Below are 72,089 nucleotides of genomic sequence, written 5' to 3'. Positions count from 1 at the left end.
CCCGAGGTCTGGACATAGCCACAACACTGCTGCATGCAAAAGGAAAGCAATGAAATGAGCTGTGTTCCTCTTAGTACCAACCCTGCTTCCCAGGCATAAATCTGCCCCCAAAACCTTTCACCAGTTGGAAACCATCTAAATGCTCCTGCCAGCTCTGACGGCCCATTTGGAGGGGAGTTCTTTGAAAAAGAGCTTCTTGGCTGGGGCTACCTGCAGGGAAGGAAGCAGAGCTGCATCCGTTTTCACTGGTCAGTGGATGCCAGCTTGTTGGTGCTGGGTGTGCTGATCCCCTTCTTTTCCTTGGCATTGCTTGCAGCTTGGCCCGTGGAGAGGCTAGTATCTTGTCGGGAAACAGCAGTGAGGGTGACAGGCTGTTTTGAGGGAGATGGATGAAAAAACCCTGGACTGATTTCCCCCCCACCCATCAGACACATCAGGGTCCCCATTCTGCAGTTGGGTGGACGTGGCATCTCTGGTAAGCAAGTGGCACATGGACATTGTGGCCTTTCAGGAGCGCCGCGCGGCTGCGTTGGCTCCATGAGGCTGGTTAGGCAGCCACACTGGGGGTGAGCACACAGGGCAGCTGCCCATGGGCCTCGGAGCAAGGAAAGGGGGCACCAAGCACCTAGCCGTGCTAGTCGTTCGACACATGGCAGGGAGGAGAAAGGACCTCACAACACGTCCTTTGCATGGGCCAGATACAAGCCTGGCTCAATTTCAGTAACTCTTCCCAGCACAGTCCTGCAGCTCGCAGCTCTACGGAGCACAAACCCAGGGAGCAACAGCCACGTGCTTCCACACAGCCAAGCCTATGGGGCAGGAAGCACCAGGATCTTGGTATTTCCTGCAGGCTCCACTAGCAAGAGGTCACCTTTATTCTCTGGACACCAACACCATCTGCTATTCCCTGTATTCTTTCAAAGCAGGAAATTGCTGCTTATAATCTATTCTTAAACCTTTCTGCCCTGAAACAGAATCACCTTGAGAAGCAGTTCATCTATCGACACTCAGGGCCTGCCTTCAGACTGCTGGACATAGACAATGATCACACAATTGGTCCTAGGGAGTTTCAAGCCGCAGGGTTTCTCTTTAATATCAAGAAAGAAGAACTTGAGAAGATATTCAAGGACTTCGATATATCTGGAGACGAGGTAAAATTAGAGAAATTACAGCCAAAACAGAGGTCGTGAAAATGCCCCCATATCAAAAATTAACCCTTAGAAGCCCCAAGGGAGATGAAAGGTCTGCTGCATCTGGCAAGAATTAACAGCCTAGATGGGAGAAAGTGTGGGAGGGAAAATGTGCAAAGACACAAAGCAATTTACTCAAGCAACTGCAGAGTCTAGTTCCCTGTGCTGAGCTTACTGGGCTGCCCCAGAACTCACCAGCAGCCCAGCCGCATGCTGTAACCCACGGTGTATCCTCACTGAAGTCAGAGTTTTATTGTCTTCAGAAGGAGCAGGCCTTTGATGACTTACCACACAGAAACGATAGAGTCCTTGTTCAAATATTCAGCAACATCGCTATACTGGAGTTTGTGTGATTACTGAGACAGAAGGCTCTTCAGAGGTGTTGCTCTGCCTAAACTATCTGCTGCATACAGGGCTATTCCTGCCTATTTGTGGGTACAAAAAACAAGTCTGGTCATCTGGACCTGAAAGTACTTGAGCTGCTCTGGTGAACCTCTCCCTCCAATTTGCTTCTGAAGCCCCTCATGTCTTAGCATCCAAGCATAAGGCAAGCAACAAGGAAGTTGCAGAGGTCAAACAGGCATTTTCTTCTCCTTTGATCCTAGATTTCCCAGGACCTAAATATACATTTACAAGCCTATCTTCTTTATCGATATTATTCCGAGAAGTCTTGATTTAAAATGTCTTAATAGTAAGATAGCAACAGGATGAAGGAATTGGGGGGGGGGGGGCAAAAGGGATATATTACTCTGCCTGAAGAGACTCCAGTGAGATGAGATGGGCAGGACTGGCAGAAGGACTTTTACTTAATCCATTTTCTTCTGAGTTTACTTGTGGCTCCTCTTTGTTTTCCAAGTTCTCTGAAGCCAGGTCTCACACCTGCTGACCACACTTGTGCTTCAGCGGGGTACACTGACTTGCTCCCAGCTCCTTTTAGGTACATTATGAGTAATAGACCTTGGCTTCTGCTCATGCCAAAAGCAGTTATGTAGATGCTCCTGCCCTGGTAAAGCTCCAGCCAGGGAAGTTCTCCTTCACTTCTGTGATGGATCCTTCATTCTGACTTTAAACCAGCTTCAGGTCCCAACAAGAGGCCTCCGGGATCTCACTGCAGCACTCATCCCTCCCCCTGTGGCAGGGCACAGGCTTCCTGTAATCAGAAAGGGAACATCAAATCCAGTGATACCACCTTCCCAGCAAGGACTCAGTTCAAAGCCTGAGAAGGAGGGAGCAAAGTACAGTCCTCGCTACTGAGAACACATGCATCCCTACTCAACCTGCTCTCAGCCACCATCCTGCCTCCACCTCACCTTCACACCTGCCCCCTCACCTGCGCTTTTTCAAACCACTCCCTGTTCTGAAGCACTCCCTGATTAATGACCACCTGCAGCTACACTGGCAGGGAGTCAATCATTAATACACCATGGGCATTTCTTATCACTGTCGCAGCTCCGTACTGTTCTTAGGACTTTAGCATCTCAGCACGCTCCAAGGGCACATTTAGCAAGACAACCACTAGTAACCAAGGGAGATTCCTTCTCTTTCTCCTCCTTCCTAGTGCTCGGTTACTGGGCATGGACTTTATTGTTTTTATTGATAATTCTCCTTGTCTGTGTTCTACCGCTAGCATCCTCTTCAATTATTTGTTGTGTCTTTCCTGTAAGCCTTCAGGGCTTGCAATATGTTTCCTGTGCGGCTGAACAGCGCATCTAGATATCAAAGCATCAGTCTTGATCAAGGCCTCAGGATACTTCTCTAATGCAAAGAACAGACTCGAGAGTGGTTTCCTGGAATGAGCTGTTTTAGCCCTGAGTTGCACTGATTCTGTCCTTTCATCTCAAGGCTGCCTGATTAAAAGGACGCTTTAAGTAGGAGCAGGATGGTTGTTTGATACAGCTCTGAAGGCACTCAGATCTCCCACTTACACCCAGCCACACTGTAACACCAGATGTTATGAATCCTTTAACATCTGCAAGTCATTACAGAATGGTAGAGAAACATTAATTTGCCAGGGAGGTGCCCTATTAGCCTGTAACATGTTCATTTGGGATGAGCCGGAGGCAGTAAGTTGAAACCAATTTCTCCTGAGTCAGTTGGGAAAATACAAGTTGGAGAATGGGACAAGAGCCTGGACTCTAGATTTTTCTCTGAAATAACTGTTTATATTAGCCAAGACTGCCTTGCTAAGACAGATATCTATCTCTCCTCCAAAACAGCAACTGAACTACAAGGAATTCAAGATGTTTACAATATTCTGCATTGACAAGCAACAAGAGAAGGAAAAGGAGAAAACGAGAAGGATAACCAAGGGGAGTGTGAACGTCACCCTCCCACAAGGATCAGCCAGCTCCCAATAGACTAAACAAGACCACTTTTACTCACAGCTGGGAATAACACAACCTAACTTCTCCACCCCCCTGGGCTCAGCTTAAAACCAGCAAATAAAACATATCAAACTTGTAGAAAATGAATATATCAGACAAAGTGATGTATTCAAGCAATTGCTTGTTCTGTTATCTCCATTTCTAATTGCTGCTGCTCTATAAAGATGAATGCCAGAGTCTGATATCCTCTGACGAGGAAGGGCTGATGCAACTTGGATTTCAGCCTTATGCTTCACAGCTCTCCCCAGGACTAGCACTGGTATCAGTGTTATCCCTCCCCCATGTACTATAACACGTGCGTCTTTTTGGTGTTTTAGAGATGATCACTTCCTGTCCCCCAACTATACTACATCTTGCTTTAGAGAGAAGCCCCCTCCCACTGCTGTTTTACCATGTTCAAAGATGCACACAAAGAAAGGCTAGTTTGAAATTCGGCAGACTCGTTCTTGCCGATGCTGAATCCGCTCAAGCCTGTCAGCTTTCCACTCCCTCGTTTTCTGCTTTACATTAGACCGCTGCCATAAAAACCAGCGTGCATGCTTTAGGGTCAGGCGGTTTCCTTGCATCCTTGTTACTGCTGTTGTGAGGAACAGCCCAACCGAAGGAAACGCTGTTTTCTTTGTTAATGAAACCACCTAATTAAACCCACATGGAGAGAAAGCAAGGGAAGCAGGCAGTTTGTCTTGCTAAATATTGACTGTTTACCCTTTGGACGCAGTAACCTAGCAAGTTTGTTCCCCCCCTCACCTTACGCGTAGGGCATCACACCATTCAGCCTCCAAGCTCACCGCAATTAGAGCCCTTCTCTAATGAAATACCAAGGCTACGGCATAAGGGATTAATTACGATAGAGAATTCCAGTCTCTCAAGCTCAGCGACTGACATCACACGGAAGAACACTCGAGCACGCCTGTAACGTGGCACATCACCTCTTAGACCTTTGTAGCTGTTCCAATTCCAGAGCAAATAAACTAAACGTCTGAAATCCTAACTTTCAGGGATTGTCCGGAGAGAGGGAAAGCAAGAACACAACGAACTGCTCTTCACAAAGCCCAAGCTGTGGAGAGCTCGGCTCCTTTTCAGTACGTTACCTTTATGCCTTATGTTTTCAGCCAAGATTGGGAGGAACCGGCCCCACCGAGCTTGCGGCCACCTTCTCCCTAGAGCATGGAGATTGAATCTTGCATTTCTGCACCAACTTTGGCAGCCACCCGTGTATGAGCAGCAGCAAAGTTGAGTCCACCATTAAAGACTTTTTCACTTAGCACAGCAATTGTGCTGCCTTCGGGCTGATGACCCGGTGTTAGCACAGCACTGGTACGTGCGAGTACCGATTAAAAGGGACGGAGGCACTAGCCAAACCTGGATGGCGTTTGAGCCAGCGGAAAGCAACTGCTCTGGCAAGTGGCCAGGGTAGCTGGTGTTAACTTCCACCATAGGGAAGCAATACTGTGCTAGCTCTGGACATCATGCAACTTCATATAGTGAGATACAGTTCAATTAAATATGAATATAGGCACAATACAGACAATAATTCTATTCCATGTTAAGTAGGAATGGAAACAAAGCAGTCTATGCAATGTAGCTCTATAAATCATACATCTTTTTCTACCCTAAACTCAAATGTCAACAGGTGTGGACGAGCACCTGATTTCACTGCTCGCAGTAGCAATTGAGAAATTTGTACTTTTGTGTGCTTTTGGTATAGAACCCACCTCCTCCTGGGTTTTTGGTTAGATTAAGTCAGTTGGGGTCCCCCGGCCCATTTCCTACACCTGGCTTCCAGACAGTACAGACAGCTTGGTGGCCGAGTGCGAGCGTGTGCAGGAGAGATGAACATCCCTCTCAATATTACTACTACTTTATAACTAGCAACATTTTGCTCAAATAAAAAATGGCTAAAGGAGGAAGATAATATTGTTTTAAAATCCTGGTGTTTTGAGGACAGCAACCCTGAGGAAATCTGTCCTTGCCAGGGGAGGGATATATATAAATTTCCAGGAAAATCCCATGCACATTTGTTTATGGTTCACATCATAAATTCTACTCTGAAAGTATCCTGGGATAAAAAAAACCCAAAAAACAAAAAACACAGTTGACAGTTTAGCTGCGGTAACATTAGACCAAAGTGACCTAAAAAAATTATTCATACTCCTCTGATGCATTAGATAGTTAATCAAGACTATAAAAAAGGTGACCTGAATTAAGACATGTCAGTTAATGTAATTATAGGCCAATTACACAGATCCGTTATTTTGCACTTTCCCCATTCACAAAGGAGCTGGAGAAGGCAAGTGTATTTGCAGACAGCAGTAGTTAAGCGAGGAAGCTACCACTGCGGTTTGGATGCCTGAGTGTATCACCAGGCCTTGTTACCCTTCCTTAAGGCCCTTCATTGATTCTCCTAGGCATTGCATACCAAATTTGTAAGACATGATGTCACATACATCAAAACTATTACCAAAATGTGTCTCTAGGGTATCAGCTAGATAATGAAAAAAAAGTTAGGAGATCCAGAGTTTAAAGCCCTATTTGAGAAATTTATAAAGAAAAACAACACTGAGTTTATTTCTTAAGGCATGGTATTTCCAGTATTACTTTTATTTTTAAATGCAGGGAAAAAAAAGTTTCTCTTTTTTTTGTTTTAAATACAGGAAGTTTTGTACAGCATTTCCAACTCATAGAAATTCATGATGTTTTGCTCTCAATGGTAAAAGATCTTCCCTAGGTTAAAAAAAAAAAAAAAAATCACATAATTTAACAGTCTAAAGACACCCTACTTGTGCTTTGCAATTGATTAAAAATATGTTCACACACTACTGCGATATGTCAACCAAGAAACAGAGGTACAACATAAAAATACATAATGCATTTTAAAAGTTACCTGATGTTCACAGCATCTTTATATAGGCCTAGAATCCTTCATTGACTGAATGAGACAGGAAGGGGGGGGGGTAGTTAAAAAGCATGTTTTACACAACTGGTATATTCGATTCTAAAAGATTTTATAAAAGTTACAGGAAAATAGGTCACACCACTGGAATTCCCTCATCCTTGTTTCACTAGGTATTGGAACTGTGTATTTTGTGTCAGTACCAAATCTAGCACCGTATCCTACATATGAATGTTTGTTACATGGCACACACAAACAAACCGCATACAAAAAGTTTTACCATAAAAATGAAGATATTTATTCAAGAAGTACAAATTTGATGGTACCAGCCATCTTTGAAAGCCATTACCATGAGGCAGAGAGGACACAAACCTAAGTCTCTTGCTCAGAACATACGAAAGCAAGTGTCTTACAAATTTCAAGCTAATGTAATAATTTCAAACATTGCTCAAAAGCCATCTCCGCTTTTTAAACATTCCCTGGACTTGAGAGAGGCACAAATAGGGTTTTTAATACAAGACCAGTTAGTTATTTTTAATAAAGCCATCAGCTAAAATTTAATTTGTTTTAAAGTTTCTTAAATTGTCTCCAGTCTTTGACCAGATTCAAATTTCCTAAAGAGAAAGGGGGCTTTAAAACTAGCAGATGCAGAATTTTTGGAGCTCAAGATGAACTTGAAGTTTTAAGGCAGGAGTCAGGATTTTAAGTTCTCTATTTGCCCCATGGTTCAGATTGAATGGTCTTCATCTTTAAAATATACAAATACAGAGTTCGATTGGATAAATACCCAACAAGCGGTCCTGCTTGAAGGACAGGAACATAATTCTTCATGGAGAGTCCAGCAGACACGTTTATTAAAAGTCTCAAAGTCCATAGTAAGAAGCTCGCTGGTTAAAACATCTCATCTTCCAACTATCTGACTTTTGGAGGCTCAGTGGCATGTACATGTCTCTCTTGGAAGGAGAGCTACAGCTCCATCTCCTACGAACCAGAGCAACACACACGCAGCTATGGAGTATCTAAACTGCTGAAGTACGGAAGAGGAGAGCCATTTGCAGAACAGAGCAATTAAAAACACTGTATGAAAATGGAAGCCTTAAAGCAGGCAGACTTGTATATACAGTCATTAACTAACAGAAGTGTTTGTAGCTGCAAACACAATAGTAGGTCGTTCATCATCTTTCGGAGAAAACAGACACAAGGTTGCTGAGAAGTTTAATTCGGTTACTTCCTGGAACGGTTAACTTGCAAGGGATATCACCAATATCTAGTTGGTCTGAAGTGTGTTTTCTTTTTTTTCTTTTTCCAAGAAAGTCTGCAGAGCATACGAAGCTCATCCCCTCACCCAAAGCAAGTTCTCAAAACCTGCTTTCTCACATCCCCCTGCATCCTACTCCAGAAGGCTGCAAGCTATCCGAGAGCTGCAAGCCACCGTCCAGGAGGGAGGTGGAAATACTGGGGAAGTGGTGAAGGGCGAAGAAAAAAAACCCCCAAAACCAAAAAAAACAAAACTCTCTTTCTAACAGGGACTACTTTCATTTCAACATGACAGAATCTGAGTAGCATAGTGAAAAAAGCCAACACAAATCTTTAACTTTTTTTTTTAAATGTAAACATTCTCTGCATAAAGTGCAGGGTCTTGAACGTATTTACAGGGATATAGAAAAGCGTTTGTATAGACTAAGTCAAAAAACATAGTTACTATTTGTGTTTCTGAAGAGGATAGAAATGGACAAACATAGCATTCAATTTGCCGACACTTACGCAGCTAAAACGCTTTCAAAATTCCATGGCTAAAAGCATCCCACCATTGCATCAAACTAAGATTTTTTTTTTAAGTTTTTTTTTTTTAAGTTCCATATTATTTACTAACAACGGATATATATGCAGAAGCATGTCATACTACAGCAATATTTTATCGATCGGCCATCTGCTTTATCAAATGTTACGGAAATTGCATGTGTTGCTTTGTTGCATCTGTGAGTCCCTCTTTCCCCTCCTCCCCAAATCAACTTACGACTTCCCGTGAAAGGCGAAGAGGAGCTGGGTTTTTGTTTGGTTGTTACTGGAGTTTTTGTTTGTTTGTTTTGCTGTTACTACTACTTTTAGCATTTGTGTGGTTATTAAAAAAAAAAGACACTGCTGACTCTCATCACTTAGTTTTCCAAAATATTTCCCAGATCCAGAGATATAAAGGTTGCTGGCTTTAAGAAAAACAAACAAAAAATACTTTCATAGTTCAACTATTCCCTTTTTTTTCCCCCCACCTCTGTAGAAGACATTGATAAACTGCGGTGCTCAAAGAGGCAACGCAGTGAATCAAGCTTTCAGAGCTGGATGCTATGGAAGAGCGCTATCGCTTGATCCTGGAAGAAGGAACCGAGCGCCCTGCCGGAGCGCCCTGCGCACCGCACGTACGGCCCCGGTGGCTTTGCCAGCGCTCCCTCTGCCCAGCAGACCACGCGGCGCTCACGCCTCTCCGCCCTTCGGGCTGCTCACGAGCGGAGACCTTCACTAGTCCTTTACTTCTGGGCCAGAGAGAAGCAACAATAAAGAGCATAAAAATCTGAATCGCATCAGAGAAGGCAAAACTGTCATCTACTGGCATCGGCTCATAGCCGGAGCTAATCCGGAGTGACACAAAGGGCTGGATGGGTCTAACAAAAAAAAATATATATATCCTATTATTTCTCCCTTGTCTGCCCTTGGTGTTGCAGCTCACGGCCGTGCGCGTTACCAAAACCTCCGCGCCGCTCGGATTCTGCCCAAAGACGCCGCACGGCGTGGGGCGCGCTGGGAAACGTCGGCATTTCCCTGCTCCGGCATTTCCATCTCGCAGAACGAGGACGCGGCCTTTCACAGAAGCGAGAAATGACTGCTCTTTCAGCCTGTGCTGCAACCCTATTTATACAGAGGGGATACGTTAACCAGCATGCTGCGTGTGGGCATGCGTGCTCTCACCCCTTTTTTTTTTTTTTTTAAGAGAGAGATATATATAGATAGATAGATAGATAGATAGATATTTTTGAAACCTGGAATTCTTTTCTAATACAAATCTTGTACTATTCCTTTGGTTCCAGCTAGGTACATGCTTAGCGCATCTGTCATTAAGAAGGGGGGTCGAAAAGAGTCTGCAAATTCACCTATAAAGTATTTTGCCACTAAATTTGTTTCATTTTCACACATGTGCTTAAGGAACAGGAGAAGGCGAGGGGATGGTCGAGGAAAGAGTATTTTCACAAAGCAATTCTGTGTTCTCTCCTAAGCCCACTCACGACATGGCTTCAGATCATGACCTTGCTCCCCGCCACGGAAGCGGTTAATACAAAATACAGTTTTTTATTACAACATAATGTCAGAAGCTTCTCAAAGTAAGGGGAGGTAGAGGGAAAGTATCAACCCTCCCCTGCCACCCTGCCCCTTGCTTAGTTTACTACACACTGTAATACCATCAACAGCACAAGGTAATGCCTGGGGAAAAAAAATCTCCAAAATGTATCCTACAAAAAAGTGGTGTCGTAGTGTTCACAGTTACAGTATTGTTATCCTAGTTTCAGCTTTGCTCCTTAATCAGCCATCACAATCCCCCCTGCTTCCAGAAGCGGCTGTAGGGAAACGACATTGCAAAGGCAGTTTATACGAAGATGTAAATTGTGCCCTACAAGACGAGTAGTGTCTTCCTGGCATGAAGGGACTATTTAATTTATAAAAAAATCTAGTTTTACCAACCATCGTTTGACCAAGTGAAAATCCAAGAGATTGAGTTGCTTATATATCAAACAAATACTATTCTTCCCTTTGGAATGCAAAAGATCTGGCTGCAAAAACCCAGTATGCTAAACCATATGTGTCTTTAAAAAAATCCACAATAGAAATTTTTTGTTACAGACTCGTAGCTATCAGCTTTGATTTAATCTTTAAAAAGAAAAGAAAAAACAAGTCACTTCGGTGTCTACAAGAAAAGGGAACTAATTTTCCTTACGCAGCCCTGCCACGCTCTTCAGTCATCCTGTACCCAATCCAGGCTTAAGGAACTGTCGGAAAACCTTAGCTTTAATACAACACTGAGTCCAAGATAAAACCCATATTTATTTTGGGGGAGGTGGTGGGGGATGCAATATAAAATATGAATCTGTTTTTCAACAGGTTTCAACTTTTGAAAGCTGATTGCATCACCTAACCAATGTAAATTTTGCATCTACTTCCATCTGTCAGGAAAGTCTTGTGGATTTGCACAAGCGGACTTTGCTAGTTCCAGCTTTATGCTGATACTCATGGAGCAAGGAACTCCCTTGAAGTTTGAAAAACTGAGTTGTATGGAATTAATGGAGTAGGAAAAGTAGCAAGTTTAAAAACGTCAATCCTAACCAGCCAGTTTCCCTAGCAGATGAGTAAGAGCTGGGGCAGCTGTAGGTTTTGATCACAGATTCAGACAGGGAAGACAGAAGAAAAACTAACAAAAAGGATCATACCTGAATAGCACATTAGGATTTCGGAAGAACTGAAGTAATTTTAGTGATGGCTGAAAAAAACAATCAAACTAAAAATCATGTTTAATGTGAACAGGGGATTTGATCTCAGCCAAAGGAAACACCAGACAAGGGTGCAGAGCAGCCAAAGGAACAGAGCGCATCTCTAACCAAGGTAGCAGTCAATTAGATTTTTTTTTTTTTTTTGGCAATATGTTCACCTGATCAGATTTTTGAGACTACATTGAAAAGGGATTTGTCTTTTGCCTACTGAAATCCTCTTACATTCTGAAGGGAAAAGCACTGGTTATGAAATATAATGATCATGTTCTAGGCTGCTGATGCATTTTAGTGAGGATATTTCCAATTGCCATGGCTAGAGGGTCACCGTGTCTAGCACAGATCTAGAAGAACGACGGCTGCTTCAAATGACAGCCACAGAAAGTTGAAATCAGTGTGCTATCGTGCCCTTCTTACCTTATTCCAAGCTTTGTGCCCTCTAGGAACCCAGCAGGGAAAGTTGCAATCCGTTTGGGCGTAACGGCAATTTAATCTGGAACTATTACAGCTGGCATACCAGTGTCATTTGCCAAAGGTCACACGTCTAATTCTTAACCGCAGACCAGTGCATCCCTCATATTAGCCAGCTTGTTAAACGTTCCTTTTAAAGATCTGAGAGAGATGCAGTAATTCGGTAGGCATGCTGTATTCAGGTGCCGGTCAGCCAGTAAACTTCAGGCTAAGTCAGTCTGATAGCAAGTAAGCTTACAGTACAGTACACGAGAGTATACATTTTCTAAATTATTGCCTAATGCTTCCGAAGGCCGTTTGCGCCAGGCGCTGCAGCCAGCAGCGGCACGAGGCCGCGCGGCCGTGCTGGAATGTACGATTTTGCTTGGTTGGGCGCTGCCGGGAGCCGTCCACGCGAGCCCAGCGTGGGCGAAGACCTCTCCCTCCGCCGGTTTGCCTGTGCCTCCGGAGAAACTGGAGGAAGCTCGCGAGTTAAGTCAAACCCTAACCCATCACCATAAACACCCCGCGCACGGGACCTACCCGGAGCAGCGGCAGTTCTTGCATGAACTGTATGTGGTGCTGATATGACATATAATTTTTTTTTTTTTTTTTTTAAATAAAAGTGCCCTCTGTTGCTCTCTTTCCATGGATCAGGGCACCACCGACACTTTTAATAATCATTACATATTTGCATCATTTAAATGAAAAGCAATCTCTTCCCCCACTCTCTGCACCGCCTCCCTTCTCCCTTCCCCTTCCCACTCCCTTCTTCGCCCTTGCCCTGTGTTGCTCGCTGTTGCGTTAAATATGAGATCAGGCAAACCCCAAAGGACAGTTTACATTTTTTATGTTTTGTTTTTGCAGATCTCCATCACAGATGGAATTTTTGCTGGTCATTTCTTGGAACCAATCCATTAGCAGGACAAACCAGGAAAAAAAAAAAAAGAAAAAGAAGGGGCAGCGAAAATAAATCCCACGACAGAGACGGAGGAAAGAAGAATCAAAAAACAAGCAGAAATCAGTTTTCCACTGGGGTTGGATTTGCTAAGGGTTGGCTCACAATGACTTGCACCACGTAGTCCTTTGGGATTTTCAGCTCCTCCAGTTTCATTTTGTCTGCGAGCGGCCTGCCCGAGAAGAACCAGCGCTGGCTGCCTGGCTCCACTCCCTCCACCGCGTGCAGCCGCCTCTTCATGTGATACACCGTGTCCATGCTGCGGACCATAAGTTTGAGGTCTTTGCCTGTGGACAGGCGCAAACGGAGCTGGCATTCGTGCCCCGAATTGGGCGGTGGATCGGGAATATCAAGAGTCTCCAGGTCACCCTTCTCCTCTATCATGTTGATAGGTGGGGCGAGGCAGTAGACTGGAAGCTGGTACCTGTTGCCCAGTTCATCGTAACACTCTGTAAGAGCACCTTTAGGAGATAAGGAGGGAAAAAAAATAGAAAAGAGAAAAAAAAGAGTATAAATGCATCTCATATTTAAAATCGAAGTGTTCACACTCTGAAGCACCCACTCCAGTATTAATGCACCAGAGTGATGAGACCTGATTTCAGGCATACAAAAATCTCGAGTTCTCATCAAAAATTTTTTCACCCTTGTTTTCATGTAGAAACTTGGGGTTGAGTTAAAGGCACTCCCCCAAAAGCCAAAAATACCCCTCCCTCCAAATAAACCAGGATAAACTTCAAAAGTAGGAGGAAGGAAGAAACGAGGGAAGAATCTAATCACCGCACAGATGTTGCTCTTCCCACACGTCATTTAAAGGCAGACTATTTCACTGATAGTGTGGCTGGAGATTCAGAGCCCAAGTCCACCCACAACACGCTACCTTCAGGAATGTCGTGAATCTAAGCTGTGAAAAAGTGAAAACGGCAAAAAGACTGACGGCAAAAGATGACTATGAAAGAACAATTTTGTAACCTCTCACCAAACATTCAAAAATTGCTAAAGCTGTTTCACAGAGGACTTATGTTTTAGCGGTCACTGCCAGAAAAAACAAACACGACCACCCAACTGGATAACTCTACCACTCCACCGACCATGCCGTGACGTCCCCAGAGCAGTGACACACAGCGCATGTACACGCAGCTGAAGTTTGAAGCAACTCCGATACTCAAAATCCTGCAATTTCAGGAGTGATTTTTATTGCCCAGACTCCCAAGAGGTTCCTCAAAATGATCCGACTGCTCATGGTACAGCAGACATCGAGCTGGCTTGTCTTCTTGGATGTGGCTTTCTTTGCTTACAGAAACTATACGACGCACATTAAGAATTGTAGTGCTTACGGAATTATCGAATACAACTTGTCCCCAGTATGAAATGCTCTTTATTGAGACATTTCAAGGACTGTCCCGGAAAAATGGCAGCACATTTTTCATATTATTTTTTAAGAGTTAAAGTAACAGAAATCTAAAAATTAGAGCCCAGCCACCTACGTCACATATCAGCTCTTGCAGTGAGTCAGGCAAACGCGATGCAGAGGCAGTGAGTCTCTGATACCCTAAATTGCTGCAGAAATCCCTTCCCAGGGGAGTTAAAAAGCAGACATTCACACTCCAAGGAAATGCTGCTACCCTGTCTTGGATTTACCTGCTACAATGAATTTTCACATTTTTGCCCCTAGAGGGGGCACATTCACTTGCAAGATTATCCATCCTTTTGTAGTTAGAAATGTTTGAAGAGGAGCCAAGTCCTTGAGCTACAGAGTATTTTAAAAACTCTTTGACTCGGCAGTTCTGCACACAACACCCCAACTGCGCCTTGTTAGAGACGAAGGCTTTTTCTTTTTTTTTTTTTTTTTGTCGGAGGCTTTTTCATGCTGACAATGAATTGTTTTTAACTTTGCTGTCTGATCAGCAAAATTACTGCAATATGAAATTATAACTTGTGGATAGATTGCGCAGCTTGGCTTATTCTGACAGCAGCATCTTGTGCTGAAAATCTACTTTCTTTTAAAAGCCGCCTACCAATTTATTTTTTTTAAAGATAATTTATGTTGATGAAAATACACAGAAGCACTCTTTGGCTCTATAATAACAATTTTCTAGGAGCAGCCACTTTTTTTTCCCCCCGCTCTGTACATGTAGCACCGAGATTGTTATCCTGCGAGATTTATTAAGAAAAATACAGAAAAATATAGTTATACTACTCATTCCAGTCTTGTATCATTTATGAACTCCAGAGCAAACCACCTTTACCAAAATTGTATTGAGCCCGTGACTTGCAAGATACTATGAGTGTGACTGACAAACTAAGGCCTGAAGTTCTTACAGTTCAGTTTTGATTTACAATGTTCATTTTATTCCTTACACCTAATCAATTTAATAATCGATACTACAGTACTACATACTACTTGTTCCTATGAACAGTGATGAAGTAGCTTGCTGCAGAAAAAAAAACCAAACCCCAACAGTCTTAAAATTTAGCTAGAGCAGCTAAACATATTTATATTTAAAAGTCATGTATCTTAAAAAGATGCTACTATTTTAGAATGGTATATCAAAGAGTTAATCTTAAATGCAACGGGGCAAGCCTGCTAAGGAATTTCTTCATCATTTATATCCTTGCCCAGTTGAACTAACATCAAGGTCAACGTGTATGCTATAAACACTAGATTGCTTAATCATAATCAGATAAGCAGCATTAAAGAAAACCCTCTGAAACAGGAGCTAACTTGGAGGTCTTTTTAAAAATATATATAAATAAAAATACTGGTAGAGGTAACCTTAATTGTTCGCATGCCAATAAAAGCTACACAGTCTAATCAAGGGCTGAGAAAGGCTTTATGACTAATTGTTATTGCAAATACATGTTTCCATAAAGGTAACCAATAACACCCATTCTTCTACTCTCACTGGCAACGATATACCTAAGACTCGAGCCATATTAAATACCACTTTTAATGACTTCCAAGACGAGATATATTGATTAAAGTACAAAACAAGCGACTCGAAAGCAAAAGTGATAAAGCGACACAGTCCATCGCTGGCGGAAGGGCATTTACACCCACGCTCCCTACTTACCCCTGCCCCATCCTCACCGAACGCCAGGGCAGCGCTCCGAGGATAGCTCAGGAGGTGCCCGTCCTCACCTCAAAAAGACATACCACCATGCACAAAAAACACTGTGCAGAGGGACATCCCGCTCCTCTTCGAACAGGGAATTTGCGCAGAGGTTGAGGAGGCTTTCGGGCAAGCGACCCAGCTCGCCATCGGAGCAGCTCCGTCCCCATTAACAGCCTTTCGGAGAGCTTTGATGGCAAAATACTCAAAGGCAGAGACTGAAGAAGTGCCGTATTGGTTAGAGTTCAAAAGTTAAATGGCAGTTGAATACGGTTTACCAGAAGACACGGTAAGAGTCTTGAGCGATTTTAAGCAATGCAGGAAGATGAGAGTCACCTGCAAAGAAAGGAGCAAGCCAGCGAGCTGCCCACCAGCCGTGGTCCCCAGGTCCATCTCGACAACCAGAGGCAGCGCTTGGGCCAGCCACGTGCCACCGCGCACACAACAAAATCATCAGGAAATTAAACATCTGAACTACAAAGCCCTTTCTAATTTTGCTGTTGTAATTGAAAACCATGTTTCTCATCCCTCCTGCGAGACGCATAATCTCGGGCCACAGAAGTTAGGCAGCACAAAGGGGCATTAACAGCACTGTCGAGCAAGAAAGCACAGAGGATAAAGGAAAAAATCATGTTTTAAGGTTTCCTCGTTACCTAGGCAACAAGGCTCCTCACGAGCCAGTTAAGGCAGAGGAAGGATACAGCCTCCCTTAAACTCGAGAAGAAAAAAGCCACCCCAACAGAGGGGACACCTCGGTTCCCACGCCTTCCCTCACCTGCGCACGGCCCCGGTGGAGACGCTCCCAGCCTCACGGTCTGGTGTATACCATTTCCTCAGTCCCCTGCTGCCCCTTCCTTCCCCAAATCCTACAACTAGGCATTGCATGGGGAAAAACAAAGAACGGGCAACCAGAGAGAACTCAAACTCTGAAGCCCAGAGGGTGTGTTAATACTTGGACTTCTCTCCCTGGATTGTGCAAAGAAACCACATAAAAGGGGCAGATTTCAAGAACAAAACAGAAGGCAGGATGGCTGGCAGGCATGCAAACACAGGAGGAGGACTCTCACCTATACAAGAAAGACCAAGGTGTTACTATAAGATTTTACAAAAATATTAAGGAAGCAGGACAAATCTATGCGTATCGGTACTTCATATACTTGAGTATCCTTTGCCTGTTTGAATACTCCTCTAGATGTTAACATTACTTTAATAATCTTGGGCACAAAACATCCTAGCAGGAATACAAAGAACTGCCTTTGGGGAAAAACAGCGATAAAACAAAACCACCAAAACCCCACAGCTTTCTGTCATTGATTCCCTAGAAAAAAAATTAAGGTGTGATGGAATCTGATCTAAAGGAGTGCTTTGAGGATCTCATTGACCAATTCATTTTCTGAGAATTTCCCAGTTAAAGGCAAGCCACTGCTGAGCTCTGGAGTCGCTCAGTATTGATCCTGCAACACAGTTACCGAGCTACCTTTATAGGCTTGACTCAGGTCAGCCAAAACAGAGGCTAAAATGCCAGAAGCACAGCAGACAGGAATTTTTTTGAAATATTTCAGAAGAAGTAATATAGTCTTGGAGAGTTGGGAATTCTGGAAGGAACTGCAAAACAGAGCCTCTTGTTGGTTGTTATCCAGGTATGAGACAGCTTGAGAGTTTTGGGCAGAAAAATAAGCAGATGTGATCATCAAGCATATGGAATCGGAACATTTTGAAATGAATTGCTTTGAAGGCCATAAAACTTTGCTTTAATGAGTTTATTAGGATGGAGATATTTCTCTAGCCTGGTAAGGGAAAATGCTAAAAAAGTGCCTGGTTCAGATACTGTTTCCATCCCTAAACAGCTTAGATTTCGGATGCATTTGTCCTTCTGCATGTGAAAGCATTAGCAATTTAAAAGACCTAAATTGCATGAAGGCAAACTTCTGGATGAGTTACTGAATCAGGTGTGTAAGCCCACACTCACCCAAAGACAGAAAAAGCCTTGAATATATTTTAATAGCATTTCTTTAAAGGCACATATCATTCTCTTATCATGAAAAAACATCAATTTTCTTATTTTCTATTCTCAGTGCTGCCTGTATTTCTTTAAGATTTTGAGCAGTTTTGAGGTGGACTGCTCAGATGTGCCCAAAACACAGAAATCAAGCAGATTTCTATCTCTTCTTCCCCTCCCCCAGAGAGACTTGCTGGAGGAAGAGAAATTAAAAAAAATAAAAAAAAATCTAGCATTGCAATGAGACTAGCTAATTTAAGGAACTTAAGTGTCTGTGTATAACACATTTGCCCAAGGAACAGCTGGTTCATTTGTTTTTCTTACTGAAAACTCCATTCCAAAAACCAAGCGGAGCCTGGATTGCTGAAGAAATCGGCAATAGTAACACTTTTACCTGTAGACTATTGGTTTAAATCCAGTATAGGTCAGTAATGCCTGAAACTTGTCATTACAAGTCTCAGAAACCAAATGGGTCTTGTTCTGGATCCTACAATACAATAATTCCTAGAAAGTAATGACTATGGCAGGCAGAAAAGCTGAAGTATCTCTTTATCTTTATTAGTAGCTGATTCCAGGTCATGGCTGGGAAACACAGAATCTTGTAAAAAAATAAATAAATAAATAAATGTGTACTGACACTAGCTGCATGCTAGATTGGGGAAAGGAGACTTCACTCAGCACACGAGCAAGATCAAGACAAGTAAAAACACGTAGCGCTTTGTTCTAGCCTACCTGCAACTGCTGTAAACCGGGAGGAGCTAAAAGAAAAAAGCTATTTCAACATAAAACCCATATAACTTAATAATCGTTGAAGCAGTTTAATGCTGCAGTTAACAACTGTGGCTCTCCCATTTTCTGGGAAGCAAGGCACTGGAGCACTTGTGGAAGCCGGCACCTTACACCAAGAATGGAGACCAATAAACCAGCTATAATCATTAATGGTGCAGATGCAGCATTTGATAGCTAACCATGAATATGAACCCCCTCCCCACCTTCCCTTTCTCGTTTTAGCTGCCACACTAAACCTACGTGGGCTGTGCAAATTTGAACTACCGTGCTGCTGCTGGGAAGGGCCTTGTCTCAGTGTCCTTCTGGAGGTAAGTGCTTGCATCCAGAGCTGACACCACCACAACTGCGTGCACAGCAGAGCTGTGCTCTCATCCTGATGGATTCTCGACTATAATGAACTTATTCCAGCACCTTAAAGAAAGGGCTTTGTAGATAACAAGTGTTAAGTATTTAATAATTCTCATTTCAAGTTCACTGAAAAAGAGCTCCTCCATTAGGAGGACATTATCGGTCTGGCTCAATTCCACCAGAGAAAGCTCCTTCCTGAGCCAGCAGGTCTCCGAGTGCTTCAGAAGCTGCTTGGCGAGTGGGGACCAGCTCATTCCTGCTTGTGGCAACTGACACAAGACAGACTGGAATTGCACTTAGTGCATTACAACAAGGGAAGGAGAAGAAAATTAAGACACTGCTACTGCCTTTGTAATCCTCCCACCCCACTCTTTTGGCAGGAGAAGTAGCTAGCTGGTTAACTGAATCAGCTATTGCATATTCATGCTGATCTCCACACTTGGATGATCTTCAGAAAGCCCCGTTCACCCAGGCTCCAAGACCACTGACAAAATAACGTACATTCAGCCATCTGAAGGGGCTCTACTAGACAGCAAAATGAGACATGCTTGCTTTCAGCAGAGGGTTGGGCTAGATGACCTCCTGAGGTCCCTTCCAACCTGAAAGATCCTATGCCTAATCGGCTGCTTTTGCTGTAATACTTTAAACAGCAAATCTCGATCTAGCTATCTAGCCAAAGACCTGCATGTGTATTTAAGTCATTCTACTTCAAATTCAGTGTGCCTTACCTCAGTGACAGGCAGGGTTTGTGAACTGAGCCAGCAATCTCGGGAGCAAAAAAGCAAAAAACCAGTTCTGCAACTTAATGCCTGCATGCTGGTGCACAGGAGGAAAACCCAGACTGCTATCACTAAATCAGCAGTGCCTGGTACCTACAGAAACAAGAGGGCAACAGTACTGGAAAGAGCTACACTTGTGCTCGCAGATGGCATTTGCTGAGCACTCACATGCTAAAGAAAATGAGACGCATCCAGACAGCAAACTAGACAGGGAGTTTGTGCAGCTCCTCCTGCAATAATCTGTTGGCCAAGAGGTTGGTGCAGACACACAAGGTGCATTGCTGGGCATGCTGATGCTCTCCTTCTATCATAGCAGAGCACCAGCTCAGTCAATTAACAACCAATTAACAAGGCTGAAGGTGAAAGATAATTAAGATAACACCATTTCCTGAAAGACAGAAATTTCAGCACTAGATAATCATGCCACTTTTATCCAAATGTTAGCCAGGGTTTGTAGACAAGCAGAGTTGGGAGAGTGAGGGATACTTGAGGGAGGTGTGAGAGCCGTGCAGGGAGTGGGATTAGCTGCCGCGGGAGGCGCAATGGATGGGCTCAAGCCCACAAACCCCAAACCTCCAACTCCTCAAAACTCCTCTTTCCTTTATAAAGCCCTCACTAACGCCAGCATTTAAGGTTGTCCAGTAGTATTTGGCTCTTACATAAGGGCAAGTTAAGCCAAATTAAAATTTCTGAAAAACAAGCAAGAACTTAGGGATACACTAAGAGTTAGTGTACACTAACACCAGTAACACTGCCAGCACCAACATCCCCTACTGCCAGCCTATACAGCTCTGCACATCTCCTGCCAGGCGCCCTGTCTGAAGGGATGAGAAGGGTTCAAATCCAGCCTGGGGCAAAGCTGCCTCGTGCTGCACTTCCAGCTGCATCAAGCCACTCCACTGTATTTCGCTGGGAACGGGTCGAGGCAGGGCACACAGACACACACGGTGGTTACTGCACGCAAGAGGGGCTGAGCTCACCTCAGAGCGGCACCTACCTTCTTTGCCAATTCTGACACTCAGAGCGCCTCACTTCACCCCAAAACTTAAGGAGCAAAGGTGGCAGTGACGGGTTTGTTAGCAAGTGATCAGTCACTGCAGTCGACGCTGCACTATTTGTAGTAACTCTTCCAGTAACTCTTATTCTCATGCTAACCCGTGTCTGAATCCTTCTGGGAAGTAGGACAAGAATGATGTCTGCTATGCATGTTTTAGCACAGAACAAACTGTTTCCTTTTTTCCCCTCAGATAAAGGGAATGATCTCGTGTTTCAGCTACGAAACGGGGAGCAAGTTGCAGGGGACCACAGCAGCAGCAATCCTGTAAGTACACTTGGGTTCTGCAGTACCATGGAGCTTGCTTTTCTTGTGGATGGTATGATGTTGGTCTATAGGAGAAAGAGAGGAACCCAGAGAACAAGACCTACATCAGAAAGCACAAAACTTGACAGCAATGTAACTTACAGAACAGAATTAAGTTTTCCTTGATACAGGTTTTAGTAGAGCGCAAGTACAGCATGTAAGCATTTCATCTGGTTTTCAGGTCCCCTGGCTGATATAGCCAACTATGACACCGATCAGGCCAGCATTCACCTGTAATCCACAACATGGCTAAGGACTCCCAGTGACTATACTCAGACTACCAACAATACCTACCACATAAACAACGTACAAAGACAGGGACTTTTAACTACAACTGTGGGTTCAGGGACTAACCAGTCACCCAGTCAAGGAATGCTTTAAGACAAGCTTCCTGTTCACTCTTCTTTAAAGCCTTTCGCTGCAATAGAAACTCTAGAACAGACAGATTCATTGGTGAGAATTTCTTTATCCAAATAAGACTTGATTGAGAAAGCCACTTATGCATTAATGCTCTGTAGTTGTCGTGTTAGCAATACCATATGTACTGCCACTTTTATATCACTCTGTAAAACTTGAATCTAATATTGCAAGGTAACAGCTTCCAAGAGACACTACATCAGGGTTCAAAGATGACAAGTCTTTTTACTAATAAAGTATTCATGTACTATTCTGCTTTGCATTTCATTAAAATAGATGCCTGTCTAGACAGGCTTCTTCGATAACCAAATTTTTTATTTTTTATTTTTTCGGTCAAAAAGCTCTGCTCTATATACCCTCCTCATTTACATTTGCTGTCTCCATTACCCATCTTCCTTAAAAAAGTGGAAGAGGGCCGCGAGGAGCAAACATGGTATCGTGATCTTCTGAGCCCACATCATGTACCTCAGTGGACAGCTAGCTTAGCAAAATATTATATGATCAGGCTATCTGTTCAGTATGAGGATGCACGGAGGTGGAACTCAGATTTACAGAAGTTGTCACTGCCTTTACTTCCATGGAATTTTTATTTTTAGTAGTCTGGTGTCCCTGTAAACAAAGAGGGCATACTTAGCATACAAAACCGTACGACTAACATGGTCAAAATGAAAAACTTGACACCAAGTTATTATCAACACTTCATATAAGTAATACAGATTTTCTGTCTTCTTGCCAACCAGGAAGACTTACACAGTCTGCTCTACCTTGGCTTTCTTTGGAGGTCTTTTACAAACCTTTTCTTCTGCTTTCCTAAAACAGATTTGTAAAAGCCTCTTTCCTGATGCACAAGTCATGGATATTTGACTGCAATGTTACAGAAATGCTACCAGAAAACACAGCATATCACATCTTGAATTATGCAGGCTATATTCTTTCAGAAAAGGGAGAAGAGAAATGCCTTTCAGACTGGAGAAGTTGAGTTAAACCTAAACCGGAGTCCCAAATTTACGAATGGACTCCATCCTCCTATGAAAAGCAACATGTTTTGTGAGATACACCTGTAAAAGTGTCCAACAGAAGAAGAAGAAAAAAAAAAGCACTATTTTAGATGTGCTCACTGAGAAATAAGTCTTAGTCCATCAAGGCAATATGACATTTCGCGTATTGACCAAATAGAAAACATTTAACTCTGTTCAGTCACTTTCCTAACACGAGGAACTATTTTGCTATTTAGTTACTTCTGGAAGACAAACAAGGTAACTTCTGCTATTTGCGTTTTCTTTAAGAGGATTTTCTTTTAGCTAAGATCAGCAGGACCCTATTGACCGACGCAGCAGACTCCTTCATGACCCGACAAACGTGCCAGAGCCCACTGCGCCCTTTTCCAAACAAGACAAAAGGCAAAGACAACTCTACCCTTGCTTGGGACTAATCTCACCAGGTACAACGGACTCGTCCTTTAACCTTGCACTGCCTCGTATCGCCTAGCCGCCCCGAGAAAAAGCTCGCCCTTTCGCTTCTCCGGCAAGAGAGGCCGAGATGCACGGAACGACGCACGGGAAGATGCGATCAGCAACTAGTGACTGCTGTAACTCGAGCTGCTCCCTCTGCACAGCATTACTAGCGTCAGCGCATTTAACCTTCCAGCAACCCCCTCGCAGCCGCAATGCCCTCGCCAAGCAGTTCAACGATACTTGAGGCTTAGTCTAATTTGAGCAAGAAGTGTGTACGGATGGAAATTTGGCTCGAGACAGCACTTATTATAGCTTGAGCTAACACAACAGCAGAGACAAGCTCTTAGACTAAGCACAAAAGCAAATGTGTATTTTCGTGGGGTGCAGAGAGGTCCCACATCAGTTCGCAACGAGAGAAGGGAGTGTGGAAAACTTTACACTTTGAGACTAACCAACAGCCTCCCACCACCCAACCTACCTACATGCAGTGGGAGATGGAAGGAAAGCACAGAACGACTCGGACATAAGTTTGCTCTGCATCGTTTTGCTCTTACTGCTCCCAAACTTGCTCATATCCCTGTGTTGACCTAATGAGCATGTGTGTGCTCAGTATCCAAGGATAACCAGCAAAAATGTTAAAGGCTCCAGGGAGGTTAAGAAAACTGTCACAATCCTGCATTAGTACCTATGTCCTAAAATAAAACTACAACACAGAGCTGCTTAAAAAGGGGGGGAAGAGGATCAAAGAAGGTTACAGGAAAGATTTGAAGTGACAGAAGTCTGCAGTATTGATTTAATGTAATGTGCTCTTCATGTCCAAGATGCTGCTCTTTCAGACAGAATTGCCTTACTTATAACTGTAATAATAAAAAAAATATTGATTAAGCTTAAGCGTAGAACCTTTCATGTTACTCAGAGCTATAGTCTCTCTTAAACATTCATCTACCAAAGGCTTCTGGGGATCCGCACAGACTGCGAAAGCCAAGACAGGTTAATAATTCAAGGCCTTGCTGCAGCTATGAACTTCTACAAAAACTTTCTCAGTTGCTATAAACTAAAAGAAAGGCCTGAAATCTCATTATTCCTATATAATGACTAACAGTCAAAGCGTGTAACACTTTGTTTTGTTGCAAGTTTTATTTGCAATAATGCTATGAAACAAATATCACTTGTGCTTTGTGTGTCCTAGCTTCCATATTAGGCTTAAAAGTGTATCATCAGAAAAGCAAAGCACATTGCTGGAAATATCACGGAGAAACGGAAAAAGCCAGCTATCGACTCTAGGTCTAAACAAACAGTCTCTTTCTAGGTATGATTTAGAAGTCCCTTATGCTTTTAATCCTTTCAAGCTACAGTATCAAAAGGCATGCTGGTGCTAAGGAAAAAAAAAAAATCTTTAGAAATGAGTACTTTTTCCCTTACTGGCAAATCTGGATTTCACCAGGAGAAGTGGGGTGTATCATGTGCTTTTGTCAGGCTCCAATACTCCTTTGCTTATCAGCCTGGTCAGTCTGCTAAGTCCTGAACAGTACCAGATACCTGGGGAGTTTTCTCTTCCATTTCCAGAGGTAAATCTGCTTTGTAACTTACTGACTGGAGCCCTGCAAATGACTTGAAGAACCACCTCAAGGTATTTATCGAAAGAGGCTGTGGACTATGCCTGTTGCTTGCCAAGGGCCCTTGTGTAACTCCGGGCACAGCCGTCCCCTCGGCAGCTCCACATCAGGAGTTCCCGTAGCCTGGCCCACGGAACCACCAAAGCCCGGCGTACTGGCGACAACCAAGACGCTTCCCAGGTATTAAAGCATCTCCTTTAGGCTTGCTCGCAGGTTAGTTAGCACCGCACAGGCTCTTTCTAACACACAACAAATGAGGGCCTTCTTCAGCCATCATCTGGCCCTAAAAGGCTGGATTAGGGAGAAGCTCAGAGGAGCCTTCCCCTGTGACTCAGACACTTCTGACAGAAACTATCTTGCCTTGGTCTAGGAGAAGAGATACCATCTTCGTCTTACTGTGATTCCTGAAGCCAAAACAGCAGATGACAGATGTCTCGGCCGCTGTCAGCTGGAGAACGTGGAGGAACGGGAGCGGTGTGTTCACAGACACCGAGGACGTGACAATCCTAAGGTCTGGCTGAGCCTTTCATTTACGTAACCAAGGCACCTTACCAGAGAAGGCTTCAGGAACGCCAATTTGGGGGCAAAACGCTCCACTTCTGCATCAGTTACGGAAACATGCAATACTGCCTCAGAATATCACCTTTTTGCAGAGGAGAAGGCATCTAGATGACTCTCAGTGGTTTATACTGTTTTTTTTTTTTTTTTTTAATGAGGAATACATTTTAAACACCTCATCCTTCTTTTTCTTATTTTACTAGAAGCAGACAGCAAGGCAGATTAAGCACATACTCAGTTTCCCTGTTGTGAGCAGTCAAGGATGGTGTAAGCGTTCACTCCTGTGGAATATCTAATAAACTGGACATCATGTCCTGGCCATTATCAGATACCAGAGGAATATTATTCACTTGAGAAAGACATGCTTCTGTCTGGAAAATCTGAAGGTATTATGACAAACAATCTGCAAGCTTCTTATAAAAAGAATCCGAGATGCTTTTTCTTTGCGTGTCCAGGTTTATTTTGAGCATCTAACAGCCACGATGTAGAGCGAGTCTTGGTTTTTTTTTTTTTTCCCCTGTAAGGAGTTAGCTGCACTTTTCTGGTCATACACTAATGTAAAAAAAAAAACCCGAGAGAAACAGTGCAGCACAGCCCTCCGCACCGCAGCAGAAAAGGCAAGCTGAAACCCAAGACGGGAAACAGACAGGCATATGCTACCAGAGGAAGAGACTTGAGAAGAGTCCAAGCAATTATGTTGACGAAGCTCCTCAAAATACCTTTCAAAAAAACAAGAGCAGAAGTTAAAAATATTTAAGGAAAACAACTGTAGGATGCAGCCATAAGTGGGTTTTTATTTGAAGAGCTGATAGTTTTTAACCTGCACTTAGATATATAAATATTTCAGTCAGCCACAACTGCTTTACATCCTGGCGATTTGACTCAGTGCTCCGTTTGAAGAAAACATGGAAATCGTGTCCCTCCGAAAGGATGTTGCGTATCTATTTTAAACATTAATCAGAGCAGAAATAACAAAAAGCATTGTCTTAATTGTAACTCAGGACAGAAGAGACTTTCGAGAAAACACGTGGTTTCAAGGTTAGTAGGAGTCCTCTCAACTCCCCAATTCAACCTGCCCAACAGCATATTGCTTCCCTCACTAGCATCAACACGCTTAACAAGCAGCAGCAAAAAAAATTTGTTCAATTCCTACTGAAAACACTTGATACAGGAGAAAGCTACCACAGAAGTCACACACATCAAAAGGCCACAAGCATTAACGAAGGCTACAGTGGGATAAAGAAGTTAAAGCAATTCACTGAGAGATGGGTCTTCTCACCACTTTCCACAGAAGTCCCTTGTTTTAAACCTGTATAAAATTGCTTGGTCTCTGAAGGTTCATTTTATATCATGAGCACACACACTTGCTAGCTGGTATCCGTGTATCGGCCCAAGCATATTAGCTTGAACCAAATGGAAGGCAAGAAGTGATCCTACGCAATGATCTAGAATTTCGAAGATGACAGAAAACAAAACTAAAGCAACAGAAAGGGGTGCACCGTTGTAATAAAAGCGCTGCGGTCGTGATCAGCTTATGACTTGCTAACCCAATTCAAAAGATTATCTTTAATTGCCTCATTGATTACTGTCATTTCTCCCTCATTCTCTACTCACACATCTCTGTGCTTGGCTTTCACACGCTATGCACAGTGGCTGTCATGCAGAAAGAGGAAAAACATTTGCCAAATGTTGGCCTGTTATTTCCTTCTTTGAGAACAAGGAGGAAAAAATAAATAAATAAACAAACAGTTCAGAGACTGTAAGCGGTAAGCGTTGTAGCTGCAGCCTTCTCATATGGAACTCCCCAATTACAATAGAATTTATTGGTGCTTCTCTAATTTTCAGTCTGGAAACCTCCTGAAGCGCTCACTTTTACAACAGGCATTCCTCTAATATGAAATACTATACAAACACATGGCTTTAATTTCGCCACAAGCTGCACAGGGACAGCCTAACAACGGATGATAGCCAAAAAGCATCTCTTCGAGCATCTCCACCTCTCACTTCTCACCGCATTACGAGTGAAACATAGTTCTTCCCGAACACACAGGCTACATCCCAGAGCTCTTCCAAAACCTGAAGTTACTCCCAGCCTAGGGGGAAGCAGAAAGGGAAGGAAAGGAATAACTCACTGGTGCGTAGCTTTTTTTAAATCAATGCTGGTTTACATCCTTGTCTTTCTAAAATGCACACAATTTCACCCATTGTGAAAATAAAGGCCCTTCATGATCTATCGATCCCTTCCCCACCCACTTCTGAGGCTGTGGATGCATGGATGCTTTTCTGAGCAGCAAAACCAGCCCGGGCGGCTGCCCCACTCCCAACTCCTGCCCCATATGTATTCGATCACCCTGCAACCAATGCTTGGAGCTGCGTTATAAACTGGGTTGGGGAAATGAGGTACGTTAAAAGCAACCTGAGGGTATGGCACTGGAGATGTTCACTGCGCCTGCTCACCGTCCTGTGGCCCCATAAACAGATTTTCTTTGGGAAACGAACGCTCCTCTCCAAAACACGCCAACTGCTATGGAGACAACAAGCCCCATCTTGCAGAACAACGTCACCTCCCTGTATCCTTGCATCCCTCCTCTGAATTCAAGTAAAAACAAACTAAGGAATCATATCACATGAAAGAAGCCAACTACAGATACCTGTATGATTTAGAAGGGCAACCTTTCACACCACTTCACAAAAACAAGGGTTTCTCTTCCCAGGTTTATTTTGTGCCTTACAGGCAACTTCACTGTTTCCTTCACAGTCATATTCTTTGTTTTGTACAAATCCTTTTAGAGCAAGGACAGGAGCAAACAGCTATCGAAAAAGAAAACATAGCTGAAGAGTAGAAAAAATTGGCTGTGAGATTACAGGTCAATGAAGGATTGAGTTATTCCCATTAAGTCTCTCCTTCTCCCTGCCCCTCTGCCCCAGAAGTATATTAAAAGGGAAATGGGTAAAGTAATCAAGAGCTCAAGTATTCAGAATTCTACTTAAACATAATAAAAATCAAATAAAAAGTTTCTGGAAAGCTTTCAACTATCAGCTCTGAAGTGGTTACTGTGAAAGAAGGTGTTTCTACTACACTAGAGCTTGTAAATTCTTGCTGTAAACTTGCCCTTTTTCTTTGGGAAGGTAAACAAGTTTATTGCTTAAGTAAGTTTCCAGGAACTGAAATAACGTGCTGTATTTTCAGCCAGAAAGAGCTGTTTTCTCACTCATATTTATAAATTGAGCATGTCCTCCTTCAAGTTCCAGTGAAAAAATGCACCTAAAGCTGCCGATTGTGCAACACAGTAAGTCATGTGAGCAGGCTTTATGGACTGGACAGTGCTGTTAAACCAAATGACAACATAAAGTAGTAAAAGAGAACGTGAAACAAGGCTTTAGAAATCATATAAATGTTTTGCAGTTCTGCATCTACCTTTTGAATCCCTGATTTCCTTTCCGAAGGATGGTAAAAGGTGCAATAGCTAGTGTAATAATAGACTCTGTCTTTTAAAATTTTATATGGGTCCAGGGCACAAATTAAACAATTTCGACTGCAGAATTTCTGTATGCAGAAGAGGCTGAGAGGCGGAGAGGCAGGAGACGGAGGCAAGGATGGGCTGATGCCGCCGGCAGGGCGCTGCCGGCCTGAGGCTGCCGTGGGAGTGTGGGTTGCAGTGGATCCACGGGGAGCCAGTGGCGGCAGCTATCTCAACCTGGAGAGTCCTAATTTGGACAAAGTCTCCTAAAGAAAAAGCAATTACTGTGCCCAAGCAGAATCAAAACCGTCGGAGCATTTTCAGATGTTTCTCGACGTCTGCATGTATTTTCCAAGAGGAAAAAGAGGGGAAAAAGGAGCGTAAAGAGAATTGTTCCCCAAAACAGGTTCTGCACACCCGGCAAGACCTACTTGCACCCTGCTTTGCGTTAGCTGAGAGTTTCTGCTCTTCTGGCTACTGCGACGAGCGAGAATATTAAGCCGTTCGATGGTAGCATCTCTTCTCACGCTTGTCACGTCCTCATTTATAAAGCACCACGCCAGTGCTGCAGAGAAATGTGCTAATGAGAATGCAACAAGCAAAGCGGCCAACACTTGAGAGAGGCACCACCAAAACTTAAATTTCACTGTAGCATGCTATGCTTTTTCAAAGAATCTCTTGATATTGTTCACAGAGGAAGGCAAGAGAAGATACTAAAACAGTCTTGATACAGTTTTAGTGAAAGCTACACTTCTAATTTATTCATTAAACCATTTTAACAAAGGTAAAACTAAGGAGGAAACTTGACGTCAACAACTTTTAAAAATAGATAATGGTGTTTAGAAAAAAACCACACTGAAATTTAGCATGCACTTCCCTAATGCATGCTCATTGTCACCCTAGCTAAAAGCAGCCAGCCTGGTTCCTTACAAGACATTGGTATTTTTCTGTTTTTTAATCCCTTACACCTTTTGTATTCTTTATTGAAGAAATCAAACAAAACAAACAAAAAAAACCAAACTACCCAAACACTAAGAACTGGTTTCCATTAAGCAGAGTTAGGTACGAAAAGGTAATTAAGCAGCCTCAATTCTAAATTTTATTATATTCATTGCAGAAGCAGATTTGAGAATTTCCATAACTCTTACGGTCTGCATGCTTGTGCCAATATTATTTTTTGAACATATTGACAGATATGCTTTGATAGTCAGACCTCCCAAAGCTTTCATAACTCGACTGAAATCTAAAATTAGACAGCCACAGTCACTATAAATACCGTTCAGTATCATTTTAAAGAGACGTTCCAAAGCATTCAACCAAATTCAACCAAACATTCAGTGTCCACATAGAAAAACACATTGCTCTACATTTGAGTATGGACAATATAACGCATTATGGAAAAAATTATTTTGCTAATGACGACCAATTGCAAAGCCTCTTCAGACAAATGAGCTACTAAGAAAACAATCCCTACATCCTTAACCCAAAAGCAACGGCTAAGCAATGGATACAGCAGCCTTGCAGGGGAGGGTGGGATTAAGAACCCCCCACACACACCCCAAGGATCTTGCAGCTTAATGGGCAGCAGTTTACAGAAGCACACTAAATTTAAAAAGCTAAAGGTGCCACTGTGGAATTTACTGTATAAATTCCTTCAAGTGCAGATTCATCAGTATAACAGTTAATAAGCCAAATATAGCTGTCAGGCAAAAAGTACTGTCAAAAAAAAAAAAGAAAGAAAAAAGAAAAAAGCAAAAGAAAAATCAGTGTTCTATTTTTGGAACTACTTATTTTAAGGGAGCCGTATATTGAGTGGTCAGTGTTAAAGATGTACCGTATAATTTTGCTGTGGATATTTCTGAATTATTGTGCAAATTTAGAGGCAAACTCTGGAGAGCCTGCTGACTATCCTCTACTGCTTTCTTTTCCATCTGCTTGTCTGACAGCTCGCTTTAAGCAATTGCGATTCTTCCAGGTTCCCGAAACGGCACACGTGATGGACGCACGGGGGCCCTTACAGAAAGCCCATTCCGAGCAGCACCCCACCGCGAGCGTCCACCGGCAGCACCTCCTCGGTGCTAGTAAAGGTCAAGGTGAGTGACACAGAGGAGCCTTAACACCCACACAGCTGCAAAGAGTTTGGCAGATATTCACATTTAATAGGTAAAAACACTGCAATGGATGTATTTTCTAATAAAACAAAAAAAAAGGCGGGGGGGGGGGGAGAAGCCTGATTTCACCCCTGGATGTTAAAGAAACCCTTTACTGATACAGGATCTGGCTTTAATAAAAACCAGTAAATATGACTGTGATTATATAATATCCTTTATTAAATTAATACAAAGTGGCACAGCCACTAACAGCTGACACGGCCTTAAAAGGACTGCTGGCACTTGGAAGCTAACTTTCCCTCTCCAGAACAGAAAACTGTCTGGTTCTTTTTCAATAAAAGCACGGAATGCTATTTTCATCCTTAGTTACTGTTTCTACAAAAATAAGCTACTGTAATCCACTCCCTCCCTTCCCTTGCTCCAAGTCATCTGCAACCTCTGGTCGCCTCACTGTGCAACGGAGGGTCTTCACGAGCACCCCCTCCCCGTAAAAACGGGGATGCGGTAGGTTGGGATGCCTAAGTTATATTGATGGGATATACTGTTTAGCCTTCCCATCACTACTGTGTTCTTTTGCTCTACAAAGGCGAAGGAAATTATATTTTTGCTTAGGTTTTGCCTCTACTACCGGTACTGATTATGTTGCCCATTAAAACATAAACGCTGGGGACAAGTGCTTTAAGCAAATCATGCATTTCTTGTACCAGTGTGGTCTTGGGAAGCAATTTTTTTTTTTTTTTTAATAAACTAAGACAGAAGAGAAGCTAGAGCAGGGCAAAGTCTGCCCTCCTGAAATTTCCCCAAACATCTGAACAATTTAAGTAAGTACGGAAACAAGGCAATACCATAAGCTGAACAAAATTAAAAAAAAATCCGTAGTTCTAGTAAAGGTGACGTATGAATAGTCTATGAGAGATAAACAGCTATAAAGCACACAAGGGCCCACTATTAATAAGCCGTGTGTCTGAACAGGGACGCACAGCTTTTGCATTTCCATAAAAGCTCCAATCCTTCTCCTGGCGATCAAATTGGAGATCTATGAGAGAAGGGGAGGGAGCAGAACTTCTCCAGCAGGCCCTGGGATTTACCTAAGCAGCAAAAAGACTCCTTGGGAGGTCGTGAACAACGAACGCAATCGACACTAAAAGCAACGCTGACACCTCGCCAAATGCACTCGTGTTTTAGGTTGCTTTCCCATTGACCTGCAATCATGCTGCTTGACAGCCTGAGGTACCACCATCCCTCTCCTTCACCTTGCACTCTCAAGGTCTTGTTTAGCCGTGCAAAATTCTTCATTAATAAAAATGGGCTTTTCAGCACGGTAGATGGTAATTTTCTTTATAAAGCACACGCTGTTAAGTGCTGACGTGGTGCTGGCTCAGTACTAATCCCCCCCCAGCTTGGCCAGCAAGGAGCACAGCAGCGACCGTCGGGATGCACGAGCCAGATGCAGCTCAGCGCCAGGGGACGGCACATCCATGCGTCTCAGCTACGTAACGTGCCCTTTCGGACAACAATACGCTCTCAAATCCAAGCGCATCCGCAGGAAAGACAGCGCGCAGAGGGGCGCAGTACTCGAGGCACAGCCTTTAAAAGCTGATCTTTAGTACCGTGAACCATCAGGCCCAAAGGCAGCAGACCCCAGCGTGGGGCATAACCGTAGCTCAAGAAGGAACAGAGGATTTTGCTGGAATTAGGAATTTGCGTTTGGACTGGGGTGGGGGGTAAGAGGCATAGGCTAAGCACACTTCCTTCATATTGCTGTTTTCACATTGTTTTCTTTTGAATGTTTCACCTGAAGGGGAAGAAAATGCTCCCCTCAAGACTAGAGCACTTCAGTTAATTCCACCTACCTTCCCCAGCATTTAAGTTGAACGCTCACATCCCCACTTTTCATGATCATAAGTGTTACACGCAGTAACTCTGACAGTTATGCTTACATACAAAGAAATAATGCGGCAAGACCACTCAGGGAAAATGTATGCTTGAAGCTCCAGCCACTATTTTAAGGCGCAGAGGAGTCGACTGCTCCTGAATAAAAAGCCACAGGGCTTAACAGAGAGCCCTCTTTATTGTTCAAATAGTAATAAAGGAGTTAAATGCAATATACTGGAAACTAGACTATACCGGAGGAAATATCCATTCAAAAGTTTAAAAACTCCTGTTTAACCCAGACAGACTCCAATTAGCACTAACTGCTTTCAGGACAAGTTGAGCTCAACACTAACATTAGCTGGAGACCCTAATGAACACACTCCAACATTTCCTTTTTGATAGCTGAGAAGCATGTAAAAGTGTTCTTCATTAAATTTAAATGGGCTCATTAATAAAATATTGAGGATGTGCTACTTTAAGACGTAAGGAAAAAAAAATGTATAAATTGGAGATAACGTTATTTCTATTTTTAAATACGTCCCACAGAGGCACCCAAGATAGATGAGAAGTGCTAAGCCCATCCCACAAGCTTATTTATTTATTTAATACTGCTTATGTGCTATTTTTAACTGCGGAAAACAGCAAAAGGCATCCATTAGAAAAATTAAATTGGTTATAGGTTTCCCAACACAGGTTATACGAGTAAGGCATCTGGCTGAAAACAATGTTAGAGATGTGGTTTTCTTCCTCAGTTCCCTATGGGGTTTTGGAATGAACGAGTAATTTTACTTTTGCAGCATCAGCTAGCCTAGTATCTATATCTGCAAACCCCTGTCACTCCCTGCTCCCTCCCCTGCCCTCTCTTCCCAGCCCTCCACTTCCCACAAGGTTTAATTTTGTAAGTAATACACAGTCTGAATATGCACACTACGTGCTTGCCCCATGGGACAGTTAAAATGCAGCTGTATGGGTTTGGACTTTTTTTTTTTTAAGCCTCAGTTGTGCACATGCTAAAGACATAAGAGGAAATGCCCTAGCCTCATGTTAACAATTTATTGCATCATTTTGCAGAAGACCTATTTCTTCAGAAGACAAAACAGATAAAAATACTCAATTTTTTTTCAATAAAGGTAAGGATAATTTACCCTAGTTGATCTTGGTTAGTTTTCCTGAGGAATCAATATTCTTTGATGAACTAAGAAAATCAAAGGAACAGCGTCCCATTCCCATCTGCCAACCCTTCCCCCTCCACCACAAATACAAGTTTTTATGCACAAAAATGCCAGAGCTACATGTCAAACTATTTGCTTAGGAGAAAAACCCTTTGACTTGGGTTGACAATGACCTTTCAAATCTTCCTAAACACTTGCTTTCTTTGAGGAATTGCAGAGCACTTTCATGCCTGCCCTGAGCAACACGCTCTCCTTTTTCCTCCTATGCGAAAGAAAAGAGCCTAAACTCCAAGGAGGCATCCCGGCATTCCCGAGCAGTTTCTACCAGGGTTTCTGGTGAGCCCGAGTGCTGCGCAGGCATTTATATGTGGTATTTAAGGAGGCGCTGCGAGTACTTGGTTCCCATTCCAACTGTGTTACAGAGGACGCAGGCCTGGTCTGCACGTGTGTGCGCAGCTGCAGAAGGCAAGAGGGGCACAAAAGATGGATTTGTGAGGTGACACCTGCATTAGTTATCAATCCGCAATTAAATCGAGATGGCGGAAAGTCAGGTAAGCACAGGACTGGGTAGCTAATGCACGTACAGCGCCAAGACGTGCCGGATTTCTTAATGGCTTGTTTCCCCCCTTCTTAACTTTGCACTGACTGAGCTTTTGTAAATAGAAATACGGAGTTTTTTGGCATTCTTTGGAACAAGGACAGTTTAAAGTGTTTGTTCTACCTGCTCAGAGATCAGTTCAGTTTGTTGATAACAGTCATTACTGAGCCCATAAATGCAAGGCTTTTATTTATAATCTGTTCATGCATGACACTAGCAATGCTTGATGACTAGGAAATACAGGAATTTCTAAAAGAAGTAGCTTTCCCTGTAGTGGAAATGTCACATAACACAGAAAATCATGCAAGCCGTTGATGCACAAGACAAGTATCACCAGCGGGAAGGCAGAAAGATGGATAAAAAGTACCTCAGTCTTTTGAGTAGAAAAAAACCCAAAAACCAAATCACTGCTAAACTCAAGATCATGCTAGGATAAATATTCAAAATATTCTCAAGTTCTAGACTAACTGCATTGGGAATCTGACCTGAAGGCCAGGCCTGGCTTGGGCAATAAAGCCTTTAATTCAATTTTGGTTCTGACCTTGTTTCTGAAAGATTCTGAATATTCTGTACGTGGGCCGTTGAACACAGGCGCCAGTCTTGCCATTGGCTGGCCATCCCCCAAGCGTATTTGTCTGCTGAAGAGCCAAAATTCAGGAGTGCACACATTTCTTTCTTTTCAAGCATTACACACGGCGACATTAAAAGACCCAATTTGCAGGGTACAGCATTCATCCTAAATTCCTCTGGCTGCCCCAAGCAAACAAATCTGAGTTGCCTGCCCGGTTTCAGATTTTTGCTTGCAACCAAGAACTTCTGGGACTTAAAGCCCGAAACTCTGAATGAGCTTAATAAGCAGTTAGCCAAGAAACTAAGAAACACTATTTTGAAAACTTGGTAGGATCTGCACATCCTCCTTTCTCATAGATAAAGTGCACGGATGCACAAGAGAGTCCATCCCAAAATCCAAAGACACCCTCTTTCAAGAACACTTCAAATGTTTAAACTTTCCCACTTGAATAAAATCCTCCTCTGCGATCACAAGTTGTTATGCCATTCTAATGATAGGAAGTAGAGACCTAACATGTCAAACAGCTTTTTTGCATGACTTGATGCCATAAATTTAACATTTCCTCTGCAAGTGTTGTTCATATGTACACTTGTGCAACATTTAAACTGAATACATAATCTAATGCTGTCAAAACAGCTCTTTATCAGGGTCTTGTCAAATTCCATAACCACATTATACAAATGATCTCCCTCTCACTGCAAAAGCATGCTTTGTGACTCAAGTTTTTATTTATTAAAACAATCATGTTTCTATCAGTCTTTTGCACAGTGGAAACATAGAGTCAGAATGAGAACAAGACCTTCATAGTGGAGGGTGGACACTTGCATACTAAGAAGTAATTCTTTACGCTAAGTTAAAAGATAATCTAGAGAACAATTCATACAAACAATAAGAAACCATGGTGGAAGGCAATCCATATTTTGTTAAAGTTACCCCATATATAACATTAAGTCTCTTGACCTCTACTGTTTTTATCTTAGCAACTAAGCTAAAAGGAAATGCCAAACAAGGCACTGGCTATTTTAGGTCTGCAAATACTCATACTCTGAGATATTCATTATTTCCAATTATCTGAATGGTGACTCAGATTTATCAGTCATTTCAGTTATCCATTTTGCCAGACACTTCTCCTGAATACAGCATCCCTCTAGCTCACAAGTTTCTTGATGCTCCAAATGGTTTCTCAGCTGCCAAAATTCCCAACTTCTTCTGGGATATTTTTGACAATGTAAATGACAAGCACAGGTAGAAGGAGGTCTTCTGGTATCACTGCCATGTTAGACAGCCTAATTCCTCTCTCCATATACCCCTTACCCAGCTGAGAGAATATAGCTAGGGACAGATTGAAGAACTGAGCAAATCTGCCTTAGAAAGTTTACTGCCCAGATTTAAAGCAACTTCTGCTAGAACTGGCTTTTTGAAAAATCATACTAGCTCATAACAGGGGAATTATTTTTCTCTCTCCAATTCACTGGGCCTAAAATGCCATACGAACCTCCAACACGTTGTCAGGAGAAGAGCTGAGATCTCCTTGGCACTAGGAGGTTCTGGAAATAACTGACCAATTTTTCTTTAAAATTACAGCTATTAAGAGAAATCATTTCCAGATGCATAATTGCCTTTGACCAAAAACTCAGTTGTATCAGTCAAACCAACAAAATAAAGCTGCCTTGAAAACAAATGATCATAACAAATGATTTGGAGGATTACAATAGCCCACAAGTTATGGAAAAGCTAGGTCATATTCCAACAATAAAGGTTTCCACCTCTCAGCTACATTAAAAAAATCCAACTCTGACTGCTGAACAGAAGCGAGAAAAAACAACATGCTGATCCACAACCACTAGTAATGTTTCACACTTAAGTGTGGGACAGGCTACAGGAAAACACAGACAAACCCCAAAATAATCAATAAAAATCGACCCCCTCTTTCCAAACTGGATACATGATCTACCATGACTTGTTCAGGAAATTGAAGTCCTAAACAAAAAAAGGAAGAAGGCGGCACTATGAGAAGTGAACATTAGTTAACCCAGACAGCAATGTACAGGGTCTTTCAAATCATCCTTTCTTCTTCCCAGGAGACCCTAGGCAGCATATGTACAGTGTCTTTTATACAGCATTTAAGTACACATCTGCAACCAGTCCAACATTTGGTGCAAATCTCTTCATGCCCCTTCTCAAACAGGGGACTTCAAGCGCAGCGTAACCAGAACACACATCTGCTTCAGTTTAGCCTTCCTTTATTTTTATACATTTTTGAAGTTTCACCCTAATACATTCAGGTTACTGAAGCTATAAATCCATTTAAACTTTTTTTTAATAGAGAACTGGCACTGTGTTTCTCCTGGGCATAAATGGAAGTGATTCATTTCAGAGGGGCAGAGGTGGGGAGAACAAACGTGGAACAACCAGAATTCAGAACAACAGAGCGGAAGGGAGAGTACCTGAAACGATAAGCACTTACCGAGCATGTTGTACAAGATCTCAAAACAGTTTGCCAGCCCCAAGTTTTTGGGGAAAGTTTTCATACTCTTCAGAGAAGAAAGTTAAAAAAAAATTCAAGGTGTCAAAAAGAACCTGTAACACCAGGAAAAACTCTATTGCCTTACAAAGTGAGGCTGGAAAAGCTTAGCAAAACTGTACCTTAGAAAATCCAGGTGTTTCAAGAGATTATGGAAAGTCAAGAGTGTTGTCGAGAGAGATCATAAACTTAAGCTGTGCATTAATACCTCATAACAGACCATACGTTCACATCTAAGTAACTATAAAAGCTAGCTCTTGTTGGCCCCTCTATATCCTAACACAGTTTTGCTTTGAAACACCAAGCAGAATTTGTGCATTCTGAAATACAACTATTTAAAAATATTACATGTGTGTGTGTCAATTGATTTTCAGGTTAAAAACGCATTTGGCTTAGCCTACTGCTATGCTTTTCACAGGCCACATCCTCCTTAGATGAACCTACCATGCGGTAGTGTTATGTTTGCACCATCAATGATTGCTTGTGCCAGTTCGTGATCGTTGCTCTCGAACGCGTGCGCGGCAGCCTTGAGGGCATCCCAGATCTCCTTGCGGCCTTCGAAAGCTGGCGCCGTGTCCCAAAACTCGTCTCTCTTGCTGCGCAACTGTCCGTCTGTCATGGGGTAATCACTCTTCCATTTCGGTTTCTCTTTTTTCAAGGGCTGATTACGACCTAGAGCAACTGTGGGGCAGAAAGAGGAAGGGAAATTAAAAAAAAAAAAAAAAAGATAAAAACCCCCCCCCAAAACAGCACAAAGTTACTAAGTTCCTGAAGCACCCTTTTGGTTGTTAAGTTTGAAACAGCAAGAGTTGACTTTCTGGCAATCATGATCCTTTCTGGCAATCACGATCCTTTCTGGCAATCACGATCCTTTCCTTCACCCTCTCCAAGGCATCATCTCCCTCTGTCTTTCTTTCTACCTCTTTGAAAATTTACAGCGCTACCTCCCACTTGCCGATTTTACCCATGTCTCCGTGTGCCCCACGACTCCCCGTGTAGCACCCTGGCCCTGCGACTGATGCCTGACACGGGAATCAGGCGGCAGGGGGTAGCAGCAGCCTGGCAAGAGGCACGTTACGCGAACGTCGGGGCACAGCCGACAACGCTGCCCCAGGGTCTCCTTCCCACCCTGCCGGCACCATGCGACAAATGAGACCATCCCTTAAATAAAGCTTTTATGCTAAGTTTTTTTTTTTTTTTTTTTTTTTTTTTGCAATCTCTCCTTTTTTTAAAGAGTTTTAATTCAAAATAAATACACATAGAATAAAGGCAAATAAGTAGTACATAGCCTCGAATTGTTAACAAGCTCAGAAATCACTAAAGAATAATCCAGGAATCTGTCAAGCTTTAATAAGTGGTTATTTCTTCTACAAAAAACTTAGGAGTACTCGTTTCATTTTAACTGCAGCAACGTTTATGCAATAGCCAGTTAAGATAATCGCATAGGTCTAATGTTGCTGGATTAAAATTACCTGCTCAGTCTGAATCAGAGAATTGCTAAGAATGTGCTAAAACCTTTCTCTATTTGTTTCATTTGTATGAGTAAGGGCTTATTTCTACTTCTGTCTGAGAACAGTGCCCAGAGATGCCTGGGAGCAGGATGTGTGAATGCCTCTTTTCTACATATATATTACACTCTGTCACTAAGATCTGCCTAAAACATATCCCGGGGCCTGAAGAAGTCCATCACTTGGGCTCTTCTGCTGTGGCTCACAGGCAAAAAATGGAAGAAACTGGTTCTGAAGTCATAAATTTTAATGAGCATTTTAATACTGTGATGTTGACCAAATACATAAAACTGACTTTTATTGTTCTACAAAAAGGAACGTTAAAATTGTACCATCCAAAAAATATATATATTTTTTTATTTGGCAGAGACCACAAATCAATCGTCCAGTTGTGGAACACAACACAGGTCCTGGAAAATAAGAGGAAAAAAAGGGAACAAACTTAGCATGCACCAGGAAGAGTTTTTCTTTGCAATAGTTAAAGAAATCCATATATTTAAATCTATTGCTGGCAGTTAAGACTCTTGCTGAAATAGGACTCTGTGACAACAGTATGGGGAAGAGTACAACGACAAACCACAAAAACAGTTCTCACCACGGCTCAAGACCACAAAGCCTTGAATACATAGTTTAACTGCCTCCAGAGAAAACAAAATGCCCTTCAACAGTTAAACCAGATTTAAGGGCGCTTGCAGCTGAAAATGAACAGCCTCTATATGGAAAAGGCCATAAAAACGAGGTGATGAATACTGAATGCTCCTAAAAGGCAGGTAAACTGTGCAGAAGTCGAGTCCATGGAGGATCCCAGTGTGCCCAACACTCCCTATTTCTAGACACACCCCCTTTTTTTTTAAACTCTCTCTAGCAGAAGGTTGGCTACAGCTAACAAAAACCCCCAAAAAAACAACAACAAAAAACACCTTTGTCCCTCCTCAGCCTTACTCCCATGTTCAGATTTAAGTGGAAAAAATAATCACCTAACGTCCAAATATTCTTCATAGTCCTTAACTCTAGACCTATACTGTATCTCCAGAGTTAACTACAAACCATGTTGAAGAGAATTCACTACAGCTCTTTAGTGCAAGAACAGCATGTGTTGGTGGGTGACATGACTAAGAATACTCAGTTTCGACACACTGGAAATACTAATTTCAGGTATGCTGTAATACTTGCATGTGAAAAAAATATTATATTTGCAAAAATAGTATTTTCTTCAAAGATCCTCTCTCCTTCTTTGATTTCCTCTGCCACAGATGCACCCAGCTCCATTTCAGAAGGGCACCTGTGTTGCAGAAGCTCGACACCGAGATGAATTGGGTCCCAGGGCTGACCGTGGGTGTCTGGCACTGCAGAAAGCATTCAACTTCTCACGGTCTTTAAGGAGACTAAAACACAGGCTTGGGATTACAGCCTGCCCCCTTACACAATTTGACTTTATACAACCGAAGAAACACCTCCTTCAATTCATAATTCAGAATAACTTTCCCACTTAAGGATCTGAGACTTAAGTCACTGAAAGCAGGATATGTAAAAGAACTTTTGATGACAAGGTGACATTTCCAAACGTGAGAAGGCATGAGCGTTCTTCCAATTAAAAACAAAACAAAACAAAAAACCCCACACAGTACAGGACCTATTTGCATGGCAACTAAATCAGACAATAATTAAAAGTAGCAAACGACAACTGCATGGTGCACATGCAATTACTCCAGCTGTTGATCTGTAGCCCATGCAGAAACTAACAATAATAAACTTCTGAAACGGAGCCCTTTCAAGTGACCACAAGCGTTTATTGCTTTTTGTTTCCATGGGATTGCTTCCATGAGATTGCTTCCATTTGCTTTTCAAAGAAGTGCTGACCATTTAACAGATTTCAGAATAGCAAACCTAAGTGTTTACAAAGCACCGAGTTTCCTGGCAAAGCGCAGCTGTGACCAGTCCAAGTCTCAGTGGTGCACACGCCAGCGAGGAGCTGAGGACGCCTCAGCCGAGAACAACGGTGACGGTGGCAGCCCAGGCGAGATGGGCTGCGTGCATTAAACGCATCTCATGACTTCGTAAAAACATATGTGCCGGAACACTTAAACAAGGAATTGTTTCCTTATTAAGGCTTAGCAGTTGGAGCATGGAAGTTTTAGACAGACTGAGCAGGACAACACGATAAATTTGGGTCAACGGGCATCTCCTCTTCCATATTACTTAAGGTAACATCTGTTTGCACGTACATTCAGTGAATGCTAATGCATCGCGCAGGGCCCTCTCCTCCTCCCCAAACATTAATTATGAAAGTGGGTTAAAGGCACTTCCTGCAGTCCCTGGACACAGCGGCGTTTCTGTGCACAGCCCCATCTCCAAGGTGCCCAGCAGCACAGCAGAGAACTGTGACAGGCCAGTGGTGCCCCGCCACCCCTTGCTTCCCTCTTCGCCCAAGACAGCCTCCAAACATACTGCTCCTCCCTAGACAAGAGCGGCAGGGAAGAGACTAAAGAGACAGAGATCCTAACAGCCTAAAACAACCATCCCTGGAGACACAAGCCTTCCTAGATGGACAGCAGTGATAACTTGTTTTCATGTTGAAGAGAAGGATGGTGGAAGAAGGTGACTCTGCAAACACCTCCAAACCCACACCCATGTCAAATCATTCATCGATCCCTGTACTAAGCCATTGAACACAACTTCCAGTTTCACAAGCCAACGTTTAAGATGACCATTAGCACATTTACTGCTTTATCAGAAGTGTCTTCAGAATCCCCTAAAAACTTAATAGTGTCCTGAAGAAATATTAATCTCTCTTTAGCTGTGTGGACAGATGAAGCAGAAGGGATACAAGAAATGCAAGACTGGAATGCGAATAAGGACCCAAACCTCTGGCTTTCCACCTCATGTTTTAGTCACTGGAGGGAAACATTACTACATGAACATCTACAGGCAAAGTTCTGGACCACATCAAAGGACCTTCCCTCTCCTGTAATAAGGCTGATAATGACTCGTCAGAATATGCAATGAAACAAACATTAGCAGACTGAAAACGCTATGTCGGGTATTTACAACATTAGTTTATAGTCCTCATTTTGGAAGTTAACTAGAGCTCAAAAGAAAACGTTGACTGCATTTAAGACCACGTACATCAGAGGCACAACTACCTTGTAAGACCTGGAACAGAAAGCAACATCCACATTAATTTTTCATCTTACATCACTTCAACATAAATAAGAAATTATTAATATCCTACTTGAAAAATATGAAATACTGTTTTATAAATGCCCCAAAGGCATGTTGTCTCTGAAGCAATACTGAAAGTTGTCCACCTCAATAAAAGGCAAAGGCTGTTATTTTTGCAAGAGGTTTATTTAGAAGGAAATACGAAGGCCATTAACAGCCTACTTTTGAAAAAAACACAACATACACACACTAGTGACACTTGAAAATAGCTTAGTGCATTCCTGTTTCAACAGCTCACAGATATTGCCGAGGCGCTGCTGTGTTTCCCAAAGAGGGGTAAGAAGCTGTTGACAAGCTGCAAGACCTTGCTCAAGAGAAGCCTTCCTCCAGGGAGGAACAACGCATGGGCCACCTCTGTGGCCTCGCGCATGTTTTTCCCAGGCTCTTCAGAGGGGTTCAGAGAGGTTACTGCAAAGGGATTAGAGCTGCTCTTTGTTCTCCTGGATATTCCACCTGTCCTGGCCAGAGATTTTTCTCAAAGATGCCTCCTGCTCTACTTCTGTTCCCCTCTGGTTTGATTCAGAGTGACTTCTTGCACGGTATTCAGAGTACAAGCTACCCCCACCATCTCCAAGAGTTGCTAATGTCCACTTAGGTTAACAGCAGCAGAAGCAATGTCTAAGATGGAGAGATGTCCCAATAATTACTAGTTGTATAATGAACTTCCCAGGGTTCAACTTACAAAGAGGAAAAGACAAATCCTACCTAGACATTCCATGGTGTGACCGTGGAGGGGGCACAGGGAAGTGCCTCTTTTCAGGAGCAAAGACTCATTTCGCCAGTCCCTGCAGACTATTTTATAACCTGATTTAAGGTTTGTTTCCCCTTCTCACAGCTTCTCATCAAATTAATGGAATCAGTAAGGCTATCCATGCTGCTTTTGAGGGAGCTTATGCAGATAAACCCAGATATTTAAGTTTTAGTAAAACATCAAAACAGATGTTGTGTTCGCTATGTCATTATCACTGTAGATCATAATACCTTCTCCCCCTTCCAAAGCAGGTCAGATAAACGGAAGCAGCTGGTAACAGAAGAGTCTCATATTAAATACCAATATCCTGTTAAAGCAATCAAAATTCCTGGTTTATAGACCCATGAATTGTAGCACTTGATAATGAAATTGGATAATATTTCTGCCCCAAAGGGCTTACTGTCAAATCAAATAGCAAATGCAACAGCTGAATGAGACATCAGACAACTTACACTATTCTGCAGAAAGACAGGTGGATCACTGTTTTTAATAGTGAATTACATTTTCTTCCTTCCCAGCCATTAACAATACCGGTAACCCTGTAAGACAGGCCACAGGGCTCATTCCAACACAACAGACCCGAGTTATCTCCTGCCGCTGTGCTAAAACTTTGCCATTTGGGAAAGTCTCCTTTGCTTTTACTCTTCAGGTAAGCGTCTTCCCTCCCACCCCATTTCTGCAAGTATCTTTCAGCCATTTTTTAGAATAACATTAGGAATAAAATTTGGCTGGTGTGAAATTTCTAGAAGTGTTCCATAGTTCCTTTTCCTTTGAAACAAGAGCCGAAGGTGGGCATATGTCAAATGTTGATCAGTCTTTTGCTGCTGGTGTAAGATGGGGGGGGAAAATGGCCCAAAGTGCATGCTAGAAAAAGTTTCCACGGGCCCATAACAGAGTATTGGAGTTCAGCAGCCAAATCCTCAGAAGGGCACATCTGGACTGGCCATGCTCCATTTGAGGACCACAGGCCCGAAGTGCTGATCTCTACAGGCTCATGAGCCGCCGCACGCAGGAGCTGCAAGAACGCGGCCGTTTCGTGCTTTCAGACCGTCACGCAAGAGTATCATGAATGCATGACACAAGAGCCACAGGGAAAGGCAGGCATGGAGGGTCCCACAATCTCTGGAGCACAAGTTAAGAACAGATATCTAAGTGTTGGAAGATAGCATCAGAACACTGAAATGACACCAGTATCAGTAGAATCTGGCAAGACATGACTTTTTTTTTGTTGTTTTGGAAAACACATAGAAGATGAAGACAACTGCTAAAACACAGGGGTGAAAATGATTTTGAATGAACTGTGAGAAAAGAAGCAGGAACGACCAACAGAAATACTGAAGAAGGAACAGAAGATCACCAAAACAGAGGCTGTTTAAATGGGAAAGATGAGACAGATCCTCAGAAACGTTCTCATTGAAAAGATGGGATTTGAAAACTGTCAGGCAGCACGGAAGGAAAACAGAAATGGCATCCTGTTGAGGAAACACAGGCTAAGAGTTACAGAGCTGAGACTAGCAAGGACAATTTGGCACAGCAGTTAGTGTTCAGTTTATTTAGACTGTATACATGCACAACTGTAATAGTGGAAGTAACAGGCTCTCGGGGATAAGCAATTTGAAAAAAAAAAAAAAAAGCAAAGGTTATTATTTGAAGACAGTCTGGCAAACTTAACTAAATATTATATAAATTGAACTAATGACCAAAAATATTTTCTTACTAAATTGCTTTGCAGTTGAGGATCAGTTGCTGACAAAGTACTTTGCTAACTCAAATGAAATGCAAAGTGACAGACCAATAAAATTTTTTGTAATAGTCTCAAGGGCTTCCTGTTCTCCCCTCCCCCCAAATCAGTGAGTAGTACTCCACTTTAGCAAATAAGTCTCGTTTTAAACCTATTTTCCTCCAATTTCCCCATAAGGTATCTTGCAATTTGGTATGAACATCTAGATACAGTTCACCGCAATCACTTTCTTTACATCTTTCTCTGCTGTATTCCTTTCAGTATGAGAATTACAATAGCGTTTGGAGGAAGAGTCAGTACAAAGGATGGATTCAGAAAAGCAGAGAAACGGGGCAGGGGGGAAGATATTGCACCTAAGAAGTAGATTAAGTAGCACAGGCTTGCAAAACAAAGAAACAATGGGGAAAATGTCAAGTCTTCTGTTTATCGCTAATTAAAAAAAATTCTTAAGAAGGCTACATTATTGCAAAGTAAGAGCAGTATTTTGGAAAGGAAATGTCCCTGGACATTACCAAAACACTTTCCACCTTACAAATGAAATACTTCATTGAACAATTAAATTTTCCCAACAAGGAAATGAAGGAGCATTAAGATTTCACATGAAAGCCGAAGGAAATACCTATTAGGACAGTCCCTGTAGGATTCAGAGTTGGGCAACCTTTCTCGGGATATTGCGGGGCTGAGAGACTGAGAAAGCCATGAGCTTTTCAAATGCTATATATGACACAACGTGTGAAACTTAACACCAAGTTTTAGGCTTTCTCAGGAAATGGGGAGAAGAGGGAAAAAAATGGAATCAACACTACAAGGAGAACATTTCCTGATAAAAACGCACACCAGAAGTAAACCCAACCATCAACCCCAGGTGTTATTTCCCTTTTCTCCAACCTGAAAAGGTGTGGAGAAAGGAAGAAAAACAAAAAAAAGCAGATGAAGATGAAGTGGAAGACAGTGATTTGGTCACTCAAGGCGAGGTTTGCACCCCCACCCGACCCGACTGCCAGGCACTCTATGTTCCAGCGTGAAATGAGATATGCAACCCCAACGGGATGGGTCACCCGTGCTGCCCTTGCGCCGAGAGCCGGCCAGGCAAACGGTGCTTTGCCCACCGGACGGGCGGCTGCTCCCCGCGCTCCGGCGATGGGCATCACAGAGCACGGGCAGGGATGTGGCAGCAGGGAACGTGCCCCCTCCGTTTTTCCAAGTCTCTCCTCAGCTCTTTACCAGCACCTTTCTCCAAAACCAGTTAATTGCATGGTAGTTCAGCTTTTTCTATCCAGGGAATAAAATGCAAGTTACACTGGTAATTACAGGCAGCTTTGTACAAGCCATATAGGCACAGTACTTCCTCTGCCTCTCCCCACACCGAAGGGGCTCAATCTTTGCAGAATCAATCCAGACGCCTTGCGGCACGAGATATAAAACAGAAGAGAGGACGAGGGCATTTAAATGTGCTGGACAAAGAGGAAAATTGACTAATTACTAGCTATTACACTGTATTTTCCATTTCTGCCACCATTTCCAGTAGGAAATGCAAAAGAAATCAGGCGTACCTAGTACTTACAAGCAGCTTGTCACTCATCAACCCTCGCATTTCAAAGACACTAACAATTTTGCAGCAAGAAATAAAAGCTTCAAAGTCACGCGATCCGCACCCTGAGAGTGTGCCAGATCCAAATGTCCCATCTAATCCCGTAACGTGCACATAGGCTCTAACCAGCTCCCCGGCAGGCTCGATGTGCACTTTGCGCTGGGATACATAGTGGTAACGCAGGTAGCTTTCCACAGAAGCGCGAGAGGTACCAGCGCATTTCGTCGTGCAATTCACTAAAGCAAGGGAGCTGGCAAAAAGTGAACGCCAGCCTCCAGTCTATTCCTTCAGGTTTTACGAGGAAGATTCCCGTGCTTCTGCAGCTTTGAAAGACTACGGACAACGAACCCTGACGTTTACTAGTGTTCTGAGTAAGTAGCGTGGGATAGACCAACTCCGCAAAAATCCTCCATGAGGTTCTCTACTACTATTTTGCTCCAACTTTTCAAACAGAAGTTTTTCAACAGGAAACGTTCCACCAAAAGCTTGGTATCATTTCCTAGTAGTAATTCTATTGTTGCTAGTTTATAAAGGTTTCAAAGAACGGCATGGTTTCTGATTGTCTTGATTAGGTCCCTGATAAAATGTCTCTTTTCCTGAAAGACGAGAACCTCTAAAGGGAACAAACGTCTCTGCAGAGTCGCCACCTCAAATCCGCAGCTCCTTGGCCAAGGGGTGGCCACGAACGAAGCACGAATACTCCCAGGCAAGAGGACAGCAACGCTGCCTGTGGGCCTCTGTTGTGCAGAATCAGCAGAAACCAGGAGCCACAAATTCTGCTTTTGCAGCTGCTAAGAAAAACAGTAGTAGTTATACTGACTCCAGTACCATCATCTTACCTCCAGCCTAGCAATGAAGTTCTGTTAGTGCTAAGATGGAAGGACTTCAAAGGACAGAGATTATCCACATTACCACCCTTCAGTGCTGTTAACACCAGAACTTAGGCTGCTACTATCTCTGCCGGACACATTTGGCCCTTTTCTTGATCCCCCCATCAGTACAGCAGAAGCAAGGTGCTCAGGGGGATGAAGATTTACCCACTCGAGAATCACACTGCACAAGCACCAAGACGTTTAACCTGCACCATCCACAACACGCAAATGGACAACCACTTTGGAAATCTATGACAAGCACCACACAACGCTGTCAGCAACATGACCATACTTTATTTGAGGTAGGCTGTATAATGTATATGCCACCTTTTATTTCGGGGAAGCAGGATTTAAGTTAAGAGTTGATCACAGCTGAGAACTTGGCATCAGCGCAGGCTCTCAAGTACAAAACGAAATATCGCTGCACGCAGCGCGGGTAACTGGGAGCCTCGGCGGGATGCAGTGGGATGCGCGTCCAGAGCTTACCTACAAACGCCCCATGTTTGCAGTCTCCCATTATGAGAAGAACGCAATTCAGCAACTTCACTTTTAAAAAAAGTCCTAAAAGGCTCTTACATCTACTCCTCCTATCAGTTAACAGGGAAACTTTAGACACATCATACAACGGTGGAGTGGAAATCCACTGACTGGCACACCGTATGTGAAGTTATTCTGATTATGCTAGCACCTGCTTGCTGTTCTAAGCCAACAGCTTCAGCTAGTCTCATCTGCTGGCATGGATTTAATATAATTAATGATCTATCACTTCCAGCTGCAAATCAATGTTACTCAGCTCAGAAACCCCCTCCCTCCCTTAATAGGGTGCTCCTTCGACTATCGCATAGCAATCATTTTTATGAACCACCAAGGAAAACTTTAAAGACATTTACCGGAGGCTGGAATGAGGTATCTCCTAAAAAAACCTAACAATTCAAAGCGCTGGAAGTGATTCCTCTGTACGTACATGCTACCAGCCAATTTCTGTGTGCTTCAAGCAAGACAAAAGTAAAACTTCAGTTTAGTCTAGGTTTAAACTAAAGCTTTGCTTTCACGCTGGCCTAAGTCCTGGGAGTTTGGTGGTCAGCACGACCCTCTGCTGCGCACCCTCCAACAGAGCGCAGAAGGTCAATGCGGATTCTCCGAATTCGGTAGGTGACAGACAGGGACATCTGCTGTGCATCTGGTCCGTGCTTCAGCGCACGACAAGTACTGAAAGCACCAGCAGAGTTTTCATCTAGGGAGGGGAGAGGGAAAAATAAAAATAAAAAACTCCCCAGAAAACCAAAAACCCCACAATAAACAAAGGCAGCATTACCTTTTATTCTTCTATAATTATAAAAATATTAAGCTGAGGAGGATTCTCTTTAAACCCTGCAGCTGATGCCACCCTGGCGAGGTGCAGCGAGCAAGGACTGCGTGCATGCACAGGTACACCCATGCACGTGGCGACTTTGGAAGATTGAAGACTCTTGGGGAGGAAACCACCACCAGTGAAGTTACTTTGTCATCACAAAACAAACCCTGCAGACTCCTGCAGCTCTTTACCCTTCCATTCAGCAGGCCAGAAGGAAGGACAGAAAAGGAAGAGCCGAAAGAGGAAGCGGGACGTCCCAGCGCCGAGTGCCCCGCTCGGGCCGACGTCTGCCGACGGCTCCATCACTCACGCCAAGGGGATTCTCACTTGAGTGCCCCTACAGAACTTAGCTACGGCAGCACGGCGTAGCTTGAGAACTAGTTTAAAAACAACTTAAAGCTTTTTAGGTTGCCACTATGGCTCAGTTCTAGCCAGGAAAACTCTTTTCAAAACAACAGAGATCCTAGAAATCTGTCAGGTTCCTCTGAAGTCAAATGGCTCAGGAAGAGCTGCAGAACCGCAGCCCTATTTTCAGATCCCATCTCATTGCAGTGGTGATTTGCATTGGGCTATGTTGCCTTAACATGTTGCATTAAAGCCTTCCACCAAAATCTGAAGTTTAACAGTCTCTGTCTAGTACAAGGTATAATGCACAAGACTGATACCCAGTTTAATGTTCCTAACGAAAATTTATCTGGAACACTGCATTCTTTGTCACATCACATTCCCAGTGCATAGAAGTCATGAATTCCAGAGGGGAACAAAGGAAAAAAAAAAGTCTCCAAGTAGGTAACTGTTTTTACAATGACCAATGATTAAATTAGCTGAAATTACAGGACCTAATTCCACGTCTGGAATTTATTCCAATGTCTTAGTTATTGGCAGGAAACAAGTGTCACATTAGCCAATTAACTAAATGCACTAATAGTGTATCTCAGCTACTTAAGCTCATCAGTTAATTAAGAGATCAGTGTAACCTGAAAATAGGAATCTTACCTGACAAAGATACCATACATTATCTTAATGATTTAATTTTACAGCTCTGTATTACGTTCCACAATTCCACAAGCACCATTTGGAAAACAGAAAGGCAACTGCTCAGTTGAAGGAGCAGGCAAGAGACACGCAAACGAACTTTTAATGATTTAATCTATCAAACCGCATTTCTTAGAATTTTACTTACTGCATTACTAAGCTCTATTTTACAAGCTATTCTTCCTGTTTCACACTCGCTTACAAACGATTTCTGCATCAATTTTTAGAGGCTTTTAACTTGTTTCCTATTGAAGAAATGCTCCACCTTAGTGCCTAGCAAAGATCCCCCCCTCCTTTTCCCCAGGACTGTGCCCTGAGCACCCACACGCCTAACGGTGGGACAACGCGTCCCCCCGCGACTCCGATGTCAGGCTCTGCTCTGCGGAGCAATCTCTCGCCCAGCTCTCAACAACAGGTGGTAAAGCCTTCTTTAACACCTGACAGATAAGTCCTGCCGCACACAGCACCAAGCACAAGAGCGATTTAGGAGCAGAAAACCCTTGAGCGCCCCACTTGCTGGTGTTTATCATTTTAAGGTCATAAAATGGGGCTGTGACACCATAACATCACTCAAGACTCCACTAGAACTTGAAACCTGGATTTGAGGGATATTTGTCCTTCCTGGCACGTTTAAAGCCGGAGCATATAAACAAGGGCTTGCACAGGCAAGACTTCGTTTCCGAGGCAGGTTGATTTTGAAGAGAGCCCTATATTCCTGCTGTCCCAAGCACAGGAGACTCTATCCACAAAGAGGGTCTATGTGTGCTCCTTCCCTGCTGTCCCTTGTTTCCCCATTAGTAAAAAGCAATTTACTATGACATTAAAAAAAATTAGTATGGCTGCAGAAGCTTGATGATCACATCACAGCTTCCAGGTGCTCCCGAACAGCAAGGTACCAAAAGAGCTCAATCACTTTTGATTTTCATACATTTGACCCTGCAGACTGAACCTCTTCTGTAGGGCAAAGCTCTAACACAACGGTGGCTTCAAGCCACGCAGGGTTAAATGCAAAATGAAACGAAACAAAAACAAACAAAAAGCCCAGCACATTTACTTCTCTTCCATACTCAACACTTTCCGGATCCAGGATCCGGCTAATAGGCTTGAAAATTTATTCATGAAAGTACATATGCTCACAGCCTAGGCAAACTCCAGCTTTGAATTTAACAGTATGTCCTCTAAAACAAGTGGAAAAAAAAAAACCCAAAAAAACAAACAAGGAAGAATGATAATTCAAGTTAGGCTTTAATAAGCAATTTTGAAACTAAATTCCTATCTGTTCGTCTGGAAAATCATTATTCCTCAGAAAGCTCTGGCATCTAAGACTGGAGAAAACTCAGTAAATGGGTGTTGTAAGCAAGGGTGTAAAGACAGAGCAGAATCGTAGGTGCAATAATGCTCAGTCTTCTCAGACAAGAGTGATATGAAGCTATCAGCAGTTGTCTTGTGATACCAGGAAAGTCTACTCCTTCGCCCCCATGAGGTTAGAATATATAGCAACAAATGCTTGAAAATAAAATTTGGAAAGATGCATTTGAAAATTAACTCCTGTCAAGAACTCGGATGGGGCCAGCCATACATTCCAGTTTATGTTATGTGAAGGACAGGAATTTGCATTAAAATCATATGTAAAAGAGCCAGGGAAACTGAAGGGGACGCTAGAGTCTGCTTAGGGCAGACTTCAGTTAAGTGATTGCATCAGGCGATAAAATTAAAGCAAAACCAAAACCAAGGACCAGATTATAGCAGAGACAGACCGACCTTTCTGCATCTCAGAATATTGGAGATGATGAAACTAGAGAAGAGAGAAAAAAAACTAAAACCAAAAAAAATACACACAAAAAACCCCACACTCTGAAAGGAGAGCAGTCCAAAGTGAGAAGATCCATGACACTAGGATCTCCTGACAGTATGGAAACAGGAAAAAAACTGCTTTCTCCCGAATATAAGCAAAGCGACATAATTCCCCTTTTCCCTATGCACCCACGCAGAGCACCCCAATGGCTCCCCACGCGTTTGCCTCCCCTGCCATGCGATAGCAGGGGCCTTCGTTAGACTGTTATTCCACACTGAAGGGTGACATCCCTTCTCACGTCTCCAGTTTCCATGGACATTTAAATATACATGGAATAAATACATGGACGAAAGGCAAAAGTACGTCATGGGAGTTTTCACGATTAAAACTTGTTTTCAACTATAGTTTCCACTGTAAAAGATTTTAGAGACAGAACAAACGTTATGTAGAATCAGAAGGCTCCCCACGGAGGTTGAGCATAGTTCCCATTTGTTTCCAGTACTTGGAAAGGAAGGAAAATGAATCATATCCAAGAAGGGGGGTGGGGAAATCTTTTGGTTAATTAGTCTTTTGTAATCAAAGAACTTACTTTCAATGCTGTTTTGCTACATAGTAAGTAAGAACAGTTTCATGATAATAATCGCATCATTGATTAACACAATTACCTTTGAGTAATCTTTCTTCTGGTGGAAAATGAAGAGATTGCAAGATGACAAGAACCAGTACCATACAAGGATAATGTGAGCATAAAGTCTATTTTCAAGGACTTTGTGTTTTTTTTTTTTTTTTTTTTGCCAGAGGACACTTTGGAAATATTCTACAAGTTTAATGACTTCTCAGTGTTCTTCATATTCATACTGATATAATTTGCAGGACTAGGTGGGTGTTAAAAAGCCTTTCACTCCCAGCATCTTCAAAATGATTTAACAGGCAATGCTCCAAAATAAAGGGAAGTTTTGTTAACTTCTATCTGCAAGCAGAATTTCTTTGAAGAACAGTTGCATCATGTGTATCTATAGTATTTTATGCACTACTTTCTAATAATGTCCAGTCAACTTCAAAAGACCAGGCTGTCTTCTGAAAGGCATACATACCTATATATCCCTCACATACCAAAGCCTTCTGCTGCAATCTATGCATATACATAAAAATATATGCATGTGTGCATATGTGTGTATGTGTTTGTGCATATGCACACATCCAGGAAGCACTCAAAGTTGCCTTAAAACTACATCCATTCAAGGCCATTTTAACCCACTGAACATACCCTGGAAAAAAAATTGGTGTATTATAACCTAAGGTCAAGGATTATTGATGCAATCCAGCTTTCAGTATTTAACTGAAAGTTCCCAAATTAGGATAATAATCTCCTTATTTACAGTCAGCAGAACCAGGCAGGCTTCTCGGAGCAACCCTGAGCCCACGCGTCTGCTTCTGTGGGAACCTCCTTCTACAGGAGCCTCCTTCTCTCCGCAGGACAGAGGCGCCTAGGAGCAGCCCAGGGAAACTGCCCTCTTAATTTAACCAGCTCCTATTAGAGATCTAAAAGAGATTAGAGCAGCCAGTGCTTTTCCACCTTTAGCAAATCCATTGGCTGTCCTCCTAAAGTCCCCATGCGCAGGAGCATTCAGCTCCATCAGTGGACTGAGCCACGTTTGTTCTCTGAAGAGCATCGCTCTCCTGGCAGACACAACAGCACGCTGCTCAAGTAACTTCTCTTCCTTTCAAGGGACGAGATCGCTACTGGATATAATTTGATTTAAAATGCATTTAATTCTCAGCAACTCAGAACAAGGTAAAAATTGGCAGTGCAATGATTATGTTGGCACAGATCTCGGCCATTATGTGTGGAGTAATAGCTGAAACAGGCCTCGAACGTGGGCTACCTTCGCCTCTCTTCAAACGGCGCTCACCACCGGGCTCCGGGGAGCTTATTTCTCCACCGTTATAACCTACTCCTAAGTGCAAGTGATATCGTTTATTAAGACGGACGCACCCTCCCGACTTTTCTGCATAATTCAAGACATAAATATTGCAATATCAGACTAAAAATAGCTGTACTCTAATTCTGCTTTTGAGAGTTAAGCTTCTGCGGGAAAAGCCTTCTTCGTTCTGAAGTTGAGCCAGAAGCCTACATTACTAGACACACCTTTTTCCTCACCCTTTTCCCCCTTACTTAAAGGGAAAATAAGTGTAGCTTCAAGTTTAATGATGAGAACTTTGATAATGAGTGAGAAAGCATTAGCAAAGAAAGGTTCTTATTTCAGCTTTTTGAAACACATGTAATACCCCCCCACACACACACTGCTATCATGTTTTTTCACACATTTATTATACAGGTGTAACTCTTGTTTAGGCGCAGGGACTGCTGAACACAGAAAGCAAAGTGACCACTGTTGGTTAGAGCAGTTAAAACACAAGTTCACGGAAATGACTGGTTGCAAGTACAGTTCTGATTCGCACAGCTTGTTGTACCGATTATGGCACTCTAACGAGCAAACTACGCACTTGAAGTGCTGATCAACGGCGCCTTAAATCCAGGGCCGCTTTTTGTGCGGGGCCCAACAGAACCGGGACTCCACTTCCGACCACGTTACAGTAGCGATCAGAAATGGTAAACATGAAAGAAGCCTATTCAAACCCCTGGGTGAATAGAATAAACGCACAAAGAAAGTATTTAAGTTTTCTTGCTTTTTAAAGCGTGCATCAAAACTAAGAGTTGCAAGCATACGGTTGGGATTGTAACGCATCAACACGGCTCTGTTCATCACAGGCCAGTCCCCGGGCAGTGATTTTTTCCAAGAGCAGTTTCTCTGCTGCCGACTTTTTGAACTGTATCCTTGGTCCACAAAACTACGACGACCATTCCGCAGTACCCTCCCTATAACAACACCACTTAGGCACTACTAGCAACGGAGACCATTAAATGCAGTAATTGGAAAAGCAAAAAGAAACAAGAGATTCTTTTGCTGTGGGAAGAGTAGCTTTCACTCGTGTATGTCCAAGATGAATGCAAACTGGGTGGAAAATAAAGTAGGAAGAACAATCTTCTTAGCGCTTTTCATATTAAATCTGAAAGACTGGTTTCTAGTATTCTGAACCAACCTCTATTTTTACGGCTGAACTGTAGCAGTTTTCCCCTCCCCAAAGCAGGGCAGAGTAACTTGTGTCTTCCGATTCGTTTGGTAGGAACCTGGTAACAGCAGAAATTAATATTCGCTAGAGATCTGTCTTTTTCTATGCCCATTCTTAGACAGGAAATATTTGCTGAGAAACTTCCTAACACCTATATTGAACATGCCTTGATGCTGTCACGCTCCCCCGTCCCCCGGCTCTTCTAACCCACCACTGCTCAGTGGTTTTAGAGGTAAAGTTTTCTCGTTATTTTCGCAACTGATTGGGAGATAAACTATTTACAATCTCATTCTCAAGGGAAGGTCCTTTTAACTCTAACAGTCCTTAAAAGCAATACAAAATATTCAATGTTCAGAATAAAAGCATCTCTTAGTGCTGATAATGGGCCTCAAGTTTTATTTTTGCTGATCGCCAGCAGCACGATCATACATGAACTACAACAGCTGATCCTGCTCTGAGCAAGAGGTTGGACTGGATGATCTCCCAATGTCCGTTTCTACCTGAATTATCCTACGATACACTTTAAGGAGTCAAGATAGCATTTGCAAGGGGTTGGGATTTGGGGGTGTTTTTTTTGTGCATTTTGTTTGTTTGTTTTTTATTTTTTCTGGGTGTGTGGTGGGGAGATTTCCTTCTTCTCCTCCTCCCTTGGACAGGTACAGAGAATCCCCTCTACTTATCAAAAAAAGTACAGATGAAAGCATAAATTTTGCCACACTGGCAATCTCCTACTGTGAGGGCTGTATTTCAGAACTAGGCTGAAAAGGAAAAAAAACATTCCCTGTTCAGGATGAAGACAGAATCCCTTCATATCCAACAGGAATATGCACATCTTCAGCATTTAATATCCAGCAGAGAAAGGCAGAAAACTATCCCCTCCCTCCTTCCCCCAAAAGCACTAACATTCAGATTTTCAGAAAGACTTTTTTTTTTTTAAACACAAAGACAACATTTACCAACACTCTTTTTCCTACTTTTTCTTCCCTTTTCCTCAAGCTGAAAGTCTAAGCTATATTCATGTAATATTTGACAGTATTGCTGGATTATGATAAATGTTTCTCATTACCAACGAAAATTCTATAAACAAAGGCTAAAAAAGAAAAACACGAAACAGAATGAAATCTTGGCATTTAGGATACCTACAACTGGAAGGGCAGGAGCTGATCCAAACCATTCCAAGCTTTCAATCCAAATCACCATTCTAAGGTGGCAATCAAAATATGTATGTTTTCTGTGGCCATATTGCTCAGAAAACCTAGTGCTATGAATATTTAAAGATTGGTCAATAAAGTATCTAGCATTCAGTTCATCAGCCTCAATTTTATTTTCACAGGAGGAGCAGACTAATATTAGCCACAGAGAAAAACAATCTATGTAATCCAAAGGTACCGACAACTATTAAAGCTGAAGATGAACATGAGAAAAACGCACCACAAAAGCTTCACGTAGCATTCACCCCAATTCTCCCAGCCGAAAAGAGCTCATCATTACAGGCTCATTGTTTAGCATCAAAATTGACTTTCATATATAATAATCTGCACTGAAACATCTTGTTTAAAAAAAAAAAAAGAAAAAAAGTTTTCCAAGAAACTGGGTTCCTCATTTATTAACCCTCAACATAAACAAATGAGTTATATTGGAAAGATTCAAAATAAGAACAAGAAAGAAAAAAAAACAGTGCAGTTAAATCTGACTTCCATGGCAAGAGAATAAAGTTCACTTAGTTGGAAGAAATCCTCATATTAATTTATAGTACTGTAATAAGAAACGTAAAAGAGGGCAGGGTGACTGCAGCGAGCAGTTAGAAGCAGACTTTATCAATGGAAGATGAATTCAGCTTGGAAATTTGGCAGGAAGAACAATCAGATAGTGACAGCATACTTGAGTAGGCAAACTTGGAAAGGGTTTAAGACAAGATTAGATCAGTTGGTAGAATTTCTAACGTGGAATATTCTGTTTGACACAGCACCGAACCAGAAAATACAGCAGCCTTTGCCAAAACTGTTATTTTGGACTCTGCACAACCTTGTTTTGAGCCGAAAGGCCATTGCTTTAAAAACTATTTTATTAGCAGGCCCGGTTATCAGATAGCAGCTCTCACAGCTTATCTCCGCAGTCAGTCTGCCAACAGATGTTAACAAGCTAGGACACGGTCCAGAGCAGAAACACCTCCTCCCCCACCCAAGTAGCTATAACATTTTCCTAACTAATATGGACCTTAATGCAAATTATTAACTCTGGGTAATAAGCTTTCACCACAATAAGATAAAATGCTAACACTGTTTCTTCAGCAATTCCGCAGCATGCCATTTTCCCTGAACATAAGCAAAAGAAAGAGACCATTTGTGGAGTATAAAAATTGCACTTGCATTCCTAAAATACACTGAAACACCTGCCGTCTTTGAGTTGATAAAGTCAGTAGAGTGATATTCCATAAGTAAACAGTTATACAAAATGCAAAAGAAATACTTGTCTACTTTCTGATCCAGAATTTTGAGGAAGTTGTGGTAAGCACCGTTTTAAAATATGCTTACTTATAAATTCTTGAGAAAAAGTTGCTCCTTGAGTTGACCTTGAAGATGAAAGTTTGAAAGGCAAGACCCCATCTGCCATTTGTGACCAACTCTGTCCTGGGACTGATGAAGTCTGGAAACGAGCAGAATTAAAGAGCCTACCCATTTTCCATGTATAATTGTGGCTCCAACATGAAGCCAATTAGCTAGATCCCAACAACCGGATGGGGACAAGAGTGGTGGTTCCATTTGTGTTTGCAAACTAACATACCCCAAAATTTCTACTCCCAGACTGTTTGGTAAGTAAGCACCTAAAATCAATTATGCTTGGACATCTCCACCAGTGAAACTAAGTGAAGTCCACCATGTTAAAGATTAAACAAAGAACTCAGAAGCCTCTTATTTCAAGTGTGGTTGCTATGCTTTCCCCACTGCTGGGCACTAACTCTCCAAAAACAGCAGAGTATTTCACATTTCAAGCTACTTAAAAAGCTAGAACAGTAATTTAATTACAAGTCATGACTTCTCCTCCTCCTTCCCCACCTAATTAATAGAAAGACCGGTATTTAGGAGGACAAGATGCACAGGAGACCACTGTCGCTCTACTAGGAAGGGTGTGTAAAGATGCACACAAGTTGTGAGATTCACCTCCACTGACATCTTACTGGACTTTGGTAAATGAAGGACTATGGAGCTGGCTGATGCAGAAATGAGGCAGTACCATCTAAAAAGCGGGAACACTGGAGCATTAGTTACCCCTAAACAGACACGGTCAAAAAGGTAGCAAGAAGTTAGGATTAGGAGTCAAGAATTTGCTTTGGGTCAGCTCTGCTGATGATATAAAAAAGGGGTAAGGGAAGTTCAGAGAATGCGGAATTTGCTTCCCCCTACCCTGTAAGGGCCAGTTATCAAACTGTAAACTCTTTGGGGCCAATATTGCTCCTCTTGTTCAATTTATCCAGTAACCATTATCTGCCACATCAAGGACCCAGTCTATGACTTGTACTCATAAGTGACGTGATTCCACCCATAAGGGCGTTTCCCCAGAAGAAGTGCAGTTTTAAAAAAAGATCGGTTGGACAGAACCCATGAGACCCCCACAAGGTCACAGCAAGCCATGAAACATTGGAGTCATCCTCACAGCAGGAAGACTCTAAAAAGAGTGTTTGTAATGTTACTTTACATAAGAAGCAAAAGAAAAATGCTTTTGGACAACTGTATTTGAACACAAGGCATTATTTACATAATGATCTCTTCAAGGCACTGGTGGCCTGCGCAACAAGAACGAGTCATGTTTTCTAAGGGTTCACGCCATTTAAATAAGAAAAGAAATATCCCGAACACAGTCAAATTGTTTTTAGAGGGGAGCTAGCATGAAAATAATCTTTTTGTATACTGGACTGTTTTACTTGCTCATATTGAGAGAAAAACCACTCTTTTAGAGTAGCTATCATAAGTTATAGAGTTTAAGAACTAGAGGGTTATTTACATCTCAAGAACACTTGCTCTAGTGTTTCCCTGCAATACAAATTGCAGTATCCATACTCTCTCCCTTGTTCTGACAATAATGCTGCTCCTTTTTCTCCCAACTGAGAGATTAACATTCTGCATTCCCCCTTGTTCCATTCCTATGGGGTTTCAGTTAAAGTCAAAAATTGAGCCTGTATTATTTTTAGAGCCATTTTTGTGCTGTAATATCAATGCAGCAGCTGAAGCGTCTTGGATACATACAATGAAAGCGTTTGTTTCAGTTGTGTTAAGACAGTGATGGAACGTTGCATTAAGTACCATCAGCGTGAGTCTATACAATACGTGACTGATTTAAAGCATGTGACTTTCATCAAGCAATGTGATTTCAATACACATGCGGTTTTCTGTTGCAATTCAAGCTGTTTTGGCACCAGAACTAGTTTTAGATTTGGATAAAGATAGAATGGAGATGTACAGATGTGAAAAACTGACACACAAATGAATGAATAAGAAAACTTATCTCAAATGAGCGTATAAACTCATCTTAGAACAGTACCTGATGCTGATAAGCACTTTAAAGAACATATTTTAATTCAACAATTCCTTGTATTTATAGCAACCCATGCGCTTTTAACATCCTTCTGTAGGCACATAGCAACAAAAAGTGTGTTTGTATATTATGTAAAATATATACGGAATGTATTCTACTGAGCCAAGACAAAGTAATTCACAAATGATTTCCATTTTTTTTTTTTTTAATTTTAAATAGATATTTGACAGCTTTCCCCTTCTTCATCCCTCAAAGCACTAATACTCAGCCGGGACCTGTGATTCTATCATTCATTCATCTGGTTAGCTCATTACACGCATTTTATGTACATTACGTATACACAATACAAAATGAAGGGATTCACTCCGTCTCAGCCAGCAGGACATTCTGATCACATCCTGAACAGGCAACCAGACCCAAACCCGCAATAGAGAAGTACGATGCTAGTTGGAGGTGTGAAGAAGTGGAGCGATAAGCTTCATCTGAACATATTTTAACATACTGCTACTGCTGAATATAGTCTCCTTAAGAATACATCCAACTAGAGTCAGTGAAACGGTTAGTCCGTCAGATAACGTCCATCATCCCAAACTATTTTCCTCGTACACTAAACTTTGCTTCCTATTAAAATTTCATACTGCTCATGGCCCTGTAGCTTCTCATCCTCGCTTCAGTCTTTGCGAGAAGGAGCATGGATCCACCAGAGACCAAAATCAGTAGAAGAGGGTCTTTTACATGCAGCACAGTCAGGCACCAAAAGAGCCTCCAACACGTTCAGAGAAACGACACGGCCCTCCCCCAGTGCCAGCACTGCCCTGCGCGCGCAGCAGAGTCTTCTGAGCTCCTACAGACGATGGGGAGCCCAACCGGGAGTTAAGAATGCTGCATTAAAAACATTATTTCAAGAAACCCAGCTTTTACTTGTACCGTATCAGAGATGAAGCAAATGCATCTGGAAATACTATGAAGGCATTCAGCATACAGGACATCTGCATGCTGCTATAGCTTTGCCAAGAAGTACTTCAGACAGTACATATGAAGTGTGTGAATTAGCAATTTTTACTTTAATTATTTACCTTCTCACCAGACAGACATCATCCTGCAACTGGCAATGTTCTAAAGTAGTCTTAGTTGCTCAAACAGCAGCACGTTGCCAAATAAAAACTGGCAGGAGAAAGCGGCATTCACCAGCTTCAGGTACTACCCACTATTTTGTAGGTATTCTTTTATAAAAAGACTGTATTTACCCATACGGGCAAGAAATCACAGGAGATGATAGTTCTGTGGCAGAAAAATGAGAAAGTAAATGCCGTGAGAGATTTCTCTCATGAATCCGGAGTGCCCTTGATCACAGTATGAGAGCAGAAATGGAGTTTCATGACTGAAAAAAAAAAACCCAACAAACCCCCCCCCCAACCCCAAAACAAAAAACAACAACCAAAAACACACGTACTAGGGTAACAAGCTCCCAACCCTTAACTATTGTACTCTGCTCCTGATGTAATTTCAGGCCCTGAGAATATTCTCAAAGAGCATGCATCTCTAATGCAAAAATGGTAACAAACATTTTCCTATTTAATACGTTGTCTGAACTAAGAGAGTTTTATTTAAGGTTATCACATCTATATATTTAATAAATTTAATTATTAATATTACAAGTTATTAAAATTTGTCATTTTATTAACATTGTATTTAGAGAGAAGTGTCAATAATAGTAGACGGAACATATATAAAGGTAAACATTTTTAATAATGTGAAATGATGACATGCAATCTACAGCATTATACTATACACGTTCACATTTTAGTCTGTAGTCTTTTCCCCTGAGCAGCACCTGTTCTCATTGAGAACTACTGAAGTACTCTTCACTATCACTTGTAAAAGTGCTTTTTCTTTCATGTTTGAGAACGTGGGAAAACCACATGATAGATTATGCATAAACTCTGAAAACCCCTTCCTTCTACCTAATCTTCAGCACAAAGATGCCTTTTTATAAAAAACACATCAAATCCTTCATCACATATGAGTTCCTACAGAAGTGAAGAATCACTTCTTCAAAACTGTGCCCATATCCTCCCACAAACGGCTTTCAAACACTGCTTTGAATTTTTGCTTTTAAATCATCTTTGCTTCGGAGGGGGGAGAAAGGAAGAGAAAGGGACATTGAGAAAAGGAAGGAGGGAGGAGCTGTAAAAATGATCTAATCCGCAAGCACCACAGCAAGGAGCCCCTCTCCACCAGCATTTGTACTTTAAAAAGCACAGTCTTCAAATGCTTTACATTAGGCCCTAAGAGGTCAAACGGATATAGGACAGATCCTGCAAATTCAGGACTGTATATTAATAGCACATGTTTAGTTGCCTGTGCACTTACTACCTTCAGAACCTGCAGTGCCCCTGCATCTCCCACTGCTGCGGAGCCTCAGGATGTCAGCCTACCTTGGTCATTTTAAATATTTAAGGTAGCCTAAGAAACTCCAGCCCCATCCAGCATTTGGAACATAGTTTTTAATTCACCTCAAATGTGGGAAACTGTAAATAAAACCTTTACGCACTCCGCACTGCCCCATCTTTCGGCCATCGCTCATTTGCATGAAGCCCATCCACGTGCACCAGGAAAATAAAGCCGCTACGTGACCAAGAGCTGCGAGATCAGGCCCAGGGTCAGCAGGAAATGTAAAATTCAGGTTCCAGCTGAACCTTAAGTAAACCACATCAGACATCCTGCATATTTTACTGTGCACAGGCCAAGACAGTAAAATATCAAGTTACATACTATGCTATAGACACTTTCCATGCATCGTACAAGCAATGCAATGTGAGAGTACTAAAGTTGCTTTTGGATGCTTCACTATTACTAATTCTGTTGATTTTTGGTAACTTGGAAGGAAACATATTGAATTAACTATTGCATTTTTCACACTGGAAGCATAATGACAATGCGGGGGGGGACAGACCCCCCCCCTTCTTTTTTAAAAAATAAAACCTACACTTTTTCTGCTTCCCACAGTGGAACATTTCTCCTCCTTCAAATCTGAGATTTCATCTAGACAATATAGGAAGCAGACTACGCTCACTGTGACATTTCCCAATACAGTTGGCAGTGTTTCATTCAACAGTCAGAAACCAGGTTACTGACTTCAGCTTCTTCCCCTCTTCCTCACACTCCCCTCGCTCCAGGGAACGAGTCATTTCACAGCCTTTCCCAGGAGATCGCAGGCGATGGAGCACCGCGTCTCTCACCACATCCCTATACGATGCGCTGACCCCACCAGACCTCCGGCTGCAGAGTTGCAATGCAAACCCCAGAGGCTCACCATCACCGTCAGCTAATAAAGCCCTTATTTTTAGTGAAGGAAGCAAACAGATGACTTTGAAAGCCCAACGTACGCACCCATGAAACTCTCCGCTGCCCTGGCACCCACCCAAGGTCAGCCACCCACCAGCGTGTTAAAATTCAGTGTCCAAAAACTGACAAGACATCACTGAGGACTATCTTGCCAGCCTGCCTACGGTATTTTTACTATAATTTGGATGACTCCAGCTGTCTAGATGGAGTAATTTTTAACCTAGAACTAGCAAAATCTGGAAGGGCTCAATTCCACCACCTGACTCTTGCAAGAGAAATAAAATATCGACAGCACTTCCAGCCGGAGGAAGAAGAAGCCTCCGCAACCTCCACCCTAAGCACGTGCAGGCAGGAAGAACGGACATGAATAACTGGCTCCTGCCTTTCAGCTGACATTTAGGTGGTAGGTGTCTTGCTACCCGGTTCCCAGCTGCACCTCTTTTCAGTAAACACTTCTGGATTATCCCACCCAGGATGAAGACCAAGCCCTTTCTGCATTTTCTTTCAAAGCCCTGCTTTGGAGAACCATGGCACAAAGCAGAAGTATTGGTATCCAAAGAGGAGGGGGCGGTCGTGTCGTACCAGGCAGGCTCCCAAAGTCACCCTGAATCTGGCGAGAAAGAACTGGAGGAGGATCACGAAACACCTACTGGCTACTGAACTGCAGCTTCCTGTAGCAGGCCCAAGTAATTTGCAAAATAAATATAAAGGCTTTAAGGTCAAAAAAATTTTTTTTTGGATCAAAGAAACCTGAATTTTAAGGAAGTGGAGCAGCAATAGTAAAAAACGTAACTGACTTATACACAAAGTTTGTCTATAACATAGGGTGGAACTGTTTTTTACATAAAACCCTGTAAGCACGAAAACAACTGCGATACTTAAAAAAAAAAAAAAGAGTATGAGTATTTGTTCCTCAAACAAGGTCATCTGGTCAGAAGTTTTTCAGATTTCTTTTCAGCCATAGTTTTAGGTGACTAGACCAGCTGTAGTCAACTGGACCCTTCTTTGTACCTGCAAGAACACTTGCAGGAATTGGCAGGGCTTAATTATAAGGCAGATCTTAATTTCTAACTTTAACTATATTGCAACTTGTGACTCATGAATTATATTATTCAACATTTACATGAAAAATAATATCTATTATATTAACTGTAATAAGAGTGGATCACTGCTTTTTTGAGTTTAATCAAACAGGCTACTAATAGTCTTTGCCATTTATCAAAAAAAAAATCTTTAAAGCACAAAGAGCATTCCATTTTCTGTATTTAATATTCAGTGAAGGAGGATTTTGTTGCTTTCAACACTGAAATCCCAAACAGAAAAATTAAAACAAATCACTTCATCTAGAAACCAAACAAACAATTACAAAGAGGAACGATGCCAAAAGGAAGCAGAAGAACAGCTGCATTAGTCAGCCTTTAACAACAGTAAAAATAACACCTTCTTTCATTTACTTAGAGTTACTTGTTATCACCTGAAAAATAAAGTCTACTGGTTTACAAATGAAAACTGTCATATCAAAGTGATATCCCAGTAGAAAAATATTTAGGACCTAATTATCAGGTGTTCTCAGCACAACATCTGCAGACCCTACTGAGCCCAACGAGGCTGCAGGTGCCCAGCCCTCAGGGACACAGGTCATTAAAGGCTACTTTTATTACAAAGCCCTCATAAAAACCTCGTGCACTTCTGTGGCAGTCACGAGAGATCCAGAACAAGTTATAAAAACAATACTAAGCTTTTCTTACTATACCATTTTTAAAGACAGCCTTTATACCATCCCAAACCTTATTTCTTGAATGAAATACGCATTAAAAAAAGCCACAGTAAGACCTAACAGCTAACATCAGATCCGAGTTTAGGGGTTTTTTTTGTTTGTTTGTTTTTTTTACAAAACCATATGTCACATCTTATTTCAGGCTTGCTTTACAAAACAGTGGGAACTACCTGACATCTAGAACTGCCTCTTTTAGGGAACAATAAAATCCCAGAAACGCGTGACGTGCTGAAATGCATCACTTCCACAGCTTGTACTCAACAACTACCGCACACCCTAACACGCATCTGGAAGTGGAAGACCCTTTGTACATCCCGATAGAAGGAGCACGTACCAAATGCTGTGAGCCACTCAGTCACACGACCCTTGTTAGCGAGCCCTGCGCTAGCTGTGCATAGGCCTACTGTATTAGTCCAATTGTGGCAACAAATCGGAATGCTTAACATGCAAATTCCCTTGGTCACTCTTCCATAGAAGCACCATGAAAGCAGTTATTGTAGCTTCAAAATAGACATGTGATATGCGGCATTACACAGCACTCTAAAGGAAAATATTTCGGCAACTGTTTTCCAGTGACCAAAAGCATAGATCAAGCACTACGTTTGGCTTTCCAGAACTTAATGAAGCACTTGCACTTTATCAAATACCGCAGGAAGAATTTATACTTTTAATAATCTCTTATGCTAGCGCATCAGTCAAAGGTACAGATCTATTTCTGCTTGTTCCTGTTATCACTACTGGGTGATAGAGGTAGAAGTAAAGGCAAATTTCAAACAGAACCATCTTCTTTTATAACAAGGAAGATAAGAACTCCAACAGGCAGGCTAACATCGTGTCAAAAAGAGCACAGCAGCAATCAGACAGCTACGGCCAAAACAGGTCTGTAATGACTTGTAATGCCCATCCTTCAAGACACCCATTTCCTGCCCTTTCCACACAAAGAATTCTCTTGCTGAACTTAAAGTAACATGCAACTTCTAATAGGCTTTACCCTACTACAGATTTTACCGGATGAAAATGAAATGGTTCACTCTGTCCTCTTTCTTCCCAACACTCCTACTTCTCCCCACCACCTCCTCCAAAAAAGAAAAGAAATTTAAGAGGAAGCCTTCCAAAAGGACTTGCATACAGGAATGGCAAGTTGGCAAAGCAACTTCTTCTGCTTATGCCAAACTGAAAATTAAGTGATAAGTGGTTAAACTTCACTTACAAGCACAAAAGTAGAGTTCTCCCACATTTAACTCCAAACCCAGGTTTTTGAACACACTATAACTGAAGAAGTCATATAACCTATAATATAAAGCAGCCAGAAAACAGCTATTTTCTCCCAATCTCACTGCCAATGCTGCAGAATTTTAGTGACCTTTGACACCACAAGACAACAAGCAAGAAGAGATTTGGTGCTCAGTTCCTGAAAGCTTTGAGTATCTGATAGATAACAGCTGAGCTAAAGGTGGTGGTGGTGGGAAGATATGTCTATAGACCATCAAACCATCCTCTTTTATTCTTCTTTGTATCTCCTTTAAAGGGTCACCAAGAAATCCATCTCATCACCTAGGACATCCACACGCTGCCACACAGCTCTGCTGGACTATAACGCAGTGAAGGGTTGAGCCAGAAACTTTTGTCTAGACGCAACAATATTTTATTGGAAGGAAACCTTGCTAAAAAGAGCAGTGATAATGAAAACAGCTGGCATCAATCTGAAGAGATTGTTTCATTTCCAGTAGGATGGGCAGAGCAGCATCTGTTTAATTCTTGTTAAGGACCAGACTCCTGCTTCCGCCAACGTGAACAGAAGCAAGCTGGTACAAACCCAGCATAGCTGGTATGTTCGATTAACACATTCTTACACACATAGACACACCTGAGTACATTAAATAGGTCTCTGGATAAGCGCAAGCATCTCTCTGACCTTGCAATACACCACTAGTAAAAGACAAAGGAACTGCACGCGGTCAAGGCACTGTCAGCCTGGCTGAGCAGCAGAGCAATAACCGAAAACGCTAGTCATTGACAAAAGCACCGAAGAGAACGTAGGGACGTGACAAATTCTCATCTCAATTCCACTGATAAAATCTAGCAAGATTTCACCGACTCCTCACAGAGTTATAATAGGCTGAGACTGGAATAAATTAGACTCAAAATCTGGCCCCATTTTTACGCAACATAAAGCACTGCCATTACCATCTAGCCAATCTCACAGCTACTCATAATTCTCTAAGAAACTTTTCCGTTCTGGGGGAAGAGACAAAACTTCCCCAGATTAAGTCCATCACTGGCAGTGCTCTTGTTAAAACTGAGGTGCTTCTGTTCTCAAGTACTTTATTAGGATTTATAATATGGTCTAGCCCTGCTTACTGACAGCAGGCTGAAATATTACACTGGACAAGATAATACACTGGACAAGATCACAAAACAGGATTTAGAAGAAAAAAAGCCTTATATGGGAAATAAAAAGGCAACCTGGTCCTATATCGGACTAGTCTCAAAAATCACGTTCACTTACGCTTCAGCTAGTTCATTTTCTGATGCCTCAAGACATAAGCTCCCTTGAGAGACCAAGTCGGATTTCATACTTGGCATAGGGACATTTGCAGAATTTGTAAATTTAAGAATTAGAGAATGCTGGTCTCTGACATCTTGGGAGTTAGACCTATAAAAGGTATTCTGAGGTTCTTTCAGCTTAACCTACACCCTTTTCTGAGAAGCAGGAACAGATATATGACATTACAAAATAGGCTACTGCATACCACAGCTTATTTAAGACAGTCCTAAGAAGTATATAATTCAAGTGAAACTTCATCACTTCTCACTTCAGTGAGACAATATTAAGGAACATTATCCTGAGAGCATGAATCAACACGAGCCAGCTGACATGCGTTTTGCATCTCTTCACATCTTGAAAAATCCAGCTGCTGTTTTAATGCCCCCAAGTACAATAGGTTATTTACGCCAAAGCAACACTGTGTCATGCCACCTAAATGGGAAGCAGGAACAGCTCTGAATAAATTTATCTGGGACAGCAACCTTTAGACAACTTCCACGGAAGTTGTCTGCCTCATGCACTGCTACTGAGAGAGTAATAATGTAGCAGCATTAAGATCTCTTCCAAAAAAAAAAAAATTACCAGAGTTTTGCTGATATTGTATCTCATCCATTGGACACCACAGGCAAGATAAAAGCAAGGAAATGAAAAACCAAGGCTATTTCTTCACCATGATCTCCCCTCAGAACACCTAGCTACTGAAGCAGGTCTCTGAAAAACCGTCAACATAGATTTTAATACTATTTTTAGCCAAGATTTTTAGGTGCGTGTATGCAATGTGATGATTCCTGCTCTGAATTTTTTTCCTTTCCCTGGGGACACTCTCATATCTCTTTCTGACCGTTAAGTTTGTTTAGTGTTGATGCATTTTTTAAGATAACTCACTTCAAGATTTTTATTTTTATTTTTTAAATAGAGGGGAAGAATAAGGAAGACATTAACTAGACAAAGCTATAAAATTCCTTTTAATGACTGTTATGTGACTAAATCCTACACAGCTCTTAGCAGCTGGACTTTACGATATTTCTACGAACTATGTGTCTGCTACTAATCAGCAGGTGGCTGCTTCAGATGCAATTGTGAAGAGCTGCATTTTTTTCTTCCTTCTTTTAAACGCTACGGAATGATGGTGAAGTCATTTATGCGAGAGAATACGCATCACCTGGAGCATCTGATAAAAGAACAGGCCACTAAATAACACTCTGTAAAGCACAGGAGCGGATGCAGATCTAGGTCAGCAGTTTTCAACCCGAAATCCGTGGAGGCTGCATGGGTGAGGACTACTTAGAAGTCAAGAGCCCTGTTGGCAGGCTTTACCTTAAGTGACTACAGCGCACACATGGCTCTGGTGGAAAACATCAGGGGTCCACAAAACTAAGACGATTGAAAAACAAAACACCCAAAAGAAAAAAACCCAAATCATTATTTAGACTGTTAGGTAGGGAAAAAAACGTAAGGGTAAGGGCCACCTAGACTGCAGCTGTGTTCCCCCATAAGCTCCGCTCGTTACATGGGTGTGCTCCTGCCCGCTAGCGAGAACGCACGGCTTCAGCATCCAAGTCACTGGAAATTGATTATTGAAAGGGTGATTTAGGCTGGAAGAAAGCATCCATCTTCCTCGGGAGAGCAGGAAAAACAAATAAATAAATAAAGGGGGGGGGGGACGACCCAAACCCCAAACCCACAGCGGCGCCGAGACCCGCGCTACCTGCCGAGCTGCGCTCCGCGCCCCACAAAGAGCCCGGCCCGCGGGAAACAAAGTTGCGGAGCCGCGGGCAGGCCGCCCTCCGCCGCCGCGCCGCCCCCGCGCAGCCCGCCCCGGCCGCCGGGCGCGCAGCGGCGCCGCGGGCGCTTCCCCGCGCTTCCACGCGCCGCGGCGGCTCCGCGGCGGCGGCGGCGCGCGGCCGGGCGCGCACACGCGGCTCCGCTCCGCGCCGCCTCCCGCACGCTCCCAAGTTGCCGGCGAGGGCGCCGGCCGCGGGGGACCTGCCCGCGCCGCCGCCCCCGCCGCCCCGGCAAAGTTGCGGCCCGCGCCCCGCGGCGGCGCCCTGCCCTCCGCGCCCCTCCGCGCCCCTCCCGGCCGCCGCCGCAGGCCCCGGCCCCGGCCCCGCAGCGCCCGCCCCCGGGAGCCCGCGGAGCCGGGGCGGGCGGCGCGGCGCCTCCCGCCGCTCACCTCCGGTGCCGTCCGAGTTCTCGTTGAGGCTGCCCGAGGAGTCGTGGTGGGAGCCCACACACCCGCCCATGGGGCCCGCCCGGCCCGCAGACCCGCCGCTGATCCGGCCCCCCACCCCCCTCCCCCTGCAGCCGAGCTCCGCCGCCGGCCGGGCAGGCGCGATGGCTCCGGAGCCGCCTCCTCGCTCGCCAGCGCCGCCCCGGGGGCGCGGCCTCCGCCCGCCGACGGCGCTGCCTCCTCCTCCTCCGCCGCCGCCGCCCGCCCCGGCCCCGCGCCCGCGCCCGCGGCTGGGCAGGACAGGGCAGGGCGAAGCCCCCGGGGCAGCCGTCGGCCGCGGGCGGCGGCAGCGGGGCCTTGCTGCGAGGCGGGCGGGTTAAATGCGAAGCTGAGCGAAACCGGTGCTTCGTGGGCAGCCCACCCTCCCGCTCCATCCTTCGAGGGAGGAGAAACAAATAAATAAACCAGTCAATAAAAGTTGTCCCTCGTGTAATTTTGGTCGTCTTTAATGCCTTAAGGGGCTTATATCGTCTCAGTACCGACCTCGCAGCGGCTTTGGGGAGTTACGGTTCGTGCGCTAGCTGATGCGCTGTAGCGCTTCGAAACAGCTCGCAGTAAGCCAGAACGTTGAAAAATGGAAGCAGACAGTGCAAAAAATAAAACCTGGTAACAGACTGAGCGCTGGGTTCCCCACACATTCTGCTATACGAGGCAGCTTAATGTTCTTCTGATGTACAAAATAGCAGAAAACAAAACTGAGGCTGAACATATTTTACCTACTTAAAAATGACATTGCAGATGTACTTTTCATAATTAAAATGCCATAGCAGTTTGTAGAGCTAATAGGCACTACAATTAAAGGAATGCACATGGACAAATCCATTTTTCTGCCATTAATTTTTCTACGGATCCTTCCTACCTAAAGACCAGCCAGCCTTTTGGAAGATACTTGTATCAATAATTAAAATCCCAAACATATGAGATAGGCTGACTGCAAAATGCTGAACACTTTATTGTGTAAGTACAAAAACATGTAAAGCTGGTCTGCGTTTCACATGATTGGGTCCAAATAGGAAGTTCAGGACTGGTTAAAAAAAAAAAAAAACTGAGGAAAGATGATTAGAATCTGAACACATGCACATTAATTGCAAGAAAAGCAAATTCCTTGTCTGTACAGAAGTTTAAACCAGAGAAAGAAAACACTGATGATCCAAGTTGTTTAGTTTTCTTTCCAGGTTTTATCTGAAGACTACGAAGACTACACAGGGTGCTTCCCTGAACGCACACAGGTATAATCAAAGGTGTGCTGGGTAAATCTTTTTGATTTTGGATTCAACGTAATTTGTTCAGAACTGTAGAAATACAGAAGCAAATTAGGAATGTTTAGAAATTTTCATGAGAGTAGGTGTTGATGTGGGCATATCAATCAATATGGTAATTTAATTCTGCAGAGAGAAAGTGTGGACTGATGTGAGGCACTTAGGAAACAGACTGAAAAGGTTTCCATCTCTAGATGTTTTTTCCCGTCCGATGATATCATAAAAATGCCTGTCAGTGAAGCTGATGGAAGGTTAAATAAAATATGACTCTGTTTCCTAATGCAGCGGCTGCAGAACAGCAGCCCCCTTGGAAATGCATGTCCACCCCGACACAGCCGTCCGCTTGAGCCAGAGGTAACTGACTCAGACAGAGCACTGCAATGACACATCTATGCGTGTTATTTTAGATATTTGGTACCAAACACTTTCATTAAGTATCTTGCTGCACAAACACACATACGCACACACATATACATGGGCCTAAGTCAGTATGTACTGCCTGAGACCCCATATAACTGGATGTTCTTGTAATGTGCTAATAAAGTACCAAAGACAAACAAAGACATTTTCTAAACAGATAATCTGTTTTGAAGATTTTTATTCTTCCTTGAAATACGTTTCATGGGAGGCAAGGACTAAGCTCTGTAATCAAAGTTTTTGCATCCTAATCTTGGCTCTGCCATGGATACCCATTGTGGCCTTGGACAAATCTCACAACCTCAGTTGCTCTATTTCTTTCGGTAGATTAATGTTTGTCTACATATCTCTCGGCGGTACGGTTAGAATTAATTAATTCTTATTCTTCATTACTTGTTAACTGCCTGCAATGTGTGGGTTGTAAAACACTTCAAAGATCAGAAGTGTCATTTTACAAATTAAATGGTGTACTAAATTGACTATTCCATATAGGTATACCTATCCTATCAAGTTGGAACAATTCTTTGATTGTGGGTCATAAACCCTACAGTGCTAGCAGCTAAAGGATTTTCTTTTGGCACAAGACGCTACTTGGTTGTGAGGTTGTAACAGGAGGATCAGAGCAATAGTGTGGCTGGCCCAAGGAATGCAGGATCTAGAAAAGCCCTAGGTGGACCTGGATTTGCATTGTCAGGGTTATTTCCTATATATTCCTAGGTATTAAAATATTTTGTATACTTCTCAAGTCTTCCTGTCCAACTGGGGTCTCACTGTTTGCTTGCAGTCAATGGTGGTGATTTTTGCCATCACACAATGATGCGATATGAAAAATCCCTGTTCTCTGATGATTCATTTTTGCGTGGGAACAAGTATGAGATGCTGACAAATTGCACCAGTGCTGAAACTTCTGTCTCAGGCATCAACATTTTGATTTTTATATAGAGGTTTTTCTGTGCTATCCAAGACTGTAGTATTGAAGTCTTACCACTTTAAGTCTTCCCAGATCTGTTTCATTCTGCTGTCACAGATGGGAGACACGAGAGATGAGATTATTTGCCAAAGGTCCCCCAGGAAGCAGAACCATGAAAAGAACTGTGGAGTCCAACTGCAGCGTGATGATGAGCTCGTCTTCCTCCTCAGAGAGCCTGAAGAAATTTTGCAAGTTACTATTTTCAGATCTACGTCCACATGGCTCTCTTCCTTAAAGCTAATGAGGCTGTAGCTTCCTTTGAAAGGGGACATGGACGAGGTTTCCCTGCCCCCATGTGATGCACAGCACTTCCATTGAGATGTGGGTTTGAGGTATGCCAGCTCCCATTCCAAAAGTCCCACCAGCAGTTTCTTGACTGTCTCCAAGCCAAGGTAATCTGTCCCTTAGAAAACCATACCAAAGCAACTGATATCAATCTCTGCAACCTAGAGACCACAAAGCTGTTTCACAATGATGTTAAACTGGGCAGAATCTGCTCTGCTCTTGTGGAATCGCCAAGGGAAAGAAACCCGCTGCACAGAAGTGTCCATGTGGTCGAGGAACCCCGAAAGACCTCATCACATCCACAGCTGGCTGAGGTACAGACAGTGTGCGTGTCTGCCCTGTCCTGCCTGCACCTCTCCTCTTCCCTCTGGTAGTACATGTCCTTCAGCAGATCCCCAGCAGCACAAACGCACCATTCAGAACGACTTGGCACAAATCGCTGCTGCCTGAAATGCTGGGATGGACGGTTTGAGCTCATGAGGGAGCTTCCCTCAAAACTGGGAGAACATATTGCTGTGGAGAGCAGGTTACATTTCTCTCCCAGCCTTTCCCAGCCTGACTCCTACTCCTAT

The 72,089-nt window shown here is 42.8% G+C and overlaps 2 protein-coding genes across 2 annotated transcripts in view; one reads left to right on the top strand and one right to left on the bottom strand.

Annotated features, from left to right (window-relative positions):
• EFCAB9 (EF-hand calcium binding domain 9) overlaps positions 1-3,547 on the top strand; it is a 5,439-nt gene extending 1,892 nt beyond the window's left edge. The window contains exons 3-4 of the mRNA XM_013958481.2: positions 975-1,151; positions 3,407-3,547. Coding sequence (XP_013813935.2) covers positions 975-1,151; positions 3,407-3,547 — 318 coding nt within the window. The remainder of the gene's footprint in view (positions 1-974; positions 1,152-3,406) is intronic.
• Positions 3,548-12,279: 8,732 nt separating this feature from the next.
• Positions 12,280-68,607, bottom strand: UBTD2 (ubiquitin domain containing 2). The gene is made up of 3 exons (XM_067304742.1): positions 68,530-68,607; positions 37,591-37,827; positions 12,280-12,865 (listed from the first exon to the last, which is right to left on the bottom strand). Exons 1-3 carry the CDS (start codon positions 68,597-68,599, stop codon positions 12,468-12,470), a joined length of 705 nt encoding a protein of 234 aa, XP_067160843.1. The 5' UTR covers positions 68,600-68,607; the 3' UTR covers positions 12,280-12,467.
• Between the last annotated feature and the right edge of the window lie 3,482 nt (positions 68,608-72,089).

Source organism: Apteryx mantelli, chromosome 14, assembly GCF_036417845.1.
Source record: "Apteryx mantelli isolate bAptMan1 chromosome 14, bAptMan1.hap1, whole genome shotgun sequence".
Classification (NCBI taxonomy): domain Eukaryota; kingdom Metazoa; phylum Chordata; class Aves; order Apterygiformes; family Apterygidae; genus Apteryx; species Apteryx mantelli.
This window is presented reverse-complemented; position numbering and strand designations above follow the sequence as displayed.

Bases quoted from the DNA above. Each gene is read 5' to 3' on its own strand.
- UBTD2 (XM_067304742.1), bottom strand. From the start codon at position 68,599: ATGGGCGGGTGTGTGGGCTCCCACCACGACTCCTCGGGCAGCCTCAAC. The intron at 37,828-68,529 runs GTGAGCGGCGGG...TCTGCCCCACAG, and splicing joins GAACTCGGACGGCACCGGAG to TTGCTCTAGGTCGTAATCAG. The intron at 12,866-37,590 runs GTAGGTTCATCT...TATCTCCTAAAG, and splicing joins AAACATAACACTACCGCATG to GTGCTCTTACAGAGTGTTAC.